This window comes from Meleagris gallopavo, chromosome 2, assembly GCF_905368555.1.
Source record: "Meleagris gallopavo chromosome 2, MGAL_WU_HG_1.1, whole genome shotgun sequence".
In the NCBI taxonomy this organism is placed as follows: domain Eukaryota; kingdom Metazoa; phylum Chordata; class Aves; order Galliformes; family Phasianidae; genus Meleagris; species Meleagris gallopavo.
In genome coordinates, this window is record NC_139405.1 from 68511124 (window position 1) to 68583212 (window position 72089).

At 36.6% G+C, this 72089-nt stretch overlaps 1 protein-coding gene across 8 annotated transcripts; it reads left to right on the forward strand.

Annotated features, from left to right (window-relative positions):
- Positions 1-18872: 18872 nt before the first annotated feature.
- On the forward strand, positions 18873-58796 carry LOC146545012 (uncharacterized). Of its 8 annotated transcripts, none has more exons than XR_014881457.1 (8): positions 18873-19203; positions 21268-21361; positions 32572-32669; positions 33295-47290; positions 47981-48028; positions 51891-51993; positions 56768-56862; positions 57402-58796. XR_014881457.1 is itself a non-coding variant. In XM_085217582.1 (4 exons), exons 1-4 carry the CDS (start codon positions 19189-19191, stop codon positions 57525-57527), a joined length of 330 nt encoding a protein of 109 aa, XP_085073708.1. In that variant the 5' UTR covers positions 18944-19188; the 3' UTR covers positions 57528-58705. The 8 variants fall into 8 exon arrangements, 2 of the variants coding, with proteins under 2 accessions (XP_085073708.1, XP_085073709.1); XR_014881454.1 differs by having other exon boundaries at positions 57462-58796; XR_014881455.1 differs by having other exon boundaries at positions 18956-19203; positions 47148-47290; positions 57462-58704.
- Positions 58797-72089: the final 13293 nt, after the last annotated feature.

The following is a 72089-nucleotide window of genomic DNA, read 5'->3' on the forward strand; positions in this document are numbered from 1 at the left end:
CAGAGAGATGTTAAGTATTGCTTAAGGTGTCTGAGGTCCAGGAGAAGGTGAATAGGTGAATATCAAGTGTTATGTAGTGTGAATGTAGCTAAGCTGAATCATTTGCACAGAGACTGGTTCCTAGCTCTCTTTATTTAACAGGAAAACATAGGTTTCCGTGGAGAGAGATGGATTTGCATTATACTATGACATATCCTAAAGATGAGTGGATGGATAGGGTGGTAGGTTACTCACCAAATATAATAACTATATTTGTTTTCATCTTTCTGGTATAATTAATTGCCTTGACAGGAAAAAAAGGATGCTTAACCTGAAAAACAGTAGGACTAATTAAAGAAGCTCATTCTGTGCAACACATTCCGCTCATATATTACTACAGATTTACTACAAAAGAGATGCTGTTGTTCCCAGTATTTCCCATGCCAAAGTGACATGAGTACTGTGCTCTGTAATTCTTTTCATCACATCAGAAAATTGATTTGAAAGTGTGAAGAACGAACTGCAGTGATACTGAGATATGTTGCTGTTGGCTCACAAGCTGTCTGGTTTGGAGTTAGCATGTATCAGTTTTGCCTTTGCTGCTCAATCATGTTTGGATACATAGCACTACTGTTGTCTGAACTACTCGGACACTGTAGAGAGGATGATGCTGTACAAGCACAATTTCTTAGCTATATAATGTAAACCATATATTTCTAAATTGTATAAAGGGAAATATTCTCCTCTCAATAGATATTACATCTGATGAAAACAATTGTTATAAAATTGGCTGTCAAGGCATTCTGTGCAAAATTACCGAGGATAGAAATGAACCTGGAGAACTAGCTGTCACAGAAGTAAGGAAATAGGTGTGTTGCTCTCCTGGGCCGTTAAATCCTACAAAAATGGGTACTGCATTGCATCATTCCTCAATTCCATACCTTAATGGCCCTGCCTTCTTCTCTTGCAGCCTTTTTATACTGAATCCATTCTACCACCTTCATTAACAGCTCATTTTACCTACAGTGTTCAAGGTATTGAGGAGAGTGCCACTTTCAGGGCTGGGAACAGTAATGTTGTTTTCACTTGTTTTTCTGTAATTAAAGCTAACCACTCAGTTGTCTTTCACAAGCATTTTTTACTGGGATAGCTATGTAAAGATTTTTTCCACTTTTCGTTAACAATTTTATCCCTGATTGCTATCCCTTTCCTCTGGATCAGTTTGCTTTTATGTCAGATCTTCTGTGGATGCCCTTGCTTCTTTGTGGATCAGGTAGGCCTGGTAAGACATCTTCACCGTGCCATCAGTGATTCTGTTTGCTGAGCTACGGGGAAAACAAGAAGGCTAAAAAGTACAACTTGGGGGCTTGCTTGTGAAAGAGTAGGCCCCAGTACAGGAAAAGCAGAGAATTTTATCTTAAATGAAAGTGTCTTATTGAAGTCTGTTGCTCAGAGAAAACCATCTCATGCTGTTAGCTTGATGTTAGTAGTTTTCGTCTGTCTAATGTACTGCTACAGCAGTATGTTATATCCACTTTGCATAGAGGTAAATGACAGCACACAGCCCAAGGCAGTAGGGACTCAGGCCCCTTACTCTTTTCCAAAGAAGCAGAGTAGTTACCCAAGCTGGGCTTCAAATCACATTGGAGCAGCGAGACTGACAGGAGGAGGCACAGCTGCAGCATGCCTCTGGGGCTGGAGGGACCTCTGACTTTAACAGAGGGCTTGCAGCTGCAGCAGCTAATTCCACACACCAATCTGAGTGGGAGAGTGACAAGCATCCTCTATTAATTAGGGACAGAGGAAGGTGAGATCAGAGAAATTGGTAAGTATGAAGTTAGTGCTTTGGCCTCTTGCTAGTTATGTCTGTGAGCATTTTACAGAAAGATTAGCAAATTTTATTCTACTTGTAGGGAAATGGGTGACTGATACAGTCCGGGACTCTCTTTTAGGTGCTAGTCTTTAGCCTGTTTTGACTAGAAATGGCAGAATTATACTAGATGATAGTTTCTCTGATGCTAATCAATAGTCCTGGAGTATTCTTCTTTTTGCAGGAGTCTGTGTAATGAAAATTCTTTGCTAGTAATGAAATTCCTTCTGTTATAACAAATTAGACCTTGGGCTTGGGTAATCTTGAATTGCAGGAATGAATTATTATGCTTTTGGCTTTACGGTTCTTCCTTTGCTTTTTTCTCTTCCTTGAGGGTTAAGAAGTGGTCTGGAGTAAGTTTTGGGCCAGGACTTGGCTAGTATTGCCTCAATGGTATTAAAAATAGACTCAAGACATGGTGGGAGAGAGGGGAAATACCTCTTCTGAATGAGAGAGTGCAGCCTTTTTAAACAGATCATAGAGCTGGTGTAAGGTTGGAGTTGGGTCAAAATGTGGCCCAGCAATGAATGTGGAAACAGACAGGTAGTTGCTTAAGCGTGAGGTTTCTTGAACAATAGCTCATGTCTAATTATGTTATGGGATAAATATATGTATTTTTTCTTTTATTTGACATTACTCCAGTGAATTCTGGGAGGTCAGTTTTGGACTCGAATCAAGAAAACTTGTATTTGTTTTTGTAACTTGTGCTAGTCTCACCATCTAGCATAAAGTGTACTGCACTGAATGTGTTCTGTCTTATCAAATTCTATTATCACTTTGTGCTTATCATGAAGTCTATCACATTGCAGCTGGTAGTGTAAAAATAAGTAAAGCAAGGAAACAAAACTATTAGAGGCTTGAAACCCCTTTAAAATCTTGTTGTAGCCATTCCTGCAAATATCTGAGTCTTGAATTGTTTTCTCAAATACGGTAACGTTAATCTTATTTTCATTGTCTCTATAGCTTTATTGCTGTATTGTGTTATTTTACAAGAAATTGGATATCGCTGGATTACCAAGCAGTTTATCCATTTTATTTTGTTTCCACTTCTTTATCTCTAGTTGTAAAGAACTGTTTACTCCATGCATTTTCCTTCTGTTCTTTCCCTAGTTTAACTTTGTATTTTACTTTTGTTGCCTTCTTTGTTGTTTTTATGGGAATGTATTTCAAAATTTTAACCTGGTTTAAGTGCTTAATTTTAAATGTGCCTTTCTTTTCATTTACCTTTTTATTTCAAAATCATATATTTCTTTCTCTCCTTCTCTGCCTCTCTGTTGAATTTTCATTTATATCCATAAATATATCCTGTTTGTAGTGCAGGACTGAAGCACTGATTGGTGCTTGGTTTTTTTTTTTTTCCCTGAAGCAAATCCTTTACACAGTATCAGATAGGAGTCTGAACATCACGAAAATAATAAACAGTAGAAGTTTCACTCACAGGCTAAAAGCGTTAAGGAGTGCTACCACTAAAAGGTGCTTTGGCAGAATGTTGTATACAGTAATTCCAAATCTGTGAAGAATCTTAAATCTACTAGCTTTAATTTGCAACTCTTACTTCTAGTTTCATGTTTTGAAGCTCCTTCAGCTTTTGCAAATATGTTAAGTAATATTTACTCAATCCTCTGCCAGGTTCAAATTTCAGTTACTCTGGTTAAAGCACAGAAATCCATGGAGGTTGAGTGACGACAGAGTGACTACAACCAAAATATAGTCATCCTTAGATGTAAATGGCAAGCTACTCTTTTATAGAGTAATCCTAGAGGAAGGTATTCTGCTCTGAAGCAAAAGTGAAAGGCACAGCAAAGAAAATGAAATTGGCTAACTCTGAATCTTTGTAATTTAATCAATGAATTGTCATTAATTCCTAAAAGGACTTTGAAAGAATTCTTAGGTTCTGCTGCTTTGTAGCTGAAATGAACACTTAATGCCTAGTCAGGAGAACCTGGAGAGACTCTAAGTTTTGTGATTCTCCAGGCAAAATCATGAACACAGACATGACTTTGTTAGTTTTGACTCACAAGAAGTTGATCTAGTCTTCTAGTGTAAGAAGGGGAGCCTCTTGCTACTTCAAAACAAACTGAAGTTCTTTTTTAATTAGTATTTTTAAATAACTTTGAAATTATCTAATCAAACTGTCTTTCCAAAAACAGGGTTCTGAGTAGTGCATTTTACTGAGATCTTGATACCCACAGAACTACAGCCAGGTTTTATTTCTGTTTCGGAAGATATGAAACATGAATAAATTGGGTAGGTGTAAGAATATGCTTGTAATCATGATAAAGCCAAAAAGAGACTGAAATAATTTTCTTGGAAGTATTAATGCTTACAGCAGACAAAATATTCTTGGAGTGAGCATTTTTATGCCAGAAGAGCGTATTAGATTTATTTTCATTGAAGGACATGAAGGGTTATTAAATAACAAGATTTGTACACATATCCCCTGAGTACTGGGTTGGACAATTGCATTATTGATTAGCCACCATGATGACACTAAACCTGAACCTTCTTAACGTCATCATCTCTAATCAACTCTTGATTATGCACTCTAGAGCACTGTAGCCATGATCAGGTAGCAGGAGAGAACTCTGATTGAGCAAATCAGTTTTAAAAGGATCCCTGGAGAAGAATTTCATTTTCCAGGCCAGAATTATCATCTCTGTGCGTTTGAATCCATACTAATAATATAATGGCTGAGGAAAAAAAAATAATTTCTCATGCTGACAGAAAACTGCTGTTTCCTTCTTTTCCTCTGGGTTGAGGTTATCAAATTACGAGCTGAGTGTCACACAGCTCTTTTGCAGTGAGGAAAATAGACTGATAGTAGATAGGCATTTTTAATTCTTGTGTTATCTGCTGTATGATTGTTGACATATGTAATTAGTTAGCATCACATCTGAACATGCTTTTAAAACTCTAGATAACAAGAGATAATTAGTGTCCCTTTCCAGACAAGTAAATCCCATGCCAAGTTCCCACAATTGAAACTAATAATATTATGGCAACTCTGATCTTAACGGATTTTTATTTGTGGTTAGCACTGCAAATCAATGATATCCAAGTCTGTGATGCTGCTCTGGAGAGAATCAGAACAAAAACTCCTTAACACTTACTTTAGCAAATTAAATTCTATATTAAGCTGTTGGTGACACCCAGGAAAGCTGATAATTTTATTTAGTTTGGGCTAAATTATATTTCTGCTCAGCTGTAACATTTGAGAGTGCACTCGGGAACTGTGATGAAACCACTGGGGGCATGCTGCTGTTGGCATCACAGGTGTAGCACCAACATCACCCTGTCAGTACACTGCCATAATTTGTGGCTCTTTTGGGAAGGTTACAGTGGTGCCAGCTGGTAAACTATCAAGACAGTCACCACAGACTCTTCCCATTTAACAGGATAAACTGAGAAGCCCAAGGCCCACTCCAGATTTCCCTGGTAAAAGCTGTGGTCAAAACTCTTAGAAAAAGCGGGCAAGCGGGCACCTTCAAAATTAATTTAAATATCTATAATCCAGTGTCTGATCTTTTGCTAAGATTCTCATGATTCCAAAATATTTCACTTGTACTTTGACATTGTGTTCTTGTATCCTTCCAGCATTGCTCCTATCTCTGTGAAATCCATAACCTGTTTTTCAGATATTTTTATTTTTAAATACTTGTTCCCTTTCCAAAATCTCCTTAGAATCCTGACTTCTAGATGTTTTTTTTTGAGCCTTTTTACTGGGCAGAAAGGGGTTTAATATTAGTATTTATGCATAGGAATTGAATAACCGAAGGGCCTATATGGCACCAAGTTTGTGGGTACCTGATGGGGTTCTCCTTAGTGGGGCTCATTGGGAGGACTTTAAACTAGGTCTGAAGGAGGACGAGGGAGGTAATGAGCCTTCCCATGATAAGATGTGGTATGACATAGCTATATTAGAGGGACAGGGTGCTAGCAGGGGCCTTGAAGGACCTGCTGCCTTGAGAAGTACTGGCAACACTGCAGCACATGCAAAACTCTATGCTGGTGAGGCAGTGACTGCTGGGGCAATAGGATAAGGCAATGGGGAGAATCGGGAAATACTTAAAAGGAATTAAGGAGTTATCCTTTAAGGAGATGACAAGACCGTTGCCCAGCTGATGTGCCTCTACACCAATACATGCAGCTTGGGAAACAGGAGGCAATGGAAGCTACTGTGCTACTAGAAAACCACAATGTAGTTGCCATCGCCGATACCTGGTGGGATGATTTCCATGACTGGAGTGTGGCTATTGATGACTACAAGCTGTTCAGCAGGGACAGGCGAAGAAGGAGGGGAGGGAGTGTTGCTATCTACATTAGGAAAGGAATAAAATGTGAAGAGCTGTCCCTAAAGACTAGTCACGAACAAGTTAAAGTCTGTGAGTGGCAGTTAGAGACCTTGTTATCAGTGTCTACTATAGGCTGCTCAATCAAAGAGAGCCTATCACCTCCAAGTACAGGAGGTGCCACAATCATAAGCACTCGTCCTGTTGGGGGATTTTGACCACCCAGACATCTGCCAGAAAAGTAGCATGGAGAGCTGTAGGCAGCCCAAGAGGCTCCTGAAATGTGTTGAGGATAAATTCCTGAGTCAAGTAATAGAAGGCTCCACAGGGGGTTGCAATACTGGGCCTTTTTCTCACCAGTGCAAATGAACTGATTGGTGACATCAGGAGTGGAGGCTGCCTGAGGTGTAGTGACCACACTATGGTTGAGTTCATGCTCTACAAAGATATGAAACAGTAAAATTTACATGCTAAATTTTAGGAAAGATAAATTTGAGCTCTTCAGTGAGTTAGTCAACAAAACACCCTGGGAAAACTGTTCTCATGGGCTTGGGAGCAGAGCAAAGTTGGCAGATCTTTAAGGAAGGCATTCCTGAAGGCTCAAGAGCTCTCCATCCCCAGGTGTGGCAAGTCACGAAAGGAAGGCAAGGGACTGGCGTGGCTGAGCTGGGATTTGCTGAAGAGCAAGAAGAAAATGCACAGGCAGTGGAAATGGGGACAGGTACCATGGGAAGAGTATAGGGAAGCTGCTAGGCTATGTAGGGATGGAATAAGGAAAGCCAAGGCCCAGGCTGAATTAAACTTGGCAAGGGGTGTCAAGAACAAGACAGACTTCTACAGGTACCTCAACCTGTAGGAATGTCCAGAAGGGCATACCTCCCCCCCCCCCCCAGTTGTGAGTGACACAGGCAAGCTGGTAACAACAGACAGGAGAGTGCTGAGATACTTAATAACTTTTTTTGCCTTGGTCTTCTCTGATAACTGCTCCTCACGCAGCCCTAAAATGTTTGGTTTAGTAGGAGGGGAGTGGGGAAGCAACATCCTTCCCACTGCAAATGAAGATGAAGTTTGTGACCACTTTAGGAAACTGAGTATCCACAAGTCCATGGGTCCTGATGCACCCCAGAGTCCTCAGGGGATTAGCTGATGTAGTTGTCAAGCCACTCTCTATAATATCTGAAAAGTTGTGGCAATCAGATGAAGTCTCCGATGGCTGGAAAAAGGGTAGCATCACACCCATTTTTAAGAAGGGTAAAAAGGATGACCCTGGGACTACCAACCTGTCAGTCTTACCTCTGTGCTGGGAAAGATCATGAAGCAGATTCTCCTGGCATATGGAAGACAGGAAGGTGATACAGGAGAATCAGCATGGCTTCAGCAAGGGCAAATCCTGCTTGACTAACCTGGTGGCTCTTTATGTGGTCAACACACCAGAGGGATGGGATGCCATTCAGAGGGACTGAGATAGGTTTGAACAGAGGGCCCAGGTGAACTTCATGAGGTGCAAAATCTTTCATCTGGATCAAGGTAACCCCCACTACCAATACAAGCAGAGGGACAAAAGGACTGAGTGCAGCCCTTCTGGAAGAAGACCTGGGGCCACTGGTGGGTGGGAAGGTGAATGTGAGCTAGCAATGTGCCCTTCCAGCCCAGAAAGCCAACTGTATCCTGGGATGCATCAAAAGAAGCATAGTCAGGTGGTTGAAGAAGGTGATCTTGCCCCCCTACTTTGTGCTGCTGAGTCCCTTACCTGGAGTACCACAGGTGTTAAGTCATCAGTACAGGAGAGCCATAGACCTGTTGGAGTGCATCTGGAGGAGGGACACGAAAATGATCCAAGGCATAAAACACAGGCTGAGAGAGCTGAGGATTTTCAGCTTGGAGAAGGCTCCATGACCTGATAGTGGCCTTTCAGTACGTAAGGTAGAGCTATAGGAAACCTCTATGAAGTGGTATGAGTCGTGGCTATGTTTGTTCATCCATTTCTACGGGTTGTTCTGGTCCCACAGTGATTTGAACTCTGGTTGTGTTTGCAAAAGTGCTGCTGAGAAACAGTTATGAGAATCTTCTATGACCAGGAGATTAATAGACACCCTGTCACTATATAAACAGCTATTGTAAGAGGATACGGTGTACTGTCCTCAACTACTGCTATATACATTGTCTTGAGTTGTCAGTTTCATGATCAGGTGTCCAGATTTTTCACTAGACTTGTCGTATTTTCTTGATGCGTATAAATTTCCTATGAATATGTAACATATGCATATATATATATGTGTGTGTGTGTGTGTGTGTGTGTGTGTGTATGTATATATCACAGATAAGAAAGTTTTATGATCTCAAAGATACTTTGGGAAGCTTCAACAGTAGAAAATTATACCTTGAATGCAAGGGTTATTTCACATTTTGGGTCCAAGTTATTTTTTTGTGTCTGCACCTCTTCATGACATAACATTGTAGCATCAGATCAAAATAGTGAGGGAGAGCTGCCTCTGGCCTGTTTAATGTCTCCATCCATTACTCGTCAGGATGAATGAATGAGCAGGCTATCTCCCAGAAATTGTGCCTTAGGAAAGTTCTACAGAAAATTATTGGTACTCCTATCTTATCTCATAAGTGAAAGAAACAGGATGGAGATATGGTACTTGTTTTGTTGTTTTTTTTTTTTCCCACCTATTGAGAGCACAACTTTTTTGTCACTATGTGAGTATAACCATCATGGAAACAGGTATTGGTCCCTGGTCCCTCCCCAGGGACTGTATCTGGGGAGATCCCCTGGTTGGCTGTAGGTTCAGTTGTAGCAGGGATTTTATGGTCTGTGGCAAAGACTACACAGTGCCTATAAAGCTCCTCCTTTCAGAGCAGGTGTCTACAACAAAAAGAAAAGGTTTGCAGGAAATGAGAACAAAAGTAGGCAATTTGCTTAGATCTGTCTATCAGGAGAGCATATCAGTTTGGTCCTACTGAGTATGGACTGAGACAGGATGAAATAAAATATTGTAAATTCTTTCTTTTTGTGAGAAGAGCAGTGGGGTGAGGTAGCTAGTGAAAGGTATACTAGCTTTTAAAAAATTCTGAGAGTGAAATGTAGGTAAGTTGTGTTAGCCGAGGAGAATAATTAACCTTTGGTCAGAATGAACTATTTGTCACATTTCCTCTCACACTTGCTTCTACAGATGCTTAATCATCAGATTATTTCTGAACTTTCAAAACTTCTTAGTCTTATGCAAATTTAATGTTATTTTTAGATAATTTTTGGCAGATTTTTGGAAGAAAAATATTAACAGAACTTTTGTTTAATATTATTGTGAAATATCATAAGAATTTGGTACAATAGGAATTTGCAAAAAAAAAAAATTCATAATAATATAGAAATAACTACTATATACTATAATATTTTGTAATATAGTTTAAGACCATTAATTTAGAAGGAAGGCTCCATATAGGAGTTTCAGGGTGATATGTGGAAAACAACTTTGATTTATCACTTTATGGTAAATTTACTCTGGCATCACAGAGCTGTAAGGAGACATCTATTGAAAATTGCTATGTACAGATGGCTAAGTCTTAAGCTACTTATAGCTAGTTGCATCCTATTTGTATTGAATCCAGAGGAATGTATTTAGTTGTTAAATTCTTTTGCATTAATTTTTGCCCTTCAGAATTGCTTTTATGTACATTAATTCTTTATTATTGAAATAGCAATAAAATCTCGTTAGGAGTGCACACAAAGAAACAAACGCCTACAGATCCTAATTTTCCTTGTGACTTGTATCACAGGGAAGCCTGAGGTATTTTCCAGGATTATCTGCAGCAGGTAAGGAATATTTATAATTCATGGTTGTTTTTTTTTTCTCATAGGTATCTAAGAGATTTTTAGAAGTCATGTGACTGGTTCCCTTAATAAGAAACTCGAAGTGTGTTGTCCCATTGTGCAAATGTGATCAATGGTACATTGAAAATCAGTAAATATAAATTGAAATGAGCTTATATTTATTTGCTGGAGAAGGGAGAAGCAAAGAAATTTCAGATTCTTGACATTGGTATGTGAAAAATTAGATGTTTTCATTTTGTGACTATATTCTTCCAAATTGAGTTTCTATTTCTCCTCTACAAAAAGACATTTGAATAGCAACAATTTGGAGAGTCTTAATGATAAATATTAAGAAAACAACAAGCAAACAAGCAAAAAGGGCTTGAGGTTTGACAGGATCTGTATTGTATCTGTATTGTTGTGTTTTGTTTGGTGGCTTTTTGTTGTTGTTGTTTTTTGTTTTGTTTTGTTTTTTTTGCATGGCCACTGGGGAATAGGGCAAGCATAACTGTGGGGAGCAGAGCCAACAAATGTGATAATTAGCTTCAGAGCAATGTTATGAAAGGGCTTCATATCACTGGAAAGAAGGAAGAAGATGCTACAGAGAAGACCTCATCACTGAAGGCCCCAATCCCAGATACTGTATACAATCCACTGGCTATCTTGTAACTCATTTAACAGTTCCACTTTCTTATTGATTTACATGGAAGCACTAAAATAAATAGAAAAATCTCATAGAATCATAGATTATCCTGAATTGGAAGAGACCCACAAGGCTCATCAAGTAGAACTTCCTGCTCCACTCAGGACCACAGCAAAATCAAACCCTATGTCTGAGTGTTGTTCAAACATTCCCTGAACTCCAGCTGCTTGGGGCCAAGCACACTTCTCTGGGCAGCCTGTTCCATGCCCATCGCTCTCTGGTACAGAACTGTTCCCTAATCCCCAGCTGCCCCTCCCATGACACAGCTCCATTCCCTCGGGTCCTGTTGCTGTCACAGAGAGCAGATCTCAGCACTGCTCCTCTGCTCCCTGTGAGGAGCTGCAGGCTGCTATGACCCTCCTCTCAGCTTCTCTGCTCTGGGCTGAACAAATCCAGGGCCCTTGGCCACTCCTCATACACCTTACTCTCCAGAACCTTCATCATCTTTGTAGCCCTTCTTTGGATGTTCTCTAAGTATTTTATACCTTTCTTAAATTGTGGCACCCAAGACTGCACACGGATCTTGAGGTGAGATTACACTGGCGCTGAGCAGAATGGGACAACCTCCTCCCCTTGCATGGTGGTAGTGCTGTGTCTTGTGCACCCCAGAGTACGGTTTGATCTTTAGGCTGCTAGGGAACACTACCAACTCATATTCAAGTTGTTGTCAACCAGAATCCCCAGATTACCTTCCACAGGGCTCTTCTTCAAGCTCTCACTACCCAGTCTTTACATATATCTAGGACTGCCACGTCCCAAGTACAGAATCCAACACTTGCTCACGTTAAACTTCATCCCTCTCATTTGTCATGATCTATTTGCAAGGTCTCTCTACTCTTGAGGGAGTGAGTCAACAGCTCCTCCCATATCCATACATTTACTTTAATACCTTTGAGGATGAATAAATATGCAAACTTGAACTAAACAGCTGGAAGGAAATGTAAAATTCAAGGACTGTGCGGTCAGGATGACTCTCTTACATCATCATAATTTCATATTCACTGTACTCTGTAAAGTGGAATGTGATATGTGAGTGGGATTGTAACACCGTGAGATAGTCACCAATTGTACTGTAGGAAGCACTGAGTCTTCGTGCTTACTTTGCAACAGAAGTACAGCAAAAGATAGCACTACAGGAGTATCTGCATTAACATAAATTGGACGGCTTCGTACTGTACTACATTTGTAATGAAGTAATTATCATTATATGAAAACTTTGCCGGTTACATATGGTTATAAATAGGCTGAGAAAATCAGTTTTACTTCTGCATTTCGAAAACTTAATGATGCAGTTACTAATCCTGGATACCTGCTGTTTTAGCTTGAGTGCTGCATGCAGGGTTTTTGCCTGCAGATTCCTTTCCCTGCTACCTTTTGTTGAAGAACAGATAGATAAAATAAACAGATAAAGCTGTTTATTTGGAATTGAAATCTGTGGTATGAGCATCTTAATACATGCAGTTAAGATAACTGTCTCTCTCTGAATGAAAGAAAGCAGTGTACATCTCAAATCCCTGCATTTTAACTCAGCTGGCAAAGAATTAACTTAGCTGTGTATATACATTTGGGATTGTCACTTAATAATTATTTATTGCAGCTCATGGGACACAGTATGTTTTAAAGGTCTCATAAATGTTATCTTTCACGAGCATTTGTTTTCAAATAATCTTGAAAGCACAATAACCTTTATAGTCAATATATGGCGGAAGTGTCGATTTTAAAATCATTCGCCTCAAACTGCAGAGAAATCAATTTACTTTGCAGTTTGGGGTGAGGAAAAAAAAAAAGTGATTTTAAAATTCCTGTCTTTTTACCCAAATGGCAGTGAAAGAAAGGAAAAATTTTTGCAAGTGAAAATTAAATAGAATATCTCATCCTTAAAGTCAAATATCAATATCCTAATATTTTAGGAATTAATAACTTCTGGTCATGATTGCCATTCATAAATATTCAGGGCAGCAGTCATCTACGCTTTTCAGTTCTTTATCTTTTCAGCACTGTTATCTTGAAGAGCTAAAGCTGCTATGATTCTGCTAATCAGGGTAATCTTCCTTACCGTAGGCTAAGGATGATGTGTGTATCTAATTTGAACTAGCTAACACTCCTACCAAAGAATCAGCCTCAGCCACATCAGCAGCTTGTTCTCAGTCATCTGCTGCCAAGGAGGAAAAGAAAGCTTACCTGGATTACTTCCTTGGTGTGTTGTTCCATGTGGATTCACAGGAATGTATGTAAGACAGGGTGGGTGGACAGAAATAATCACGAAAAGCAGCCTAAATAGGTAGGGCAGCCCCTGTTTATGCTGGCTTATGCTAGTGCAGTGCAGTGTGGGCAGCACTGATAAAAGAAAAATTATGGTTTCAGTTGCAGCCTTGTAAAGGTTTATTTCCTTATGCTAGTATTGTTGTTACTATTGTCCCAAAAGGATTCAAACGCAATCTGACGGGCTAGGAAAAAAAAAAAAAAGGTTACATACCACTTTTTGAATTTCCCCTTTCATTTTAAATAGTTGATTTCTGTGAGAGATGTGGAGAACAGAATTACTAATTTAACTACAAAAGCTTCCTACTCTAGGAGAATTACTGATTTAGCTATGAAAGCCTCCTACTCTCTTCTGTAGCTACATCATTCACTGTTTATGCCCAGTGATTTTCTGTCTCACTGCCTTTCTTAGACATTTCTGTAAAGCCCATGGAATATTTATGGCAAGATTTTCACCAGAATCTGAGCAGTCACATAATGCAACTCTTTGGTGTACTTAGACCTATTTTTTTACTTTAAAATACCCCTAGATTTTTTCAGTATTATTCTTTAATGTATGAGAATAGGAGGTGGGGGGAACTGGTTACAAAAAACGTTTGTTGCTTAGAAGTTGAATAAATCATAACAAAGTACTGTTTGATAAATATTGAATAGTAATTTGATAAACACATAATAAGAAGGAACTTATTGAATGTGATAAATAAGGGATTTTTTTTTCTAGTATTTTAATGTGTTGTAGATCTTACTATGAGCCTGTGTGATATTAAACTATTAGAAAATACACAGTTAAAAAAATCTAAGAGGAAACAGACATTTAAAAATTAAATCAAATGAAAGTATCTGTTAAGCAGTGGAGGAGCTTTTGTGGAAATGCTTTTTACCTGACAACTCTACAGCTGGTTATGTAGTACAGTACAGTCTTTCCATGTCAAATATCCAGAATTCGAAGTAATATTAAATTAGGCATGCTAGAATAATCAGTAGGGCTAAATTTTAGAAAATAAAACTGATCTCCAGATGAATTAATTTACACGGAGTTGTAGGGTAACTGTTCATACAGTTGATACTCCTAGCCTGTGATGGGGGCTGCCTAGGATGAGGGAACCTTTTAGTGAAAGATTACTGCATTCTTGGAGAAATGTACATTTTAACACTTGGTTGTTCTGGCACATTGCAGTGTATATTATATGCTGTAGATGAATAGATAACATTCTGTTCCAGAAAACCTGTTTTCTCAATCATTAATCAGCCAGTGTCTTGAGCTCCTGGAGAGTCTGAGCTCCATTGCTTGTTTTGTCTTCCATATAGTTGGAAAACAGATGGAGCTGTAGTCAGGGAGTCTGAGCAGCCAAGGGTTCCACCCTTGAGATAGGTGAAGAATCCTCAAACCTATCAGCTGAAAAGAAGAAAAAAGTAGTATAAACATGAATTTCACCTGGTAGTGCTAAAAAAAACCAAAAACAAACAAAAAAGTATGCCAACATGCTGTACAAGTCATGTTTTATGTACTTAAGGGAAGAAAGCTTTGACAATTTCAGAAGTTGCACTAATAATTATGCATGCTAATATGTTAGGCACACCATCTCAAGAATATGAGAAAATTGGGTATAAAAAATGTGCAGAAGCAATATAGACACCAGAACATAGTGGCCTGTCTGGAGTGTAGACCACCACTTTATGCGTAGACCATTGCAGCTGCCAGACAAATGACAATATTTGAGCCCACAGCCAGTATGCAAAATACTCAGTGTCTAAAACTATCTGAGTGAAAGGAAGCAGAAAGTTGTCTCTTTCTATTAACTTGCATGTTGTTTTATATAAAAACTGTTCACTGGCCTCCCTGTAGTCTGGGTATACTCAAATAGCATCAAGTGTTTTGGCAAGGAATGTACTCATTGATATCTAGCACATAGTATCCATGAACATCTATTTCTTTGTTGTCTGCTACAACTCCAGCCTAGAAATATATGCTGTTGAGATAATTTTGCTGTTTGAAAACATTCCTGGAATTATTTCCATGACTGTATATTTAGGATTATAATGTCAGCATAATTCTGAAGATCTTTCAGTCCCAAACGTGAAAAATTTGGTTTCATCTTACATGAACAGGATAACAGGCAAAAGGAGACATGAAGCATTTGATGGCTTTCCCACAGTATGATGCTTTGGTATCTGAAATTTTGTTTCAGTCAGAATTACATGATACCTGACCGCAATATTTGAAATTGCTATTTTCCTAGAGAAAACTGAAAAATTAAGTGAATTTCTTGCTTTCTTTTAGTTTAACATAAAACTGAACCATTTGAAAACAATGCTTCAGTATATTTAAAAAAAAAATTACTTTTCTGCTGGTGGAATGCTTATTTGCTAAATCTGCTTCTGAAAAACTTCGTCTTTCATTTTTGTCCAATTTACTTATTTTTGAAAGCAGGTAGAGAGAAGTAAGGAGTGAGAAGCTCATTACACTGATGTTTCACAAACTCCAAAGCTTGGAATTTCGGTAGCATGCTCTTTACTTATGACTTGAAGAACACAGATTCTCTTTCCTGCCCCATGGCATAATTCCCATTTGGATTTATGACCAGGATCCCAGAGAGATTCTCTAATGGAAGATGGAAATGTAAATTTTCAAAATGGGACTGAGCTGTGAAAAGAACTTGGTTACTGCAGGGCTAGGTGAGAACTGTTAACTTTCAGAAGTGTGTTCAACTGAAGTTCGCATTCCAGGGATGAATAGTGTAGAGACGAATATTGTCTCCTAAACACTACATACAATGTACTTGTGCACAAGCCTCAGTATCTTCTTGGGTACAAAGTGAGAATTTCTAGACATGTATATCAGAGTGCATTCCCCCTCCCCCCCCCCCCCCAAGGAGAGAGGTATCAGCTTAGCCCTGTCAGGAAGCTTTGCCTCTCAATTCAACAGTAATAATATCAGCCATCTTTCAAATAATGCCTTAACTGTCAGACTGCAAAGAGGCTTCTCCAGGATCATGTTTTTAATTGAATTTTTCCTTTTTACAAAAGCACTAAAGTTACATTGGACCAGATGGTGGCAGAGGAGAAGGGAAAGGGAAAGGATGTACCAGACACTCACTTTCAGGTCAGCTGTTGCCAATTTGCTGTAGGATAGTTTATATTCTTAAAGAAGCTTCTCCAGAAGTACTTGAACACTATGCTCTCCTTCCTAACTGGATGCTTCTATGTGTCCTGCAATCTGTTTTGCAGATACATGTCCTTTTCTTTGCAGATGACTTGGCAGAAAGGGGATATGAGAATTCCCTCTGGAAATGTAGCTGCATAGTTTCTACATGTGTTTGACAGCTGGCATCCTAAATCTGAAGGGTGCGTTGAAAGAGCTTCCTCTTCCACTTTATACACACACATATACGCACATACACACACACACACAAACACACGCATACATGCCCTCACTCTCAAAGCAGTTCTTACATCCTTAGACAATCTGGACTGGATTTAAAATGAAGCAAGTTACCCCTATCCATGGATAGATCTTTGAGAAACCTCAATTAGTTTGTGATAAACAGTCAAGCAAGTCATAGTTTGTGGATCTTGCTTGTAGCTGTGTGTGTGAAGCATGTTTCAAATTGTCCAGCAGGCAGGAGTGGATGCTTCAGCCATTCACACAAGAGTGGAGGACCAGACATCCAAACTACTTGGACTACGTTCTCAGGCCTATAACACAAATTTGTGCCTATAACAGATTTCTGCAGTGCCAGATCATCTGATTCTCCTTGCTGTTGAAAGAATCCCTGCCTGCTGGCCTGTGACATTTGCCACTGTTGTGCCACTGATTCCCAAGCTCTGCCTGGGAACTTGGCACAGACCAGGAATCTTTCCCACAGGTGACTTGCATGCGGCCATCTTGCTTTGGAGGCCAAAGGAGTTCAGAACATGGATACTGCTCATTCACAGGCAGACTCTGGACAAGGAAACAGTCTTGAATATTGTCCTGTGATATATGGAAATAAAAAAATTTCTGAGCTTAGTTCTGGAGTCTTCTTTTCTTTAAAAGTTACTTTTGATGCCTCCTAATTTGCTTTTAACTCAACTCTTGAACTAATATGTCCTGGTAATTTTCTGTGTAAATTCAGATGCTGCAGCAGAGAATTTGCCAGCTTCTTTAAACCTGATCAATATTAATGATCTATGTGTGCAAAAACCAGGAGAAAAATACCTAATCTAAATATGATATACCTATCACCAAATCTAAAAATATTTATTTAAATTATTGCCACAAACATAGACTTGAATAGAAAGTGAGCAAGAGGTAGTAAGAACAATACATACTACTTTTCTACAACACAGGTGACTCCTGGGTGGTGATAGTGAAAGGAAATAGATTGGGAAGAAAATCATATTTGAGCAGATGTAGGCAATAGATTTTTAAAGGTTGCTAGCCTCAATTTGTTATGTTTCCAAGGGTGAAAAAGAATAAATACAAGTACTAAAAACGGGCAAAATACTTGAAGTATCACTACAGACATTTTGTTTTAATTAAAATAATTTTTGAAAAAAAAAATCCTCTCTCTCTCAAAAAAGTAAGATATTACATTTCTGATGCCTATTCTTTGGGCTTACATGGAGCATTTTATTACACAGTAGTATTTTTTTCAACTCTATTTAATAGACACTTATGAGACACAGTTCTATAATATAATAGATTCAGACTCTTTAGACACTCAAAAGAAAAGCGATTTTCTGGACACAGAACCTATGCTAAAAATACATCTTTTTTATCAAAGTGAAAGAACAAATATGAAAAAATGAAAAAAAAAAAAGAAAAATGAGCTGGCATTTTGTGTTTACTTCATAATGTGTCAGAACATATTCTTTACTACAGAGTGCTGATACATCTTGAATTTTTAGCAGCTGAGACATGTATCAAGATGTATCATACAAATATGTTTTATAATTACAGTCAGCAGAAAGAGCCTTAAACCATTGAATTGTTTGAAATCTATACTTTGCATTGTCACCGCCCATCAAATTTCACTAAGGCAAAATATCCACATAGCAAAATTTTTAGGAAATTTCTTTGACAAGTAGAAGGTTTGCAAGGATTCTTGAAATATTTTCTTTCAAGTATGCAAAAGCAGAGTATCAACAATGCTATATTAAAAAAACTACAGACCCATATAATATTGAAATCAATGTTTGTGCTGAACATTACTGAGAACATCCTTTGTCTTTTTCTTCTTCCTTTGAAAAAGCATAAGCCAAAATAAATTGCTGCTACTGAAAAAAAAAAACACAAAAAAACAACAACTAAGCCCAAACTAAACAACAACTAAGCCCAAACTAAACAACAACAACAAAAAAGACAAAGTGTTTTTGTCATCTGTCCAATAGGAATTTTATTTAGAGTAACAACAAAACTTCTTCTGGAGAGTTATAGTGTCTATATTGAGACTTAGAAATTAGAAATAAAAATATTAAGAATTGTATTTTTTGTAAGATTGATTTTCTTTATTGTTATTTTCTCGTAAACTGAGATTCCTTCTTGTGTTGAGATAAATGGAGTCAACCTGGATACCTTTTCCAATATACAGGATGAAGTATCTCTCCACTGGAATTTCTTGTTTGAGTATAAAAAAAGAGACAATTCTTATTGCTAAACCTTTTTTTTTTTTTTTTTTTTTTTCCTCCTGTCTGTACAGAATTAATTTGAAGAATGAGGCCCTAGCATTCCCTCTTCCCTCATCCTACAACAATTAATTTTCAGAGTATTCCATTTGTTGAATACGCATCAGAAGAACTGGACAATTGTATGATGTAAAAAAAAAAAAGAAAGAAAAAGAAGAAGAAGAAAAAAAATGTTGAAGGAGGTAATGGGGGAAAAATTGTGCTACAGCATTAATTAAAGATGGGTCCAGTCATGTCAGTAAGCCTTTCTGTTTCAGAACCTTGGGAAATCTTTCACTGGCAGGATAAATAATTCTATTTACAGAAAGTTACACACATCAAATTCTGAAAGAATTTAATGAACATACTCAGTTCAATGCAAAACATAAAAAAGAGGGATACACTTGAATTTTGTGTTTACACGAAGATATCATTCTTTCCTCTTGGTGTTCAGTGTACTTCTGTGAACAAGGCGTGTTTAGTTTTGCCCTTCAGTTTCTAGGTGACTCTGTAGATATTAACAAAGAGTCAGTCAACACTAGATGTTTTTTCACTATTTTTCTTTGTGTGAAATGAGTTGTTCTTTAATTTGGACATAGAAATTGGATACGATCTCTAGCTACACATGTTTACCAGAAAGGTACAGTTTTCCTACTTTTTTTTTTTTTTAATTATTATTATTATTATTTACAAGGTATTTTATCTGCTATATGTAAACCTGTATGCCTTCATGTTTTCCTACCCAGAGATCTTTGGAGTAAGATTTGGAGCCTAGTTTCATTGGAATCTATAGTACAATTGCTCAAAGCCTAATGCTTGCTGTCACAGATGATAGCTCCCAGGAGGGCCCTGCAATCCCTTACAAACAGGAGCCTTGTGCTCACAGCAAAAATGTATTTCAGCTCTTAGAAGAAACACATTTTAGGAAAAGCAAAGGATGTTAATTTCAGTAACAGCAAATGAGTTTGATAGAGAAGTGTATTTCACATCCCACTCAAAAACATCCACTAGGAATAGGAAAATGTCAGTATTCAAAAAGAAAGGTAGAAAAGATAAGGAAAAGGGAGAGCTACAGCTCAAAGACACACATGAAAAAAAACAAAAACAAAAAAAGATCTTATGGAATATGGAATGAAAAAATATGTATAATTATTGAGTTGAGAGAAGGAAAGTAATGCCTACTACTCTGCTGCTCTTTGGCTATTTGTACTGATACAAAAATGTATTAAATAGGAATAAATGTTTTATACCAGGTTTATACTAAGAAGATGATGCTTACTGTTGATCTGTAACTTTAATATTTTATCAGTGGGACATATTTATGCCTGCTTATTGATGTGCTCCGTCTCCTACAATTCTTAGTTTATAGATACTGTCAAAAGATAAAAAGATGGGATGAATTATTGAATGCTTTATTGTGATATAATGTAATAGCTTTACTATGCAGTTAATACTTTTTTAATAGAGAATGTCCATTATAGTTCACTTGTAAAATAATTTAAAAAAAATCTTTGTTTTCATACTTTAGTTTTATATATTTAGTTTTTTAATACATGCTACATGGAGAGTATAAGAGTATTTTCTCTCCTCTCTGTTAACTATAGAAGGATGAGGTAAAATTGTATTTTTCATATTCAAGTCCTAAAAGAGCTTGAGGATCTTTTCAGTCCTTTCCATATTACTGAAGACTGTGAAGCTCCAGAACAAGCAGGAATTTCTAGCAGAAATTGTGATCACTTTTATTTTGCTGAAGGTATAAGATGGTAACAAAAATTTATTCTCTGTTTTGCCTTGTTTATCTTTTGAGTTCTCTGTAGACTCTGGATGCACTGATAAAGGGTTTTGCTCTCTTCCAGTCAGCAGTTTGGGAAAATGAGGAAGAGGAGGGTGGAAGTTAAGCTGATACTAAGAAGCATTTAGAGTTACTCTCCCATTAAAATCTGTGTTTTCTTCCTGGGAAAACATTTCAGTCAGGTGCATCCAAATAAAAATCAGCCACGAAGGGAATATTTATCATTTATTTTAGCTTGGTTGAATGATGATTTCTTAGTGCCACAGTTACTTTTTTTAAAATGCATCTCTTCACTGTGAGAAGCAGATATTCTCCCTCTGGTATAAAACTGATGGGCAATAAATCTATTTAAGATCTTGTAGTTCTGTGGGATTCTAGCCAAGACTTTCACCAATACAAATGATACTCCAGATCACATTCTGTGTTTGCCTGAACATCAGATTTCAGTGACAGCCATCTTTTATTATACAACATTAATGAAAGCAGAAACAGAAAGCATGCTTCACTGCAAATATACTGAATCTTTAATACAGTATTATCTCGCTACTTATCCTAAATTTTGCCTTTCTTTTGCTATGAACAGCTGATAATATCCACTAGGATATTTCTTTCAAGCATTGTTTTAATTTCGGCTTTGTAGATTCTGCGTTTGCAAGAAATACATGAGTACATGCGTGTCACTAGTTACTATTTTTCCTAGAAAACACTATTTCCCTCTGATGTAAAATTGTTTATCATTCTTTCAAATCATGGCACATCTGTAAGTTAAGGAGTTGTTTTGTAAAAGGCAGCTTGAAGGTACAGGGTTGGAGGTCTTTCCATTAAGGAAAATAAAATATATCTATTTTTTAACTCACACTAGATTAGAGAGGAGCTCAAATTCACAGCATTTATTTGTCAACAATTTTACAGTCCCTGATGCCTGATGTTGTGTATGTGCATCTCTGGAGACAGGAAGGAGAAGAGGTCATGGTGGTGAAGAGCTTGGACTACACATACAGCCTAGGTGAGAGGCATGAAATGTAGAGAGATGACATGATTTTAGGGTTGAACCTGGTCAGTGAAGATTTTTACATGTTTGTAACTGTAGAATAATTTGTGTTGGATGGAACTTGTGGACTCATACAAACTCCCCTCCCTTTAGGAATAATTTAAATGTTGGGACAGATTGCCCAGAGACCAGTCCAGCTGATATTTGAGTATCTCCAAGAATGTAGATGTTAAAGTCTCTATGAGACAGATTTGTATAGACAAGTACGTATTTCCCACATGGAAACTACTGCAGATGAGTTTTCCATATTTTTTATTTTCTGTCTCAGAATTATAACTAAATAAATGAACATTGTGATACATTGCTGAAAGCATTAGAAGTGTTTTAATTGATGTCTATTAATGTCACTTTTATCTGAGACATCTAATTTTTTTTTCTAATACCAATTTTATCAAAACAATACTCCCGTTTTTCACTCAGATTGTAGTTGAATAAGTTTGTGCTTATGATTCATTTTAAAATTCAAAAGGAGATTTCCCAGATCTTGAGCTCTGGCAATAATAGTAATAAAAATAACCTCAGGTCAAAAACAGCTCTTGAGGAAAACAAAAAATAAAAGACCAACATTTATGAACAATTTTTGTGTGTGTGGTTTTTTTTTTTTTTTTTTTTTTTTTTTTTTAATACATCTAGGGACTGCAGGGAACAATTATGATCATCCTCACTGAACTCCTGCATAACCTAAACTACACAATTTCACCTAGGGACTCTTGCACATAATGTAACAACTTGTGATTGAATTACTAGAGCATGCCAAATTGCTGAAAGTTCTTACATGGAAACAAGTTGTTTGTTCTTTAGAAGTTCACCCTCTGTTGCATTACCAGCTTTGAATCGGTAGTAACATAATGATCTTTACTAGGGATTTTCTGTGATCTTGTCTTAGGATGATTCTAATTATAGGTGAGCTATGAGAAAGGAAATAGTCATTGATTTAAGACCCAGTCAGTCTTGGCTGAAATTTTAAAATCTTCCAAAAATGTGTCTTGAATCCAATTACTTTCAGGGAGTGCTCAGATGACCCTGCAGAACCCTTTCTTCATATGAGCACCCTACACACTATTGTCTGCTGAGAGTAAAGACTATCTCTACTGAGCACACCATTTGATATTATAACAAAGTGAAGAGTAATAGTTTGCAGAAAATGTATGTGGTTACTCTCTCTTTTTTTTCTTTCTTTAAGATAGACTCATTTCTTCTAATTACTTTTTGGACTAAACTACTGCCTGAATGGAAGAAATAAATATATGCCCATTATGTTTCCTTGGTACTACCAATTATTGTTCAGATGTTCGTATTACAAAAATGTAATGGTGGCAGAGCTGTATTAAAACTGATATGCAAGAATCATCCCTGTCTAGTTATCAGAGATAATCTATGCCAACAGCTGAGAATATACAACTTCTAATAAGAACTGGGCTAATATAGTGCCACTGTAATCCACAAAAAGATTCATAATGACTTTTGCAAGCAGTGTGTCAGGATGGAAATTTAATGAATTTAAAACTCAACTGGTCAAATAGGCATATCAGCTCAGTTTGAGACAGTCCTGTGTATCCAATCCTGTGAAGTGCTGAAATCTGGTAACATACTGTATTTGAAAATGAAAAGCATAGAATTTCTGCAAAATGACATGGAAAAGAGCAGTGGTATTTCTGCACAAAACTGTTATTGACATATTCAATAGACAGCTGAGAATCCGTTAGCTTTTATTTGATTATTTAAACATGTGCTTATTTCCATGGTTAAAATTAAATAGATATCCAAGTGCTTTGCTGCATTTAAGTTGAACTATTTAGTGGAAGCAGTTAATTCTTTCTCAGTGGTTTCATTAAAACTCTGTGGTTATTCTTGTGAGTTGCTCTGTATAAGTGGTTTTGCTAGTAGGCTATTCTCTTATCTACAAAACCAAGATAGAAATAGCAATATATTCTAGAGAACTGTTTGTAACTGTAGGCGTGTGTTTGAATGCATATTGAGGCTGCAGTTTTGTATATGTAAGCCAGTGTAATGAAATGATATGACAAAAACTGCATATGTTTACAATTTGTGTAAAATAAATAAATAAAGTCAAAGAATTAAGTCTTTAGGATTAAATCTTTAGGACTTGGAGTTGTCTTCCTTTCACCTAATTGAAGTCAATAATAATTAAGTCAGTCATTCAGACATGTCAGTGAAGAGAGTGAGATACTCTGGTCTTAACAAAGACTAGGGAGCTACAGTAGAATGATAACTTTTAGATGGCCCAAATTAGGTAAGACAGACCTTATCATTTCAGGGAGTCATTAAAGTATACCCTATTGTGTCTAATGCACTGCTCTGTAGCTATAAAGTGTATTGAGGATTGCATTTCACAAGCTTTCCATTGTTCATCATTTCAAATATCACTCTCTAAAGTGGATATGATGTTACTTGGGATAAGCTGCTTGTTTTACTGGCACATGGGACATGCAATTTTGGCTTTGAATAAGACATTCTTACAGCTCTAATATCTACTTCACTGTCTAACTCATGTCACCTAGTGCTCTTAACAGTTTTTTTGACATCAACTCAGAATTGCTCAAGAGTTTAAAAATGATATTTCAATTTAAAGCATTGCAACTGGGGAATAACACTCATGTGCTGAATAAAAGTATAAAAACTGAATCTGGTTTTAATTGGAAGTGAGCTAATTACTCTATACTGGGGCCTGTTCATTTCAGAAGTGCTGTTAGTGAATTTAAAGGGTTCTGTGGAGAATAAATGCTATGTTTCTTTCTTTTTTTTTTTCTCGGTGTTTCACTTTGAGATCGGAGACTGCTCACTTTGCTGGTAAAATTTGCAGAAATCCATGAGCTGATAGTACAGTATGCAATATCCAGCATGTAGAAGTATGTCAGTAAACTCTAATTGTATTTCTTCTACTGCCTTATTTTTAGTCTTTCACCTGACATGTCATTCTATAGCAGATTTTATAGAGCACGAGGTGAATTGATACAATTAGCTTGGTTTCCTGCCATCTTCCCCATAGGTCAAGCCAATTAAAAGACAACCGAGGGAGATAGTACTCCAAACTGTAGCATATGGCACCATGGCACAAAACACATAGTAAATGAAAACAAATTGGCTTAGATTTTAGCATTAAATTTTAATTGAATATAAACCATGTTTGACTCTGAACCACCTTGAAATTTCCTTCTTTCTCTTGTTTTCTTATTTGCATCAAGAATAGAAACACTATTCTGTTCTTGGGTCATGTAGTGGTATCTTATTTGCGTATGAATGAATTCCCCACTGCAGCTATTTCAGTGCTCAACATTTTTCTTTGGCTGTAACTAGAATCAGTTCAAAGCCAGAATTTATGATTTGTGATGTGTTTGGAAATTCTAAAATCAGTTTTACTGCAGTGAGCAAGCTCTCCACTACTACAACCAACAAAGGAAATAGAACATGCAGTTTTCACATTTTCTTGCTATTCAGAAAATAGTAAGGTTAGCAACAAAGGAAAATATTTTCACTTCAAGTCTAGTTTCACAGCTCTGTTCATTATCCAATTTGAGTCTGATCTCTTCAGACAGGGAACCTCCTTTTGCTTGAAGCTCACTAGTCCTGGGGAGTCTGATAAAAATGGTTTTGTCAGGAGGTCTCTAACTATGCTTTATCATAAGAGGTGTGCATAGGATATTTCTCAGTGCTGACACACAGTCCTCCATGTTTGTAAGATGCTAAAGGATTCCTTGGCATGTCTTCAGCAAGCACCAACAAGCACTTTGCAGACAATTCCTAGGCAAGACTCAAAAGTTAGAATGACCAAAGAGAAATTCTTGCTATTCAATATGTATTGTGATCACCTTCAGATAGAGGCAGAGAACTTGCTAGCAAGACAAAGGCAGCTGAATGCTCCTGGACATCTAATTGACTAGGAAAGGGCTAAGTGTGGACATAAAATGCAGTATGAAGATGTAATCTCAATAAGTATGCAGGATAAAGAGTTGGGATTTCCCATGTGAATCATAACATCTAGAAAAATACCTTATTTGTGTTCATTCTATTTAGATTATACTATTTGAAGACTTTTTATTTCCCAGAATATAGGATATCCTTGTCTCAACTCAGACATTTCTATTGGATTACAAAGAGTAGAGAAAATTGGGCTCTAAATCCAGGTAGAGAGTATATGATTGTTTAGAAGAGGAATTGCCTAGGGATCATTACATTTATAGGATTTTTGATTTCCTAAGATGTTTTGCACAAAATAGTTCAGACTCAGTATTACTGTACTTCAAGTATAAGTATGCCTCAACTGTGGTTGCATAGCTTCTGAGTCTGCTTTTGATTGTTACTTTAAACACTAGCATAACTCAGATTTCCTTAGATAATGATTTATTTGGAACTGTGACAGTATGCAATCAAAATAATTTAAATGCTTTGTAAATATAGTAACTTCACACTTCTAGATAGCAGGTGAACAAGATCAAAATCCAGCATAAAACTGTTTTTCCCGGATTTAAGTAATGAATAGTGAGCATATCTATATGCTATTCACTGTGATCCTTGAATGTACATTGGGGTACTCTCTGATGAATTTCAGAGCACAGAGCATGACTGCTTAATTTTTAATCTCATCTACAGGTTAGTCCTTGTAAAGTAATTATTATCAAATTAGATTCTCTGAAAGAATGAACTTGTCAAATTCACGTGCTTTATCTGCTGTGGCAGTTGATGTCAGTATAATAATGCCATGCCGGCAGTGTTTAAGCTAAGAGTTTGTCAGTTACCCCATGATAAACTCTAGCATTTGAGGGATCTTTTTCATCCTAGTTCATCAAATCACACAGGTTTGACATTCAACACGGAGTCCTCAGGGTTTCAAATGTTCTTTTGCTCTTGATTTATGCTAACAATAGAATACTTGAAAGAATAAAGGCTCAGTATTGTTGCAGTGGCTAAATGACTCTGATTAAATAGGTTACAGAAATGAGTGTGGGCAGCTTCATTAAAGAAGGTATTTTTGGGTGAGCAAATTTGGAAGTGAAAGTAATGTTGAACTTTGTTCTTATGCAGGAGAACAGGGGAAAGGGAAGCAGCTTATTTCCTGAATTTCTTTTATCTGAAGGCAAGGTGGATCCTCAGTGTGTACTCGGTATTTGGAAAGCAGGTTTAGGAACGCATCTCATTTAATTTTATAGTCCTTCTCCTGTGGACCCATCACTTTAGACTCAGGCATTGGGCTTTCCAGGGCATGATTCTTCTGAGCTTCTGTTGAAAAGTAAATCACACTTTCTAGTACTTATGTACTAGATGATACATTGATGATACAGAGAATAGGTGGCAAACAAATATGTGTATGTCAATGAGACTCACATGATTACAAATGAATAGCTCAACTGCACTTAGTACTTTGGACAACTGAGCAGACAGTGAGCAAGAAGAATGTTAAAGTTGGCAGCCAAAGCAGATAGATTTCCTTCAGGTAGAGCAAATGGTAATTCACTGCAAAGGACATAGAAGTCTCCTTTTTCAGCATAACTGCATGATAGGTTATATTCAAGATCACATGGAGACTGGTTATAAACATGTACTTAAGTGGGAAAATACCTTTTTTCAGAGTATGTTTTTTTCATCTTGTGTTACAGGTACAAATTCCATCTCTCTTTCTCTCATTAAAAGCTGTTCTAAACTTAGGATTTTTTTATGCATATAAATTACATACATAACTCTTTTTCTCCATTTAGTCATATTTTTTCTATGTTAAAAATTCCATTTATTTAACTGAGGAAGGTATTGTTCCCCTGTACGTAAAGCATTATGGGAACACTTTTCCCATAATGTGAAGATTTGATCAGATTTATTATGTAGTGTTTTTATCTTGGTATCTGAAGAACTTGTGTTAAATCTTTCTAGATATTTTTAACTGGAAATAATATACATGTACATAAAAAGTGAGATGGGGAAAGAAACCTTGCTTTTGTGAAGCAATATGTCTATTCTCCCAAAAAAACAGGGGAGAGAAGGTGTCTTTGTTAACATCACCTTTCCAAACTCCCCTTTTCTCCCTCTCTCACTCCATATTTTTTCAAGATTAATTTTAAATTATACAAAAATCTCAACTTATCTGGAAATTGATGTTATATTTTCTTTTAAAATATAGATCTGAACCTCATATATTTCCCTTCTTCACGCAAAACTATTGCAAACGCTTGAACATAGTACACTAGAGGGCACTAGTGAGCTATGAATGTTGTCTAGTTTACCATTGGTGTATTACCATTATACATTAGTCTATCAGGCTTTTTAGATTTCACTTCTCCCCTAACTATAGGCTGTTCTCATAGTATAAAATCTTTTGCACAACATCAGCAAATGTAATGTTGTTCTTTTTACACTGTTCACAGGATTTGGTATATTTCTAAGATGTAGATGAAGTTGGTGAATTTCATTACTCCAGAAAATTACTCACTGATTAGTCTAAACCATTCCAACATGTTCAAGCTTTCCTACAGTGCTCCCACTTTGTTCTTTGTCTGCTCTTCAGAGTAATAGCTCTTGGCAGCACTGGTAATACCGAACAGGACTGAGCGAATATGTGGGTTTACGTATTTCCCCTTGGAATTCTTTTAAAAGCCAATTTAAACCCTCTTATTCAAAGACTATGAGCATGAAAATGTTATACCTTGTTCTGGATGTCAGAATGTAATACCTGTGGCAGAAAAGGTGAATTTATGAAAAAAAAATTCAAAATATAAGAGGACAGCATTTCTGTTTCTTGCTTAAAATTATGATATAGTTTTCTAAATAAGAGAATTTTTCCTTGGAGTCTAAGAAAACTAAGCTGTACTCCATGTGTTTCTGTTGTGGTTTTGGTTGTAGGTTTTTTTTGTTTGTTTTGTTTTGTTTTTTAACTGGTCAGTGGCTTGAACTGAATGACATTTCCAAAATTGAGAAGATAGCCTATCCCTGCTTTTTAGAAGTACTGTATTAATTCAGGAGACTGCCAGTAGAAACAATCCCTATCATTTGACCTCTGCCTCTTGTCATATGGATTTTTCTTGTTTTTTTTTTTTTTGTGTGTGTGTTTTTTTTTCTTCTGCTTAAGCTGGTTGCTGGAATTAAGCTTTTCTGACAGACTCAGGATGGAGGAACAATTTTTTCCCATCAACTGCCAGTTCTTTTTGCAAGAGTGTGGAGATTTAGGGTACAAGTCATTATGACCTTATGCATGTGTTGTACATTTTTAAGTGCCAATGTGAAGCAATGATATCCTTGAAAGGGGAACAGATAGATAATCTCTAATAAAGGCTTGAGATGCACTTTTTCTCTAAACTTAGATATTTTAGCAATAAAATTTTTTCAATAGTCAGAGGCATTGCTCTTTAAAGGAGTTTTGAAGGTGTTCTCCAAACAGCACTGAGGCGTCATCCCCAAACACCAGACCTGAATGCCTGATCTGATAGTTGCTATCTTCATCTTTTTCTGAATTCAGTCTCCTATAAATGCCTTCCTTGTTGTCCTTTATGTGGATCTGTTTGTGGCCCAACTGCTATTAGAGGCAAGTCGTTGGGTGCTGAGCCTGATATAAGACAAGGGCCTAAGCTAGCATGTATCTTTTGCTATTATTATTATTATTATTATTTGGTGATGGGGCACAGGAGCTCTGAACTTGTTGCATAATTGACTTTTATATTTAATATACTGCCTTCTATTACAGCAGCATGCCCTTCAGGCCCTGCTGAAGTCCTGATTGATTTCTAGTAGCTGTTAAAGTTAATAGTGTAACTTGCTGGTATTTTTCAGTACATTTTATTTGTGTTTTTCTCTATTGGCTTCCTAATACATACCCAGATAGTGAAATACTATGAGTGTTTCTGACTGGGAAGCACTAGGATGAGGAGAGGAACACCCAAGTTCGTTTTTCATTGCTTCTAATTGAAAATGCTACTAGAAAGCATTCACACAAAGCTGCCTGGCCCGTCAGCAGTCTTGGCGACTAGGGCTTAAGCCCTAGGATCTTGTTAGTAGGCTCAGAAGTTATGGCTGTGTCCAAAAAAAGCCTGTTTTTACTGTTGATAAATTTACTAATTTATGAAGTCTTTGAAAATCACCTGCAGTCCACATAAACTTCAAAAAAAGCTGTACTTGAGATTGAAGGGTATCCTGTCTGCCCTGAAAGTCCTGTTCACTCAGCTACTTGGAGGAGACCTGGTAACTACGAAGTTAATGCATACAGCATTTATTGAAGGCTATACCTGATTGTTCTGCTTCTCCCTCAAGACCTTCCACCCTCCAGAGAGTAGTAACAGCACATACATCATGCTTGATGCATTAAAGTTGGTGTGGCGTTGAGCAAGTGTGGAGGAAGCCTGCTGAATGCTGCGTGTCCTACTAAGAAGACAGAAGAAAACCAACCACCTGGAGTCCAGCTTGGCCTGAGCACTGCTGCTGGCAGCTCTCTTCCCCTGTGTTGTGACACAGGTCCAGAATGATCTGTGGACTTTTGTGCCTTCCTAGTTGCTTCCTTGTTGGCAGCAACAAGGAGCAAATGTCCATGAAGCAGCTGGCAAAGCTGCCTCAAGCCGCTTCTAGCTGTGTTGAGAAGAGGCTGCCCAGAAGCAGCCTTCATGATATAGGCTCTACAATGCAGTAAGGCCACCCAGCTGCAGCCTCGTGCTTGTCCCCATTGTCTGCTGGCTCTCACTCCAGGTCTTGCTGTGTCCAGGTCTGCCTGCTATCCTCAAGAGGCACTCATTGCTGCCAGTTGGAGATGGGTACTAAGTGAGCAGGGGGTTGGGCACAGCATCCTTGGCAGGTTGGGCAGCCCAAGAAATGACTGCAGTTACCAGTTGGCTCTGCCCTGGTTAGAAAGTAAAACAGCTTTCCTCAGTCTGGGTATCATCTCACAGTTCCCACACATGTCGGCCCTTAGGAACTGGTTTTCCTTCTGCTGGTGGCACAGACTCCAGTAAAGTCTGTCTCTTCTCTATACTACTGAGGAAAACACTGAAAACTTCATGTCCAGCTCAGTGGATAGACTTGATGCTTTGTGTTTTCAAAACACAGTAAAATAATATTTTTCCCTTGCTGCTCTTTTCATTGTTCTTAAAAAATGTTATCTTCATTTAAAGAAGTATGGCATCTGTTAAATCCAAACCAAACTGTGAGTCACTGAGTGTCAGAGCCAATGTTAAAGGTTGGGAATTCTTGGCTTTTGGTTTTGTGCTCAGTAAGTTTTGCCATTTAACCTCTTCAGCAATCAGAAAACTATCTCTTAATAAGTATATACAATGTAAGGTGTACCAAGCTCTTCAGAAGGAAAATAGCAAATGTCTTTCAGATACAACATAATCTCTTTCGTAGCTATGATATCAAATATCCAGTGAGTTAGCCATCTGCACAGGGTTGAATTCACTGTGGAGTTGATAAGTGATACTACTGCCAGTTATCATAGTTTCAAGCAAACTGTTCATTAAGTTTTTGGCTGCTTTCTATCTGCTCTGTTTTCACATATTCTTATAAAAGGCTGTACCATGGTTTTATGCAGCCATATGAGAAATACCACTGCATGACTTCAGGCCAGCTGACAGGTGCCATATTTTAACAACACAACATTTTTAATGGAGATCAGATAGTACAGTGAGAAAATCCTCCAAATGTTACAATTTGCCATTCTTCAAAACAAGCAATAAAATGCATGTCAATGTTTTGTACACAATAATGCATCCAGTTGGATTGTGATGCTTATAGAATAATCCTGGGATTGTGATAACTAACAAATGAACATAAAAAAACCCAAGGCTTCATTTTAGTGCAACTTTACAAATTATATTTTAAATTCACTAATGTCAGTAAACATAATTTTGAATCTTCTATCACAAAGATCAGCCTACATGTGAAAGTAAGAAGTAAAAGAAAAGTCAGACAGAAGCAGCAGATTATTTTACACAGATCATGAGCTATTTTTAAATTGACACAGCTGTTTAATTTCACTGGTAGCATTTTCTTCTGATAGAGAAGAAGAATAACTCAAAATAATGTACAATAGCAAAACAACTAAAATGTGTAATACAAGCTGCTTGTAAAGAATTCAAACATAAGCTGAACAGTATTTCTAAACTTACGAATTTACTGTCAGTGGTGTATTCTTCCTTACAATGAGAAATTAGCCTTTAAAAATAATTTGCTCAAAAGCATATCATTGGAACATGGGAAAAAGTCAAGCAGCTCTGAGTGGGAATCCTACAGTGCTCCTGAATGCATGGGATTGTTTTCTCAGTGATTTTGCTGCAATGTGGACTGTTTGAAAGGATTATCCGTTGCTGATGGGGGTGTGTAGCTGTAGGTGTGTGCATTGTATTTGACAGAAGACGTGAGTGTTGCAAACTGTGCATGGATTAAACTTCAGGAGCTCTCAATTTAATGCTTTTATTTCTTGGAGATTGTCTCCTTATTCTCTGTAACAGTGGCCAGCTACAGTTCTGTAGAGAGAAACATTTTATGGGCACAAGAGAAAAATAAAACAATGCAAGTGCCTTTTTTCCCTCTCTTCTCAGAAGACAAGTTTGTGTCCTGGGAGAGTTTGAAAGCCAACCTTTAAGAGCACAGATGTGCAATATCTTTTTGTGGAATGTGTATTTGATCTTCCTATGTATCATTGAGCATGAAAGGGATGTTTTGCTCTTTCATCCATGCATCACTTGTCACCACTTAAATAAAAATTGCAAACATTTTAGAAAACGAATGCATGCCCAGAAGGATTTCAGTTCCTTCAGAGTTCAGAATTCAGGGTGCCTATTGTAAATTGATACAAGTCCATTCTTCTTTTTCCCACTTTAGGAAATGTAAAAGATATGCATTATCATGCAGTCTGTTTGTAACTCAGTGAATAAAGCATTTTATAAAAATCTAAACAATTAAAACTCCTTATTTATGTAGCTGTCTGCTTGTAACATGACACAGTACATGTTCGGTTTAGGTTTAGGTTGCAACACAGGATATAGATGTGGTCTTGAGCATGATTTTGCCCTTTAAATTTCATCACTGGGTATCACAAAAGCATTTTTATTACTGTGATACATCATATGAAATCATATGTAGACACAAATGTAAATATATTTATGTGTGTGTATTTGTGTGTTTGTTAAACATCCAGAATTGCTACTGAGTATCAAGACCCAGATTCTTTTGTACAGATTTTCCACACTGGCTGCTGTGGAGTTCAATCCTTCCTGTTCATGACTGCTGGTCTAAGTCCTGTCACATATTATTATTGTTTGGGGCCTACAGTGAGGTAAGAATATGTTTCAGCTTAGGATTCTTTAATTATGGTGCAATCTGTGTCTCTACTGTGTTTTGATTAGGGGCTAAGTGGTGCTAGTAGGGAAGGCTAGAGGAATAGAGAATATCTGGATTGAGCAGATATGGCCATTACAAGGGGGCAAAGAGTCTCTAGTTCAATGGATGTTGCCCCAGTATATCTCTACTTTCCAAATGTACATTTACTCAAACACTAAATATATCAAGTCATTCCACAGTTAATATACCAGGGTTAGGGGTATCAACTCTTCACTATTAGTAGAATGTGTGTGTTGTTTCTCTAAAATTCTTGATTCCTCTCCTGAGGGTCTGCACTAATGAAAGTGCACAGATGGTGATGTTTGGATGCAATACTTCAAACTGCATCTATTTCTTAAGAAAAAAAACTCCTATTGTTGCTTCCCATGAAATGTCTTCTTTTGATTTAATAGTTCCAACAATTATGACTGTGGTATGTGAGTATGGGAACAAAACAGTAGATTCTTATTTCAGGCTCCACAGAGGGGAGGAGATCCTTCTTTATGTTGCTGCACTTCTATGAGCGAGGACAGACAGTAAAGACAGCAAATAACCTTGCCCTATCTTTGTTATACCTGTAGCAGTGGCTGCCCGCAGAGGACAGGGAAGAAGGTTGTGTTGTAAGAAGGCTGTGACATGTCTCATCTGCAAGCAATTGTATGACTCAATACACTCTTTTCCAGAGTATGTCAGCACAGTGCAAAGTGTGGTCTATGTGTGAATACATATACCCAGAGGTACGAACCTGGTTCCTGCTGCAGTGTCACTCTTCTTTTTGTAGAACAGCGTAGAGATTAATTCATGATGTTTTTTAAACTTGAGAATTCCAGTGATTTCAGTGGCTAGTGGCTAACTGTCTTAGTTTCAGGAAGGATGGAGTTGTTTTCTTTAGAGTGTCTGGTTTGATGTTATGTTTTTAGTTCTAGGAGAAAAACAATGTTGATAACAATCCCACTGTTTATAGTTGCAGCTAAGTAGTGTTGTATAGAGCCAAGGCCATTCTCAGTGAAGGGCCCAAGGAGATGGAGGGGAACAGAATTAGGACAGCTGACTTAAACTGGCCAAAGGGATATTCCATACCATATCACCTTGTGCAGAAAAGGTAGAAAGTCAAACTAGAGTGAGAGCAGATTTTTAGCAGCAGAGATGTATGTGTAAGCATTTATTGAGAGTTTATTAAGTTAGAAAGAGAAATGAAGGTTTCTAGGAAGAAACAGAGCTTTCAACAAAAGAAGCTAGATTGCTGCTTGGATGTAGTATCTCTAATACTCAAATGGTAGGACTTTCTGAAGGTACATGGCACACAGTCCTGGGAATATGCCTGTAACATATTGAGCACTTCTAATTTAAGCAGTACATCAGTTGAGACATAGATTTGTATTTGGTAGGCTGTCCGGATTAAAATTGAAAGGTCATGACTCTGGGTGGGAAATATGGAAAGACAGTACATTTTGTGGGAAAAAGGGTCCTATGAGTCCAAACTTCAGTTGTCTTCTTGCCTTTGACTAAAGTTGCTCTGTTAAGGAAAAAGGCTGAACATGAACAGTACTAGACAGAATATTTAAACTGTTTTCCTCCTGTCTCTTACCAATGTATTTTTATTAAATATTCACCAAATTAACTAAAAAAAAAAACCAAAACCAAAACCCCCCCAAATCCTTAATCCTTCAGTAGTAGACTGATGCATGGCCCTATAATGCTTAAATTGTACAGAAGAATTGGAAGAGTTAAATACTTTCTGAAGACGTAATCATACTTCTTCAAATAAAACGAAGAATAGGGAGTTATTCCTGACCTCTCTTATTCTAATACTGATGAGACTAGTACTGAGGACCAGTAAAGGTCAGTGTTAGCAGAATTTTCATGGCTAAGCTAGGCCATATACATGTTGTTTATATTATGCAATGCACAGAACTTGCTTTGCATAGATGAATTTCTGCACATTAACAGAACATGAGGAATGTGTACTTAGGGGTTTACAGCTTATCTGTGAAAGTATAGTTTTTTATTTGCTCTCAATTCTTGTAGTTGTGTAGTATATTGACAAAAATAACAGAATTGTATGTCAACTAAAATATATTCTAGATTTTCTCAGAAGTTGCAATTGATCTTAAGTAGTTTTATCTCATTAATGAACATTGTCAAGCATGACATAAAAATCTTTACTTTCATGTTAGGCTACTTTCATTTCTCTCAATGTATTCACCCTTTAGATACATTTATGTATTTCTAAGAGTCGAGTGCAAAAAATGTTTTAATAAACAGCTTCTGACTCAGTAACTAATGGCTTCTACTTCAGTTCCTTTGTGGCTTAAAAACAAGTGTTTATTTAGAAAATGCCTTCAGCAAGGATACATTTTGGGATTTATTATATGTCACAGATTAAATTATTTCTTGTTTATTCCTTTCACTTAAAATGCATAATTAATATTTCACAGTATGCTTAGATTAGTAGCTACATTTGGCTCTTTACTTAATTTTAAAAGTCATTTAAAGTGATCTTAGTGAGACTTAGCCTTAGTACTCTCAGAGCACAACCCATAAATCAGGTTAAATGTTTAAGACAGGGAGCTTTAAAGCTGCTTTTAAATCCGGAACACTGACAAAAATTACATTCTATCTAGGTAGTTATAGTAGTTTCTCACCCACCAATAATTAATGACACAACTTCCACAGCTTTAAGCAACCACAAATCAGGCATCTCCATATTAATTGCTAGAGATTTAAGATCTACAAGCTTTTATTTCATTTCTATGGAAAATATTCTTGATCTTCATTCTGTACCTTCTAATCAGAAATAGTTGTGCAAGACAGCTCACATGTGTTAATTACATTTCTGTACCTAAAAGAATAAGGCATGAAAAAGTCATTATAATTACAGAGACAAATTGGGGTAGAAGCTTGTAGGAACTTAGGATAATTCAAGTGAGAAGAAACCTCAGGAGATGATCTAGTCCAACCTCTTGGTTAAAGCAGGGTCACTTATATAAATTAGGTTGCTCAGGATTTTATCCATTTGGGCCAGAACATTTCCCAGAATAAAGTTATTTGCAGCTGCAGACTGTCTTCCTTTTTCTCCCATTACTGGTTGCTTTTCCCCTTTCCCTTTCTCATTTTTTCCTCATCTCAACTTCCTCTTCTATACTTCAGTCCTTTTCTTTACATCAGCTCTAAAAAATATAGTAGATTGATGGAGTGTGAACCAAGTTACTGCTAGCCTAATCATAGACTCACTTAAAAGAGAATGGAAGGGACTTTAAGAAGTTATTTAGTCCATTGTGCCCTAAAACAGAAACTGCAAGACCTAAACCCCCTGGCATCTGTCACATCTCTAAAAATGAAGGCTAGAAACCTGCGCAGGCGACAACTGGGACCTGAAAATTCAGAAAGTCTCTCTTTACGTCCCATCTCAGCCTCTTTAAGCTCAATTTGTCCTCACAGATCATGTTTTCAGATCTTTGATTGTTTTCATTGCTTGAGAGAACAAATTCTCTTGTTGGTTGATATCATTTTTGAAGTCCGATGTCCATAGCTGGACACAATGTTCATATGGGGCCCTAATAAAGCACTTATTGCAACAGAAGAACTGAGTTCATGTTTTCTAAATGATGCTTCTCTTTGCTTTCCCCTTTGGCTTTTACCTTTTTCACTACAGCACGATAATATCGATTCATGCTTAGCATGTGATTCATTTATTATAAGGTTTAGACAGTTTCCTGAAGAACTGCTTTTACTTATTTTCCAGTCATTCTCAACACAATATTTGCATAGTTGATTACTTCCTAACAGTAAAGCCTAACACCTGTCTTTATCACAGAATCACAGAATTGTTGGGATTGGAAAGAACCTCTAGAGATCAAGTCCAACTCCCCTGCTAAAGCAGTTTCACAGAATCACAGAATATCAGGGATTGGAAGGGACCTTGAAAGGTCATCTAGTCCAATCCCTTTGCAGCATCATTGCATATGTAATTATTTCATATTTCAGGGAAAAGGTAAAGCAGGATTTCTTCCACCTTTAAATTCCAGGACATTCAAGCAAGTATTTTTAAAATCTTTTGGTTATTTAGTTTTACACACATTTATAAAATGTCTTAAAATGGATTAAAGATTCAGACATTATATTTAGACCTTGCTGGTTATCTGAGCATAAATGAGACACAATCTTAATTTTTCATAATATGTTACATTGATATATAGTATAATACATTGGATAATGTACCATAAACAATCTGCCATTTACTACTTTCTAAAAATTTTACTTCAAATTTAAATTCTTACTTATATTAACAAAAACTGGGCCTTCATTATGATCAGTAATGTCTTCTCTCAACTGCTTCCAGTTTGTAAAGAACATTTGAAAGGATCCTTTCTTTGATTATCAGGTCCACTTTCCTTTAATATCAAATTGTTTCTTCATATTAAATGTTAGTGTATAGAGAAGATTTGGGAAGCTATTATAGTTTGGTAAGGAGTACTGACTCTGTTATAGTCTCTCATTAGCCAGCTAATAACTCTACTTTGTCAAGCTAATTCATTTTTTCCTGCAATCGTGATCACGGTGATAAAGATCAGCCATTTCTGTGTTCGCTCAGGAAAGCTGAAATCCATCCCACTGGAAAAAGTGTCTGCTTAAAGAATGATATAGAACTGAGATTTTACATCCAAATCTTCACAAGAGCTCTGGAGTACATTTGGAAAGTCACAGGTATGACAGCAGAAAAAAAAACAGAAAGAAATTTTGCTCATGAAGGATAATATTAATAAAGAAACGAAGCCTCCATGAAGGATTTAAGAATGTATACATGCTACAAAATAAGATTAACTAATTCCATAGACTTTTACCTTCAGCCACTGAGAAATCAGCATTTATCACAAAGTAAATTTTTTGTCTTCTAAATTACTCAGGATAATACTGTACTGAAATTTTTTTATACCAAAGCAGCATCTTTTAATATGACTTTGAAGGCTACATTAAGTACAGGACATTCGTTTTTCCAAAGTGAATTCACCAATGTAAGAAAACTCCTTAACTCTGTGCCCTTGAGAACATCCCACTCTAGACTGAGGATCTACACAGCAATTATACAAAAATAAATAAATAATGCTGTTTGTGGATTTCACCTTACGTAAAGATTTTGATAATGACTGTCTTAATAGACTTCAAGCCTACCCTTGCTTTACAAATATGGTATTCAAAAATAAAATTAACAATTTTCAAATGGAACTAGACTATACCAGAGCAATGCCAACATTCTTTGCAACTAATGCAGTCAGCACTTCCCAAAACAAAACTGTCAAAATCTGTAAGTCTTATACTTTTGGGCATGTACAACACAATCTGTGGTATACTACATTTGATGGACCAAGTGACCTTGTGAACACAATGTGGGTGCAATTAAATGAGTGCTGTGCACTAGAGCGAGCTAACTCAGACAACTTGTAAGGGATGGAAACAGGCACTTAAGAGTATGAGAACATTTTTGACTTTGTTTCTGACTGTGCAGTCCTTATTCTCAAAGGACTCTTACACAGCACCTTCAAAAGATGAATGTGCAGTCTAAAATTTGTAGTTCTTCATGCAACTAAAAATAAAGGGCTCAATAAAGACACTGGTTTAATGGCCCATACCATTTTCCAGCTAACCTATTCCTATAACACAGATGCTAAAAACCCTGTTCTTTGTTCCACATGAGCTATCAGATTCTAATATTTTCACATTTGCTCACTAGATGCTAGCCAGTCTTTTATCCTGGAGTCATCTAATTGTTAACATAATTTCATATCATTCAGAGAAGCTCTGTCTTCTAGCTACCATTTTTTGGTCACTTTTCAGATTTGATGAACATGAGGCACTTCTGAGGCTAAAAGCTTGCCTTTCCTTTTTTTCTTCTCTGTTTCTTATCCTTATAAAAATTATTTCTTCTGCCCCAAAATTCTTTCCTGGTAGAGAATAAGTATTCCTTAATGAAATAGGCAAGTATCAGCCAAAAGTAACTGTGGGGGCACTACTATCACAATGCTGAGACTGAACATTTGGATAGAGAAATTCTGTAAAAAAAGCCCTTCATTCTTGAAAGTAAGATTATTTTCCTGTGATTTATTGCTTACCTGACCTAATCAGAATGCCTAGTAGCAAATACTGTGTACTGAAGCAGTGAGTTAAACAGCTGAAACCTTCAGTGTGTGACAGCATTGTATCCTCAGTAAAAGCTTTTAGTTTTACAGGCCTGGAGGGTAAGTTCCAGCACTTGAAAAACAGTTTAATAGGATCTCTGGAGGCAATAAGTTAATGGTCAGAGATCTTAATGGTCTACAACAATTGATGAGTGTAAATTTGTGCTGTATAGAGCTTATCTGAAAGAAGCTGATGAAAAGGTACTATGTGAAGGTAGCTGTTCATGAGATAACATCCATTAGGCATGGTACTATGTTTGAACTTGAAGAGGAAAACAAGGCTGTAAAATCAGAGACAGCGCTCCTCAGAATGCTGCCAAGAATCAGCAATATTTTTAGACTGGGTAGATAGCTTTAGATCAGATGAATTTGAAGTGTGGTTTTCAAGACGTTGTGAGACTGGAAATTCCAGGTGAGCAAAGCTAATCATCTTTGTGGATTCCAGTCACAGCCTCCTTGTTGAAAGTAAGGTATTGAAAAACAATGGTGGATCTGTGATATAATGCCTATGGACACTAGCTGAAATTGATATTAAGAGTACTGACAATAAAATACAAGGGAATGTTAAAACTGTTGGCACGTCTCTTTTGCTAAAACTGTTATTAAACAGATAAGTCATGTTGTGGTACATAAGATGCTCTGACAGTAATACCTCCTATTTACTTCTATGGAAACTACAAAAGATACGATGAATACAATAACACTATTTGATTGAGCAAATTCTCAGCTACAAAATACCATTTTCCAGCATAGTCGTCACCATTAGCTGATTTGAATGGATGAGGTGATTGAGATGCTCTTAATTTTCACAGAATCACAGAATCACAGAAACACCATGATTGGAAAAGACCTACAAGATCATCCAGTCCCACCATACATTTTATAATGTGACAGTTATGCATGGCTATCCAGAATGTTCCTTGCCTTTCATGTCACTGTCACCACTGCTGAAACACATTGCCCACTGCCTCACTGTGCTTACATTCACTGTTCAGTCTCCATAAATGTTCACTAAGTGTCAACGAATGTCAGTAGCTGAAATTTTTTCCACGTGGAGGAATTCAATGCCACACCTTTGCTTCATAAACACTTCCATGTCAGATACCATTTTGTCAGACTGCCACTCTGCTGACATCTGTCACCTGGCAACAGCATGTAATGGAATATTGGTGGGACATCATCGGCCAATAAAATAGAAGGCGTTATTTTAAGAGCATCTCTTGTAGTTAGTTTAACTCACTTCAACTTTTCTGCTAATTCTGTTTGCAAATTATGTTTAGTTCCATATTTAAATCTTTTGTTTTGAACCATCAAGTGTAAATTAAGGCTTTTCTTTCAACAGCATTCCTAGCTCTTATCTGTTTAGCTGTACTGGTTCTTCACATGACAATACTGTCTTTCAAGTAAGCTTACTATGACATCCTTTGAGATGTTGTAGAACCTTTTCCTCCTCTTGTGAAAGAGAAAATGTATTGGAGTGAATGTGTTACTGCTCTTGTTGGAGTCAATATGAAGTCACACAAAAGCAAGAGACAAAAAACAAGTAAAGGCAAAATTTATGCTTATGTCTTTCTGGTGTTGAATGACATTTGTGGTCTTCCTGTTGGAGATTTACAGTCTCACTTCCTGTTCTTCATCACACTGGTAAGATCAAGCCCAGAATGAACCTGTTAAAAAATGTTTTCAGCTGCCTTGTTGACAGTCTCTCAGTGTGCTGGAAAATATGCAACTTGGACTGTCTAAACCAGGTAAGTGTTGAGAAATAACAGGGGAGAGAATATAAGATAAAGAAATGTGTTTGCATTTAACTTAATTGGCAGTTGTAGAGAGGGATAAATATCTAGATTGTTCTCTTTGGCTTTTGTTTGTTTGTTTATATTAGCTAATCTCTAGAAATTAGAAAGTTAATAAGCTAATGCTGTCCAAAGGATTCAAAGAGTTAGTAGTCATATTTGCTGAGGATAACGAAGCTTCTTCCATAGGGCCAGTTGTCCTCTGGTATAACCATAAATAAAGGTCTCTAGCAATTTGTTTTAAAAGAGTATTCCTCTTTTCTACTTGTCTCTCAGACTGTTTGTTATATTTCCTTTTAAAAACAACTAAGGGGTTTTAGTGATTCTCTGCTCTCATTTATCTCATTTTCTACATATGATTGAAATACACATTGTTAAAAATAGAGTCCTTCTTTTTGGACTACTCCATCATCTCTGTCTATAACTGCCATAATCTTTCATAAACAATTTCCATAGAAGATTAGAGTGACCAGCTTAGACAGTGTATTTGTAAATAAAATTTGCTAAGCATTAGTGATTCTAATTAACTTTCATCTGTTCTTTTTTTCCTCAGTGAAACTATTTGTAAATTCAAATTCCTGGTAACGTGCTAGCATCCATAGTGCAGAACTGAATAAAAGAAGTCTGTTGAATAGAATTGGTCAGCATGGCTTCTAGAAAAAATAAGAAAAGTAAGAAACTGACTTTGTAGAGCTTTGTGAGGGTGACTCTAGGCACATGGAGAAAGGACATCCAGTAGACATTTTGGATTTTCCTGAAAATTATGAAGAGTGGATAAAGTGAACGTAGAACATAGAACACCAAATTCCTCTACAATAAATCTATTCTTGCCTGATTGCACTTACAGCAACAGATTTCCCTCAGCCAAATGAAAGTAAGTCCATGTTAAATGAAAAGCATAAAGTAGAATCAGTCTTGCTTATTTCTGTTATTTCTTAAATTGTAAGTAGTCCTGAGTTTGATATTTTTCCCTCCCTGTAAATATAAACATTAGAAGAATTTGCAAGTTTAAGCAAGTCTACTTGGCAGCATGTGTTCAATCATGCTTGTAATGATAGCTCTAATCATAATTCATGAGTTATCATGTATTCAGGTATGATTCATTCAAGAAAGAAATATACTGAAAAGAAATAGAAATTAGTGAAGTGGTCTGATTTTCTACAGGTTGAAGAAAAGGATAGACGTGAGGTCATTTTCCCTGTTCACAATAGAAGGATTAGAGGACTCCCACGTACAATTTTGGGGTTGAGGCTGGGATCTTTTAATTTAGAGAGCAGATTTGCTTTTATATCCTTATAATCTATTTGTGTCAGCCCTACTTCTCAACAGTAAGCATGGAGCTAACTTACTGTTGTGGTAATTTCAGTGCTAGTGTATTGTAGTTCTTTCACCTTTTTGTCATATGTTTTTTAGATTATGAACTATTTGTAACCATAATTATCTACTCATCTGTTTTTAGCTTTCAGTTAGGTATGTTCTCATTCATGTCTGATCTGTGAGTAATAGGCATAGTATGTTATTTAAAAGGTGTATGAAGCTTCTGAAATAACACCTAAAATTTTTTTACTTTGAAAGAATACAGTAGTTTTGTCACTCGACATCAGATACATAATGTAAATTCATGAGTTCACTAAATGCAAAAGGACACATATTCCTGAGTAAGATATGATGGGCTTTCTTCATATATTGTTCCATTTCTATTTCCTGTCATTATAGCAAGATATGGAAGTTCGAAAGTGACATATATACAGAGTTTGACATGCATTTATTTATATGGCTGAAGAATCTTCCTTCTATTCCTCAGTCTGTACTGATGACAGAGGAAGATGTAATGTAAATTACGGTTTAGTTCAAGTCTTGCAGAGTCTCCCTTAAGCTATCTCTTGGTCCATTGCTTTTCCTGCTGGAGCTCCTTAGACCTTTTAAATACTGTTCTGACAAGCAGAGAGAAAAAATTTCAGGGGTGGCTTGAGTAGGTTATTCCAAACCTAAGAAATATCTTTGCTTTTTAGTTCTGCACAGTATTATTAAATACATTTGTGCCTTTTCATGTTTGGTATGTTTAATAATTTCCTTTAATATTTCAAATGATATATTCTGCTAACGGCCAATATGTTAGCTAAATTATTATATGAAATAACAATTCTTTTTGGACTTACTTTTCTGCTTTTGAAAAAAAAGGTAGTTATTAATTTTTCTGCAGGGTACTTAGCACTTCTCTTTTTCTTTTTTTCTTTAATAAATAGTATTTATATATAAAAATAAAGTTGAAAATGTTCAATGTTCAAGAGTGTCACACAGACATATTTTTTTCTAAATGACAACAAAATTAGATACGTCTATGTAAAGCCATGTTTTGGTTAAAAAAAAAATAAATCTTTTGTAGTGATTTTACTATATGACATAAGTGAAAGAAGTACTTCCCCAACATTTACAAAACCAGTGGAATTTCATAATATTTATCTCAACTGTAAGGAGATTATGAAAGTGAAGTGTGAAACTCTAAACAAATTTGACACAAATAGAAAGGCCAGGAAATGGACTGTTATTTTCAGAAGCAAAGAATTGTCCCAAGCTCTCTGTTTTCCTCTCCACTTTTGCAGAAGATGTCCAAGATCATCCATTCCAACTGTCCACCTACCACAAATATTTTCCCCCCAAAACATGCCCCTTAATAGAAAATCTGAATATGTCTTGTACTACTCCCAGGACAGTGATTCCACCCTCCCTGGGCAGCTCATTCCAGCTCCTGACCACTCTTTCTGAGTAGAAATTTTTCCAAATATCCAACCTGACCATCCCTCCCCTTGAGGTGCAACTAGAGGACATTCTTTCTTGTCCTAATCCTTGTTATGTAGAAGAGGCCGACCAACACTTTACCACAACCTCCTTTCAGGTTGTTGTAAAGATCTATAAGGTCTCTTCTGAGCCTCCTCTTCTCCGGACTGAACAATCCCAGTTGCCTCAGCTGATGTCTGTAAGACTTGTGCTCCAGACCCCTCACCAGCTTTGCTGCCTTTCCCTGGACATACCCCAGGGCTTCAGCATCTTTCTTGCAGTGAGAGTCCCAAAACTGAACGTGGTACTCAAGGTGCAGCCTCACCAGTGCTGAGTACAGAGGGATGATTACTTCCCTGCTCCTGCTGGCAACATATTTCTGACAGAAGCAGGATGCCATTGGCCTTCTTCTCTACCTGGACACACTGCTGGCTCATGTTTAGCTGAGCGCTGACTGATAACCCCAGGTCCATTTCCTTTACAGTCTTCTAGGCATCCTGCCCCAAGCTTGTAGCATTGCCTGAGGTCATTGTGGCACAACACAATTTTATAATAATCTTCAAACAACAACAACAAAAAATCTTGGGTATTTTTCTCAAAACATTGAGATATCTTTTTCTTGCTGTCTTTGTGTGTAACTATTTTTTTTTTTTTAAGAGTGAAAACTTTTCCAACACTTCAAAACATCACAATCACTTCCAAAATATTATTTTTAACTAATATCTTTAGGCTACTTTGTAAAGAACAGCTTAATGCCTACTTTCCTGTGCTTGTATGTGTTCTACTATCCATCACCTAGGTAGGCTTTGTTAGACCACGGACTAGCATCTAGAAATGAACTGCAGAAAATTCCATATTATCAGTTACTATAGATCTGTATCTAAATGAAATGATTGGAAGCTTATAGAAAAATACATTTTTAAGAGACAGACATCCTATGTGTCGCATAGTTTTCACTGAACTATGAAGATGGGAAGATGTCTTAAAGTCACAGAGGCATCAATCAGAATTAGTCTTTATCAAAATACGTTTTTTTTTTCTACTGGGTGTTTCCATAATCAAATTATAGCAGACATGATGAGGGAGAAATAAGAAAATATAATTGCCATTATCTTTGTCTTTTAGCCAGCCTAAGTTTGTCCTATGTAGCCCAAGGCAATAAATGAGAATTTGACTACCTAAACTTCTTAGGGTCAATGAAGAAGGATAACCATCTTCTGGAGACTCTTATCCTAAAAACATTCTGAAACTGTATGTTTTCTGGTAGTACCTATCACTTTCACGTTAATTAGAGAAGGACTGAAGATTTATCTGAAAGTCTGAGATATAGTACAACTCTTTCTTCCTACATGCCTGGCAGTAGTGATCAAGGGACCACTACTTCTCTTACAGGTTTCCTGTCAGCATACTGGTTGCCTTACAGCATGATGGAAGGAGACTTCTGTCTCCAGATAGAGATGAAAAGTGCTGTCACCCAGCTGACCTCACTGCTTCCTGATAATTAATTTGTGTTGCGAAGTGTGAAGCCAGATCATCCTGTGCAGACATCAGTTGACACAGGGGTACTGCAAAACTGTGGGTTGGCCTTTTGACTGTCTACCAGTAACCAAAAAAAGCAAGAATAGATTATGCATATTCAACAGATTTTAAGATGCACTTGAGGGTGTTCTGAGCTTGTGCTAACTCAACATTCAGTCCACTTGGCCTGCTTGAGTAGAAGCAAAGGGACACTCCTTTCTGAATGGAAGTAGATATTTGTAAACAAAGGGTGTGATTGATACTACAGCAACTTTTTTAGTTGCTATATATTTTTTAGTTGCTAGATCCAGAATGATAAATATGCTTATGCACTTATACACTGAAATACCTTATATTAGCTAAAGTCATTGGGAATGCAAAATATTTTTTCTAGTTTTTAAAAATTGGAAGTGTAAATGCCATCCAGGAAATTGTAGTTATGCAATAGTGTTGAAATATATAAGACACCTACATACGGCAGATTTTATTTAAAAGATGTAATGGATGTATTACCTATAGTTTAATAATAAAGCAACATTTGTATTTTACAAGTGCTTGTAAAGATATTGAAATGGTATTAATTATTTTATTTCTTAGTATACTTGCAGAAATGTTTAACAGACTTTTACTCCTCAGTTTCAGTCTTGAGAAAAAAACACTCAATCCTTACTGTTTCTAGTCTGATTTATTATTTTCATGAATCCAAATGATGTGTGAAATTGAATACAAACTGTGTTGAAACAGTGAAGTTGCTCCCAAAGCAATCAGCTTCCAAATATTTTTTCAGGGAAGTATTAGAAATGTCAGCCTGTTTACCTGTCAAACTTTCCAGTTTCAGGACTGGACTTTGAATAAACATAAATAAATAGATTTGTTCCTAGGAACTTTGGGAGTAAGTCAAATGCAATGGCCTGATAAATGTTTACATTTAATTATTCAACTATTTAACTATTCAAAACTTTTCTGCTGTTGGTCATTCCTCTTCATGGAAGGAGCCTTTTATAAATGAACAGGAATTCATACAGGTAATGTGTTTTACCTTCATGGAAGAGTTCACAAAACCGGGGCCACTGATGCTTATGAAAGTTTATTGGAACACTGCTATTAACTAAATCAATATTCACTCTTCATTAATACAATGTGCACCTATACAGCAATTGTTTGCCTGTGGGAATATTGGTTTGTGCCAGCTGTACTCTTCACCTTTTCTGCTTTTCCCTGCGATGGGAATAATTATGTCTCCTGCTGAGTCCATTGTTTTGTAGTTATAAAAGCACAAATGCAATGGAAAAGAAACAGATTAGTGGGTATGAGGCACAAGATATCCATTTATTTCATTCAGTAGAGAGTGCCCTGTAATATCATTGGTATCCATTTGAACCCCAGTCCCTCTCAAAATCATTGCTGAAAACATTTCACTGGAGAGTTATAGCTCAAATACATTTCATCAGATAGAAGACAAAGCATTAACTTACAGTCTGAGCATTTTATATGATTGGAATACTGTCATCCTTGGTTTGTTGCAAACATCCATTATTGAGGAGAACGTGCAAGTTACATGTGTTCTGTTTAGTTACCATGTGCTCCCTTCTCCATTTACCATTTACCTTCCTCAATGTATTGAATTAATTCAAATCAGACTCTATGTTTATGTTATTTGAGTGACAGAGAGAGAAAGAAGGAGAACGGGTGAATGGTTGTCAATAGCAATGGTGGCAAAGAAATATCAAGGGTTACATGGCAATATTATAAAAAAAATGCTTGGGGATAGAAACCTTACAACACTCCGGGAGATTCACACTTTCAAATCTTGACCAAGCTAAGCTGTAAAATAATCTTAAAAAAAAATTTAAGGTACACTAATTTCTGACAGTATATATATATATATATATGAATGCTAGCTATGCAAGAATAGTTAAGAGTGAATGAATTATGAGTTCTCTACTAGAGGGAGATAGCCTCCTGTAGATAGCAACAGAGCACGACCTGTCTTTTCCAGCAAAAATAGGTTTGACTGAGTTGGATGTAACTGCCAAAAACTGTCAAGGAGTAAGTGTAAGTAAGGAAAATATGCATATTGGGCCTCTATTGTAGATTCTTTTAGTTCTGCATGATATATCATTCTTGACAAGTCTGTGTGGAAAGGGCTGATATTGGACATGTTCTCAGGGAGAAAGAAGATTCGGAGGTACCCCTCAGAGGCAGAATCACATGAGACCAAGTGGAAAAATTGTAGAAAGATAGCTAAACCTGTTACTTGTGGAATGCATACAGGATAGACACAAGGAGCCTAAAGTGCAGCTTGTTCAGAGGTAAGCATATTCTTTGCTTTTGCAATGCAGTTTATAAGTAAAGTGATGTGAAAAATAGGACAGCCAGTGATGTGAATATTTGTCTTTGCCACACTGGTTTTACTGTTGCATTATTTAGTCTTTGGGGATTTTTGTCTGGAGAAAAGAAGGGGTTGGGAGGGAAGTAGGGAGAGACTGTTTACTTTTTCACAGTCCTAAGATGTATGTTGTCTTCTTTCTTTCTGTCCAAATAATACTGGCATGATGAGGGAGACAAGCTTAGAGTTACTTTAATAAAAGAAGATAAGAACGAAGACCTTAATGTACAGCAATGATAAGTGATGACATCCAATGCATTTTCAAGTTGCTGAAAAATGGAGACTTTATGAAATTGCTTGTTTTATATATCTGTATTTTACATATTGAAAATGTATTGGAAACATAATCCTATTTCTTTGAAGCATGAGAATTTCTGGTATGCTTTTGTTTACTCGAAAGGAATTCGACTTCTCAGTTTTTTTAATGTGGTGGATATAATATTTCCTGATGGTAAAGGACATAAAAATGTTTTAAAGAGGAACAAAACCTGTTATATCTAAGTATGTTTTATGCTGAAGAATAAATGAATTGGGGAGCTCTGCGTCTATGGGAGAAATATTCTATTTTTGTGCATTTAAAACATTTCTCATGACAGTTTTGTTATCACTGCAGACATACCTAAGATCCTTCTGGAAGTTCCAATCTTATAAACTTCTTTAAGTAAGTAATACATGGTCTGTTTGTAAAATAAAAGATAATTCACTCTTTAATGTTTTTGATAAAACTGGAAGTGCAGTACAAAAAGAGTTGTTTATTGTCCAAATAAGTTAAGGCATATTTTCCCTCTGACTGAAATTAAGAAAACAACACTTGGAGAAATAAATCACTGTTTTCTTCCATGTACATATGCTTGCCAGGGATAGGTTGTCTTTTTTATGTCAGACTCTAATCACTCAGAAAAGAATATCTAAACATCTTTAAAAGCTATCTCAGAGGTAAATACCTTTAGCACATTAGTATACAGAGATCAGTTATATAGCTCCCATCAGCCTTATTAAGAGTCTTGAAGTTAAATTCCCATAAGCTAGTTGGAAAACTTACTCTGCAAAATGGAATCATTTGGAGTTGTCTAATAGCAAGAAAAACTGCTCACCAAGGAGTTCTGCAAACAATTGGAACACTAATTTACTTCTCTCCTTGAACCGATAAATAGTTTCCTATTTGCACATACTGTCATTTGCTGTATGCTCATTCTTTTACTATTTTTTTTTCTCTCAGAATTATTAAGCACTTCCAACATTCGTATCCCCAAATATAGCACTGGATTGATTTAAAGAACTTTTATACTTCTATTTGCTTCTGGTTACAACTCCCTGATGATAAGCAAAACAATTCCTTTAATGTGTTTCTAGAAACAGGTCAATGGCAAAAAATCCTAAGGTTTGTTTCTGCAAAGTGCCAAGTCTCCAGACCTTTTGGTGACCTTCTTTCACCATTTTTTCACTTACACTTTGATAAGAAGTTGAAAAATAAAAAATAATACATGGTGTTTACTACTTGGAAGTGTTGAAGATGCTCATTACTTTGTTAATTTCAGGAAGATAAAATCAACATTTTTCTGTGGTTGCCTGGATATCTCTCTATTTCTTTAAAACTCACCAGGAACAGATATGAACAGATATCCTATGTTGGAAGACTATTAAAATATAATAAACTTTAAGTTCTGAATACAATGATGTGGATTTATTTTTTTAACTGTTTTAGAAGTCTTGCATGTGAATTAATTTATTTTGCAGCTTATAAAACCTTTAATCAGGTGAAGCTATTTTTTTATTAATCTGCTTTTTTTTTTTTTTTATTTACATGCTCAATGCAACATGGTTTTCTTCTTTATTTACTCTTTGAATAATACAAATTCTAACTCTTTACTACATATTCTTGTAAAATTTCTGTGCTAGAATGCCTGAATGAACTGTAATGGAATTACGATATAAAATTCCAATAGTGCAGTAGGCTGTTTTACAACTAATCTAATAAAGCAAATGAGATTATTGTCTGTTCCTTTTGTTTTTTCATGTACTCTGCTACAACTAGGCAAGGCTGTTGTAAGGGAGCAAAGGTAGCTTTGAACAATCTGCATTTCTCCAGTCTTTTAAATTACTGAATATTAACCCATCTCTCTTCATATCATGTGATGCAATGCAGTCAAAGATGTGTTATCTAGCTTAAGGTGACTTTTTCTGGTTCTGCATTAGAAACACCAGCTCAATCATTTCAAATTTCCTCACAGTAGGATTGCATCTCCATTTACTTGGATAATTTGCCAAATTTCAAGTTTTGTTAGATGATGGACTCAGAGCTTTTCAAATATGCCAATCATGGTTGTGCTCTGGCTTCAGCGCTGTCCTGTTATTCTGTGTACTCAAGAGCTAGCATGGCTCTTGATTGGCTAGGTGAGAGAGTTTATCTATATAAACAGTTGCTGATCACACATATCATTTTTCTGCAGATTAAGTCCTTAAATCATCTTATTTACCAGAACAGAGATAACTAGAATATTAGACAGCAATCAGATGATCTACAGTTTAGAAAATCTATTTTTGTAGAATGTTTTCCCTGAAGTAAAAATATTACCATTATGTTGTGAAAGAAGGCCAAACGTGTGGTAGTATCAAAGTCATATAAATTGTCCTGAAAAGAGCCAAGATCTTTCATTAAGATCTGCTCTATCATACGTATTTAATTTTTGTGATGTCTCCTTTTGTAAAATATGTCTAATGACTCTGCGACATTTCCAGGCAATTCATTCTAGTATTTTATGATCTTAACTTCCCCCTGACATGTAAAGAAAATCTCCGCTGCTGCAGTTTAGGTTCATTATGTATGTATGTATGTATGTATGTGTGTATGTATGTATGTATCTGTCTACCTATCTATCTGTCTTTCCCTTTGTTTCTTTCATTCTTGCTATTGCATGCTGGTATCTTTCCAACTGTTTTACTTCCTTCCTTTAAATACTATGTAAGTATGTCCAGTGTTCTAGCTCAGAAACTACATGTGTTGAAGACTACTGACAACACTTATAGATTCACCTATTCCAGGTGTGGAGCCCCTAAAACAGGAAAGATGTGGAATTGTTGGAGAGGATCCAGAGAAGGGCCACAAAGATGATCATAGGGCTGGAGCACCTCCCTTACCAAGAAAGGCTGAGGCTTAAAAGCTCAAGGAGGGAAGGTTTAAATTGGATGTAAGGGTGAAGTTCTTTACAGAGAGAGTGGTGAAATGCTGGAGTAGGCTGCCCGGAGAACCTGTGGATACATCATCCCTGCAGGTGTTCAAGACCAGCTTTTTTTGTTGTCAGTTGCAAAACTGTTGTAACTTTCTGTGCATTGATATGTTAAGAAGATTATAAAATCCAGAATCCACTATGGCATTGCATACTCAGAAGGTCAATATCTTTTTACCTGGAGCTTTTTAAAAAATTTTTGTTATCATTAAACTATTTTAAGTAGCAAAACCTCTTTTTGCCCAGCATTTCACTTCCTAATGATACAATTTCAGAGAACTCTTCGAATACTTTATTAGGGTAGAGTGCATAAGATTTTGAAGCTGCACTGATTACTCTGCTCCTGGAGATATTACAAGCAAATACTCATATTATGTGTACACATAATATCTTGAGTACTGTGCCCTTCATTGCTACTGTGGTCATGGTTTTCAGATAGAAGTGAGAAGGATATGCAAATTGCTCATTCTCAGCCCAGTGAATAAGATAAGTACTTTTAACATTTGAATATTTTAACACCATTAACTTATTCGAATATCATTATATGTGTGAATTGCTGCTGTCATATAAGGAATGCTAGGTGTTTATGAAATGAGTTGTTTTTTCTTTTTCTTTTTATTGAATATGACATAAACTATAATCATTATGGTTTCTTCAAGTATTTATAATTACTTTATAGAGAGATTACCATGCATCTTTTTACACACTTTCAGTATTCTAACTGCTGCAAATGAAAAAATAATCCCACTTGATGTTTGAGGATATATTTAAGGACATGTTTGAGGACTAAGATTCTTAATTCCCTTACTATTCAGAAGACAAAGATGGTCTAAGGATCTGTATCAACTCTATAATAGTTACTTGGAAGGTTTAATCACAATGGTGAATGGTGACTCAAACAAACAAACAAACAAACAAACAAACCCAAACCCATAAAACAACCATGGTCTAGAAAACTTGAAAACTTGAAAACAATAGAACAGTTGGAAAAATGGTATGTAGTTGTATGTGGTCATTAGTCACAGCAGTTTTTCGTGGGATAACAGAGTTGGATAGGTAGCAGAAAATATCACTCTCTTATATAAAGAATAGCCTGCTAATGCTGTGGTGCTTTTGCTTTTCTACCAGGCATATGACATAGTCCATATATATATATGTTTTGAAACTGTCTATGCATTGATGTGTTTGCCATTTATGCAAAGTACTAAAATACCATTGATAACACAGTGATATTTAGTTATTACTGAGTAGTACTTGCACAGTGACAAGGCTTTCTCTTTTTTGGACCTTGTCCAGGGATATACAAGAAGACAGGAGGGCACTTAACCTGGACAACTGTTATGTGGATGTTCCACATAACATCATGAGCAGCAGTAGAAGCTATGGAGACAGAGGGAAGGTAACTATTCCTTGGAGTTTGATTGGCATCAATCTACTTTTGGGAGGTGGTGATTGCCCTTCTATCACTTGTGTTTTGATAGAATCACGTTATTGTAGAGGTTGGAAGAGACCTCAGGAGATTACCTTGTCTGCCTCCCCAGCCCCCCACTAAAACAGGTACCCTAGAATACGTTATACAGGAAAGCATCCAGGCAGGTTTTGAATATCTCCAAAGAAGACTCAACAACCTCTATAGGCAGCTTGTTCAGAGCACTGTAACCATTAAAGTAAAAGAGTTTTTTTTCCTATGTTTGTATGGAACACAGGAAATATTGTCCCTTGTACTGTCACGGGGCATCACCAAAAAGATCCCGGCCCTCTCCACTTGACTTCCACCCTTTAGTTATTTAGAAACATTGATAAGACCCCCCTCAGTCTTCTCCAGGATGAACAGTCCTCAGCCTCTCAGCCTTTTCTCATAAGGGAGATGCTCCAAGCTCCAAATCATCTTTGTGGGCTTCTGCTAGAATTTCTCTAGAAATTTCATGTCTTTCTTGAACTGGGGACCCCAGAACTGGACGCAGTACTCCAGATGTGGCCTCACCGAGACAGACCAGAGGGGAAGGATAAGGTCCCTTGACCTGATGGCCACGGTCTTTTTAATGCATCCCAGGATCCCATTGGCCTTCTTGACCACCAGGGCACCCTGCTGGCTCGTGGTTTTTGTCTGTTTGCTTTTCTTTCCTCTTCAGTATTAAACTATCTTTATCATTTTTCACTTCTGCTCTTCCTATTCTCTCCCCTGTTCTGCCAGATCAAAATCAACTCACCACACTGAGCAAAGAATTATTCCTCTTCTATAAGAGGTGGAAATGAGTATTTGTTCTATATCACTGAAATCCTTTATGTTCCTCTCTTCTCAAAGATTCCTATCACCAGAGGCTGTTGAAAGGGGACTTCTCATGAGGTACATTGTCAGGTCATTTAGTGAAGTCACTTCCATCAACATAAATAATTTCTCGTAATAGACAGAAGGACACAGTCACCACCTGAAACTTTAGTTTCTCTCCATGACTTTTCTGTTGGGAACCTTGACTTAACTTACTCTGTCAGTAGTAGTGTGAATGAGATTGACTTTAGGCTGTAAAAATGCTAAAAGAAAAAAAACATTGCAGTTTACAATTACTCTCTGAAGTACCATGGAGGGTAGAGTTTAAGGCATTCATGAAACAAGGCAAACTTTTACTTCAGTTCCATGATTTTAAGTGTTATGTGTAAATAGATTCTACCCTCCAGAGTTGATTAGTAACACTGATAAGTATAAACCAAAAGAGGGAAATTATATGTATAAGATCCACAAATCCACCTTTGTTTTTATTTTCATCTCTTGTCCCTGACAATGGTAAAAATTGTGGAATACTCTATTAATTTCAAAGCATAGTAATTATAGTTTATTTATGCTTTAGAATTTTGTTAAATTAGCATTAATAATCATGTTAAATCACTATCCAGAGACACATCTGAAAGTTTGGTCTTGTTTATGTCAACGATATAAAAATAAATTTAAATAAATGGGCCCTGCCTCTCCAGAATTTTGGTAAAATGCTTAATTCCTGTCATTTCAAGGACCATTCATAATTACATTTACATAATTAATGTGGTTTACTTTTAATAGCACTTATACTTAACAGTGAGTGTCAGACTGAATGGCTGAACACCATATAACATGAGAAAATTAATGTATTTCTGAATCATTCATTTAGTGGGGAAAAATTGTGTAGAGCACTGCTGAATGCCCTTCTATTACATTCCAGTCAAAACATAAGTGAATTGACATACGCAGTTGCTAGCTGAAGTATACTTCATGAGGAAGTGCTTGATACTTGCATCATGAAACATTATTTGAATATGATTAGATTTTGTTTTCTTTTTAATTTCTCAGTAATGATTTAGAAAATAATCTGAAAAGTCTCTTTCTGCTTCATATTGTTTACTAAGGGGATAGTTGATGTTTTAACCAGCTGTTCATTGCATTTTTTTGAATTTAACAGTATCAAAAGTAGGCAGAATGGGAACATTACAAAATGTCTTTAATTCCCACAACATGTCTAAGACCTTCTAGATGAATGGTTAATTTACCACTCCAGCTCATTGACTGTGATCTCTGCTGCATAAACACTGTGGTAATTTTTCGTCTGAAATATTTTTGACATTCACTTTTGTAGGAAAAAAAAGAGGGACTATTAGTACTGTCCTGGTTTCAGCTGGATTAGAGTCAACTTTCTTCCAGCCATTAAACAGACCGACGCTGAGCAGAACTTGTGCAGAACCAAGGACATTTCAGCTTCTCATTTTGCCCTGCCAGTGAGGGGCCTGGGAGGGGACAAAACCAGGATGATTGTCCCAGGCTGGTTAAAGAGATATCCCATATACCATACCATATACTGTCACACTGAACAATAAAGCCAGGCGTGGTGGGGTTAGGGGCAGGAAGCTGCTGCCTGGGGACTGACTACCCACCATCAGTGGGTGGTGAGCTTCACTGGTATTGCATGTTCTTTTGTTTTCCATTTCTTTTCTGCCCTGTTAAACTATCCTTATTTTAACCCAAGAGTCTTACCTTTTTTCTGCCCCATCCTATTTCTGTGGAGTGCTGGGGCAGAGGAAATGCTTAAGCCTACAGTGGGATTTCCATTAAGCAGCTCAATGATCTTTTGAAAGCAGACTTCTGCATTTGATCTAAATTCTTTTATACATCAACAGAGAGAAATAACCACTTTTAAGATTTTCAGCTTCCAGTCCTCTTCAGAAGTGCCACAACTATGAAGAGAGGACAAGTAACTCCAATATGAACTCAAGTAATTGTCTAGCTTGCTCTCAGAACTGAAAGTAAATCCACTTTAGTGGAATAAAATAGTCTTGAGGAGCTTTTCTTAATTTAATCTATTGCCATTTAACACAAAGCTTTGCTTAACCATTTGAGTATTGAGAAACAAAAAAAAAAAAACACAAAAGGTAAAGCACAAGGAAAAATGCAAACATTCAAGGGAAAACACCTGTTCTCCCCCTACTCAGGCTCAGTGTAAAACAGATTCCTTTCCTCCTTTCTCCACTGTTTCAGCTTGTTTCTGTCCCAGGTAGCACTCACTACTCTCTCACTTTCCTCTGTTGTTGCTGGTTTGTACATTTTCATCTCTGCAATTTCCTTAAGGCATGGGTGTCCAATCCTTTGGCTTGTATGAGGCCACACTCCAGTGAAGATGAATTGTCTTGGGCCACAATAGCTGCTCCAAAAGTAATACCTTCTATTTATTTCCACGAAAACTACAATGAATACAGAGAATGCTATAACTGTTTTGTAGAGGAAATTCTCAGTTACAAAACACTGTTTTTCAACATAATCACTAACATTTGCTATTCATTTTCAGCAATGATGAAAAACAGCGCACACACTATGCTCACAAAAATCTGCTCCAGCAGAGGTGCCCTACTGTCACCACTGCTGCCACTTCTGAAACACACCGTCCACCACCTCACTGTGCTCACATCCACTGTTCAGTCTCCATAAATGTTTAGCAAGCGTCAGTGTTTGTCAGTGGGTGCCATTTATTCCACATGGAGGAATTCAATGACACACCTTTGCTTTATATGCACTACAATGACAGATGCCATTTTTTCAGACTGCCCCTCTGATGTCATCTGTTACTCAGCATCAAATGTAATGGAATATTGGTGGGAGGATTCAACCTCTACTGCCATACCACCAGCATCCACATCCGATTTTGTGGGCCAATACAATAAAATAGGAGGCATTACTTTTGGAGCAGCCTTCATAAAATATGTAGTATAGTTAATGTACATAAGCAACAAAACTTATTTTAATCTTTTACCTGCTTTATTAAAAAAAAAGAGAGAGAGAGAGAGAGAGCAACAACAACAACAAAAAAAAAAGTGGGATATTTGACCTTGTTTTTGTGAAACTAATGAATCAAACTGGTTTAGTGGAAGTAGCTACAATTCTCAGTGAGCTCTCAAAGCACTCATCAGATATTTTTGATGAAATTTTACTCTTCCTGTACTTCATCCTTGAAAACAGTTGTTCACAAATGTACATAATGACAGAAAGTGATGATGTGAATAAGGTGTTACTGTGAAGCAAAGGATATTTTTCTCTGCTGAGATAGGGCTCATGAAAGTCTCTTAAAGAGACGTGATCAGAGTTTTGAGTTGAGTATCTGATTGCAACTCTACACATTCTATTTGAAAATTTGAAGGTAGTGTCAACTGAAAATGGAACCACAAACATAAATTGATGACTTTTTTTTGCATCTTGAATCGTATTCTCAAATTCTTTTGTCAAAACAGAAAGCACAGCTGTGTATTCTTCGCTGTTCAGAGCACTGTGTTTAGCAAATGTATCAAAATACATACAATTATTTACCATCACTTGAGTGGGCACAGCACAGAACTGCACAACATTGCATTCCCTGTGCCATGGTTTCAGTCAACACAGCTTTAATAGTGTACTGACGATTTGGTTGTTGATGGGTATGTACCTTAGGCCACTCTATGGTGAAGAACTGTTGCCTTTACAGTACAGGGTGAAGGGTGGGCCACATTGCTAGCTGTGCCAGACTGTGTACTGGACATGCCTGCCTAAGGGTTTCACCCCCCACCTGTGGATTTCAGTCCCTAAAAGATATCTCTCATCTGACATGCTGTGTTTCCTTCCAAGTACGCATCTCTAGCTCTAAACCCTCAAAAAAATTCTTCTACATGCTTCCCTTTCTCAGAGAATGACAGAACTGCAGAGGTTGGAAGGAACCTCAAGAGATCATCGAGCCCAACCCTCCCTGCTAAAGCAGGTTCTTTGGAATTGGTCAGACAGGTAAGGCACACAGATGGGTTTTAAGTATTCCCTTAGACTCCACAACCTCTCTGGGCATCCTGTTCCAGTGCTCTGTCATTCTCACCATAAGGAAGTTCTTCCACAAGATTGTATGTAACATCCTATGTTCAAGTTTTAGGCAATTACTCCTTGTCCTGTCAGTACATACCACTGAGAAAAGTCTGGCCTCATCCATTTGCCTCCCACATGTCTTTACATATTTATAAAAACTAATCAGATTCCCCCTTAGTCTGCTTTTGCCCAGGCTTTCCTCATATGGGAGATGCTCCAGGCTCTTTATCAGCTTCTAAGAGATCTATGTCTTCTAAATGTGGCCTCACCAGGGCAGAGTAGAGGGGGAGAATCACCTCCCTTGACATCTTTTTAATGCACCCCAGGATCCTCATGACTTTCTTGGTCATAAAGGGCTGGCTCATGGCCAACCTGTTGTCCACCAGAACATCCAGGTCATTTTCTGCAGGGCTCCTCCCCAGTAAATCTCCTAACCAGTAATGATGCATGCAGTTATTCCTTCCCAGGTGCACTCTACACTTGCTCTTGTTTCACTTCATCAGTTTCCTCTCTGTTCAACTCTCCAGTCCATCTGGATCTTGTTGAATGGCAGCGCAGACTTCCAGTGTGTCAGCCACTCCTCCCAGCTTTGAATCATCAACAAACTTGCTGAGAATGGACTCTATCCCTTCATCCAGGTTGCTGAACAATATGTTGAACAAATCTGGACGCAGCATTGAAGTCTGGGGAAAATTGCTATTTATAGACCTCCAACCAGACTCTGCGCCTCTGATGACAGTTCTCTGAGCTCTGCCAGTCAGCCAGTTGTTAATCCACCTCATCATCTAGTCATCTACCCCACAATTTCTCCTTTTTTTTTTACTCCTCCTGCAGTGGCTGGAGGGCTCCCCCAGCTGCAGCAGTTTAGGGGTATGATGGGCTGTTTGCATCAGTGTAATCTCTGTCTGGAAACAGCTGTGTTTGCCTTAGATATCCTTGGTTGATACCTATTTCTTTTTTCCTATACATGTAGTTAACACAAAGTAGAAACTTGATATGGAATCTTGTATTAAAAGTCTTGTATCAAGTGTCAACTGATGATAAGAGAATAGAAATTATTTCAGCTTGAATGTTACTCTTGCACCAACAGGATTTGTGCAGGAGAGAGCAGATTTGAAATTAATGATCTTAAATTGAAATGAGAATGTAAGGATTCTAGCTTTTTTTTTTTTTTTTTTTTTTTTAATCTTAAATGAAATGTTGGCTAGAAACTGTGTCTTGGGGTATTGAAACTTTACCAGTAAAACATATCAGGGAGCTGGGTTATATTTTCTGCCAAAGTCCATCAGAAGTCTAACCACCTGTAACACATGAAAGGACAATCACTTAGGATATAAGTTGTAAGAGTGTTCATACTTCTCCACTGTGTTTTTGCAGTCTTTATATTGGTACATGTGAGCTGAAAGAGGCTGTGTAGGCAAAGTGAGGAAGCGAGTTTTTGATGTGTTTAACTAGGCTGCAGAGAATGAAGAGCCCAGTGCTACTAGAACTCAGGTAGCTGTCTTGGATTATAGCTGTTAAAATTTAAGTGTGATTTTTATTGGTGGAAACACAAGTGCCTGGGGAATCTTTATGTATCCTGAGTTTAACAGCTGTTAGGTTTTTGCTCTGAAGAGACAGAGTTAACATTTAGTTATCTTAATTTAGACTTAGGAAATTGTAGGTCTGTATTTCTTTGCAACTGTAGCTGACACTACTGACTAACACTGCTTCCTAGATTTAATGTCATTAAACAAAAATAAAAAAGAATACAACAATTTGTGAAATGGCTGTTGAAGTTGCTTGTCTTGCAATATCATTTCCTATGGTGTAGTCTCAGAGAAAATAATTATAATTATTTATCTAAAGTATGTGAACTGTTTGCATGCTTTCAGAGTTCACCTGCAGAGAAGGAGAAAATACTGGATATTCCTCTTTACTGCTGTAGTTCAAATTTATAAAACTTAAACATGCCAATATTTCAGATTAGGTCTTATTCATGTTACGGATTTGAAAGAATTACACTTCAAATAAAAGTGAAGACTGGGTATAGGTGATTATAAATGAGAAATCAGAATATGCAGATAATGCTTGGTATGAAACATTATAGTGACAGGCTATTTACCGGTGCTATAATCTATCATATGAATATAGATTAATGAAAAGTAATAATGGCTGAATTTATTTTTCTTCCTTTGCAACGATATTTCTCACATTGCACTCCTAATCTCTCTTGCTCTTATTAGTAAGATAATTGAATGTGGGATAGACATTAAGAAACTTGAGGTAATAAAAAAGAACAGTACTATACAAACACACTGTTTTAAAATAAAGCCCCTTTAATACACGGGAAATTTAGGAGGTTCAAGAGAAGGCTGGTAGCAACTCCTGAAAATACCAAAATGTGTAGTCACAAAGTTATTTCTCTGAAATAATTCTGGGGTTTTTTTGTTTGTTTGTTTGTTGTCATGCTTTCACTTCTAGCCAGCTTCCCTGACTCCAATTTAGTTAGAGCTAAAGCATATGGTATGATTTAACATTACAAGCTTTGTGCAACTGCAGCATTTGTTTGGGCTTGGTACTGTGGTATTGTTTAGCTCTTACCTGGTAACAGGTTGTCATGGAGTTAACTAGATCAATCTATGCCCATGACAGGGGGGCAGTAGGCCCCTGGGCCCCTCCAGCCTCACAAAATGGGAAGGGAAAAGGAAAGGGGATAGAGAGATGGGAGCTGGGCTCAAGGAAGGAAGAAAAAAAACAGCGGCAACGATCTGTGGAGGAAAATTTATTTTACTAAGATATTGGAATGCAAGATAAGACAATATAATACAATCTAATTGAAATTGAGACTTATAAATCAAATAAGATAGGAGAGAGAGGGTTCCTGAGACCGAGTCAAACCTGAAAAGCTTGGAATGGCTAGGAAAGCACCCTCCAGCACCCACTGCCAGGCAATAAGAGACCGCCCCACCCGGAAGGGCCAGATCCCATGACTTCTGTAATGTACAGGGACAGGTACTGGAATTGGAGCATTAACACTTTAACTCTCAGTGCACTACATGATGTTATGATGCGGAATACTGAAAAACAAAAAACAAAACCATGACACAGGTGCAAGAGAACCTTGTGGTCCCAAAGCAACGCTCGTGAACAGAAGTCTGTTTTCTTTTGTGTAGCATAACAAAGACTCGTAATGTCCTATCAAGCTGTGAATGGTTGTCTCTAGTTATCATTACAGATACTAATAATTGGAGAACACAAGGGAAAGGTATCTAATGATAAGAAAATCTATGCTCTTTATTAAAACTTGAGATCACAATCCCACTGTCACACTAGAGATTTAAGAAAAGATAGCCGCTGCAGTTCCCACTGCCTGCTTTGCACCACAGTCAGTCTCAGGATTCTCTTCTGAATGTACAGTGAATAAGGTCCTTTAACCAACTCAGGGTAGGGGAAGGAACAAAAAAAGATATTTCATTATTAATTTCATCATTTCTCTCTTCTTTGTTTTTGTTTGCAAAAAAGAGAAGAAACAAAGATGCTTTAAATAAAATAAATGTAATAGCTGATTATGGTAGTTACATTATATTTTTTCTATTTAAAAAATGTAAAAATAGAGTTGCAGAAATTACTTCTTTTTCATTGTATTAGAGTTACAACATCAAAATCATTTTTTATCAGGCAAAAAAAATCAAACGTTTTTTTCATGTTGCAATATGATAAGGTGGTGTGGTTTAAAGCTCTGATTAAAATCAGATACATTTTTCCTCAGTACAGTGTGATGCATTATGGCATTATTTTTGAGTGTGATAAGAAAGTACTGGAGTCTGAAGTTTTTCTCAGAAAATCCTTTGTTCCAGCTAAAATTATTTTTATAAATGTGGGCTGTCAAAAACTCAGCAGTTTCAAAACTGAACTGCTGTAAAATAGGTACGTGCTAAAGCTGGTGGAAATACTCTGATACTACTTGCTTATTTTAGTATTTAAAAATATTAGAAGTTAGAATTTTTAAACTCCAAGCCCTTCAAAACAGCATAAAAAATATTAAATGAAGCATCTTCTCTAAAACTGAAAGTTTTGTTTCTAAATATTGAACTGCTACTTTTAACTCTTTTGTTGAAAAATATTCTTCAAATATATATTATTTCCAAAATATCTATTATGATGAAACACCATCTTTGAAACAGGAAACTATTCTGCCTTCAATACTCGTGACTAACCATGCTGTTAGCAGAAAAGTGAATCCGATGGCTCTTTTTGCACTGTCTGTGGAAAAAAAAAGCAAATAGTGGTAGAGACAGAAATGGAATTAAAATGTAGAAAAAAATCTTTTCATTCTTCCTTGTGTGGAATAACCAGTCTCGCTCTTCAGATTGTAAAATTGTGAAAACCAGCAATATTTCCTAAAACCCAGAAAATACGGACAAATGCTAATGACTTAAGCAGCATTCTGTGGGCTGAATACACATGAAGTATGTACCTTTTCAGACACAAGATATTTTTATAGGAGAGATGGACCATTTATAACCATTAAATTTCTCATCCAGGCTCCTGACACAACAGAGACAATGTGATTTTTACATACTTTTACTTCCACCAGTTTAATGAAGAGGAATTGCAAGATGGCTGCATCCCTGAAGTAATTCTTCAGCTGGGGTAAGGCTGAAATAGCCAGTGATCCTAATGAGGAAAAATGAAAGAGCATCACCACTTAATTCATCTCATTATTGGCTCTTAAAATGGAGATAAATGGGACAGAAATAAAGAACAGAGAAGCAGACATGCATTTCATTTCTGAATTGTTATCCTGCTGAGGCAATATGTATGCCCAACTTGGGCTGTTTGTGGGAATTCTCTGCCTGATCTGTCAGCAAGATCTGCTGTTTCAAGTTGTGTGACAAGGGCCTTGCCTTAAACATCAGCTGTTTATGGGCAAGTTCTGTGGGAATGGAGGGAAATACCATTTACCAGAAGCCTATAGAAGAAGGTGTTTTTTGGCTGAGAATACAAAGGCATCAGGTCCTGTTTTTGGAGCATTTTCTTCTATAACCCATGAATTGCTTTGAAACACCTTCCTTTTCCCCTCAGGTGTCTCCCTGTCATCTCGTGTATCATGTACTTCCAGCATGTTATGGAAAGCATGAGACATATTTTCTGATTCATAGAACACACTAGTGCTTTGACAAGTATCTGCCTTTGTTTATTCAATTATTTCAGACAGCATATCTCAACAAGTTCTGTGCTTAAAAGAAAAGGAAGAAAGCATTTAAATACAACCTTATGAACAATTTTGCATTTTACATCCTTCTGTTTTTTAAAATATTTAAAATTGATCTACTGTTGTCTGATTTATTTATTCACTTTCTTTTATTCAAGTGGTGTTGATGTTAATAGCATCCTAATCAGGTCAACAAATCTTCCAACCCAAAGAATACAACTTCCTATTGGCAAAATTATTGAAGTCAGAGGGAAGTCCGTGATGGCCCAGCACCTGAGATAGAAAAAGCAGAACCCTTGATCCCCAGTCAGTATTTCATTTTATCATCACTCATGAAAAGGAATTGTGTAATTACATGTACTAGGAAGCATTTCTATATGTACAACTCTAAATTTGGTAAATAAGCATTGATAGAAATTTCTTTACAACCTTCTGTTCTGAGAGACTTTTTATTGTCTGAATTTCTTCTAGCGTCAGAAATGGAACTTAAAACCTTTGGGTACCATAATGAAAATAGTCCAGCCCTGGAGGTGTCAGGGACTGATCAAGAAAACATGTCCCTCTCCTCATTCTTCTTCAGAGAGAAAAGAACTACTCCAACATCTACTCATGAACATGAACAATTCCAATTTGTATTCATATAGCATTTAACCTCAAACCTCTTATGTTTTTATTTGTCAGTTGGAAGTAGAAAGTGACCATGTACCAGCATAAAATGTCCTTAACTGAAAACATATCTTTCTCATTCCTTATTGAACAGTCATGTTTTTTGGGCACTCCTATTAAACTTAATGGTAGTTTGAGATTTTCCTATGTGAACTTTTGAGTTTTGATTTTGCTGAATAAGCTCTTAGGAATGCTTGTACTCCATACATAAGTACTTCACTGCATCTTTACAACACCCCACGTGTTTCTGGATAGAGGTTTTAAACAGATCATTTGTTATCACATGGATCAACAGCAATTGAAAAATGAAAAAAAATTCAAAAGCAGCAGAGTCTTCCTGGAAAGGATTTTGACTTCTTGACTTTGTTCCAAGGTATAACAACATAGATGTAAGTGAGCAGGAAGAAAAACAAAAAAAAAAAAAAAATAACATTTTAGCTGTATCTAGATTATTTTTCCTGTCCCAACATTTTTCTTCTTTCTTTGCATCGCTTCTTAAATGGCAAGAATTTATTCTCCTGCATTGTTTTTGTTTCTATTCTTAGCTTTGCCCCAGTCTTATTTCATACAGTCTCAGTTTCTTTTTACACTTCCTGAACAAAGAAAGTGTAGTAATTTCTTGAACAGCTTGGATTCTATTTTCTATTCTTGTATGTCCTCTGTATGCATTTAGGATATCTCTTTAATAGGCGATTTATTCACAGAATCACAGAATGGCCAGGGTTGGAAGGGACCTCAAGGATCATGAATCCCCAACCCCCCTGCCACATGCAGGGCCAACAACCTCCCCATTTAATACTAGACCAGGATGCCCAGGGCTACATCCAATCTGGCCTTGAACACCTCCAGGGACAGGACCTTCACAACCTCTCTGGGCAGCCTGTGCCAGCACCTCACCACACTCTCTCTAAAGAATTTCCCCCTGACATCCAACCTAAATCTCCCCTCCCTCAACTTAAAACCATTTCCCCTTGTCCTGCAGTTATCAACCCTTTCAAAGAGTTGATTCCCCTCCTGTTTGTAGGCTCCCTTTAGGTATTGAAAGGCTGCAGTGAGGTCACCCCGCAGCCTTCTTTCTCCAGGCTGAACAAGCCCAGCTCCCTCAGCCTGTCTTCATAGGGGAGGTGCTCCAGTCCCCTGATCATTTTTGTGGCTCTCCTCTGGACCCTTCCCAACAGTTCCCTGTCTTTTTTGTACTGGGGGTTCCACACTTGGATGCAGCACTCTAGATGGGGCCTCACAAGAGCAGAGTAGAGGGGGACAATCACCTCCCTGTCCCTGCTGGCCATCCCTTTTTTGATGGAGCCCAGTATATCATTTGCTTTCCGAGCTTCAAGGGAACACTGCTGGCTCATGTTAAGTTTTTCATCCATCAAGCCCCCAGATCCTTCTCTGCAGGGCTGCTTTCAAAGACCGCTCCTTTCAGTCTGTATGGATGCCTGGGATTCCTCCAGCCCAAGTGCAAAACCTTGCACTTTGCTGTGTTGAACCTCATGTTCGCCCGGACCCACCTTTCAAGCCTGTTGAGGTCCCTCTGAATGGCATCCCTGCATGATCTTGGAGGCCTTTTCCAACCTTAATGATTCTATGATTCTATGAAGATGGATCCATTGGAAATAATGATTTATGGAATCATATCTTGTGACTGCAACTTTTAGAATATCAGTGAATATTCATGACGTGAAAAATTAATATGTTATGTCCTTAAGGATAATCTTTGGTAATATAAAGCCATGAGATAAAATTTGCACTTAGAAATATAAATACATTTCTTGTATGCCAACAGAGACATGTCCATTTACCTTAAGACTGATTTTTGGTATGTTATATATAGTTGCTGCCCAGAATATTTCTGTAGATTTATGGATTCTGCTACCAGCACTTTTTAAGATTAAAAAAGTGAATGAGCTTGAGATATTCATTTATTGAACATTTTTCACACCCTTTCATCAAGAGATATAACAAGAAGCTTATTATCCTTGAGAAGCTGCCATTTAGTGAGAATAGTGTCAGGATTTTAGTATTTTGATGCTTTAAGTGATTGAAATTTATTTTGTGTAGTAAACAGTAGGCATACTTCCAATTTTTTTAAAAAACAAAAATGTTATTGATACTAAGCATCAGAATTACTATAGGCTAATTCTTGTGTAAGTGACCCATAATTTCGCCATTACAAATTTAAGAAGTTATGCTTAATTCTATTGAAGATATCTTTTTTCTATTACTATGAGGTAGCTAAAAGTCATTTGCATTCTTATGATAATCACATTCAATTTCCAAAATAATGAGCTCAGCGAATTCAGTTACAAATACTCTCCACAGTTTTCTAATTGATTGCAAAATCAGCACTCGTTAACTCCTTTCAATATTTCAGGTATTTAAAATTTTTACAGCAAGAAATCAACTTTGCAAACAATTCAACCAAATTCCAATAGTAGTTTTGCAGGGACTGTTATATACAGTTCTGTTTAAGAGAAAGACGGGAAGAATAGAATCATCTAATGTTAGAGTGTTTGCTGTGGAAGTAGTCAGGAGACCAGCAGAAGGAGTTTAACCTCAGAGAAATATAGCTTTTTTTGTTAAGGATGTACTGATCGAGGACACACAAGGATTTCCAAGGTCAAAGCAAAGAAGACCCCTGTGAAGTGTTAAATTTTGTTATTTCCAGGTATGATTTTACACAGATTTATGGCAAATTTGAAAGAGATTAACAATGTACAGAGTAAAAATGTTTTAAGCTCTGTATGTTTGGAAATTGCTTGCATTTTTCAGTTGTTGAGATACCTCATGGGAATTTTAATTTTGGGTCCTTGATGTCTCATATCACAGACTAAATTCTAGGATGATTCCATGATTCATTGTTGATTTACAATACTCAAAATTCTGGTTTGCTGTCTAATCAATGGGAAGACTGGTATTAGCAAATCTGTAAAATATATTGCTCAAAATTCTGCAACAATAAAGGTAAGTGACATAAATAGTAACAACTGCTTTCACTTTGAAATTAAATAATTTCATCTGATTAAAGTGAAAATTTTCATCTTAATTTTGTCACATAAAATTTAATTAAAGTATTAAAGCTAACAGCAGTGCATGTGTACTGCTAAAATGGGAGATGATTCCTTGGACCTGTCGGAGCTCACTGAAGATGAAAGGAAATTCCCAAATTATATATGAGAATTATAAAATTGGCATAGAGCGGACACTATAATTTTAAAACAATTTTCCACATAGCTCTCTCTTTCAAAAAATCTTTATTGGACTGCAAAATTGGAGATTTTTTAAATTCTCTTTTGCTCATTGTGTTTGTTTGCCTTGCATCTTAAACTCTTAATAGTGCTAAGTAATTCACTGATACTTCTGCTCATTAGCACTTGTCTTCTCAGATCCTAATCCTACTGATGTTTAGTCCTTTTAGAATGTCTCGCAATAACAAAAATCTCAAAGTACATTTCTTGAATTTTATTATTGGAAGTGCCGGTTAGGTGAAAATGCAAGCTAAATACAATGTATTCCAGTATGTTTCAGAAATAATTCTAGCCATACAAAAAAAGGAACTTTAAATAATGTTCTCCCACAATTTGTATAACTTTATTGTAGAAGTAGTTTTAAGCATCTGATTAGTGGCTACGTCTAATGTTTCAAAATAAAAATGTGAAGAGAACTGCCATGTATGTCCAGCATGTTATATTTGTAAAGCTAAAGCTTTACAGCAAAGCAGCAAATGGTCAGCTTAAATAGAACTGTATAAAATTTATTAACGCTTTAAAAATACATTGATAATTAAAAAGAAATAGCAATGATTGACAAAGGGCAATTATTTTTATCATAGTGTTTGTAAGCACTTTTCCTCATGCACACTGAAATGAGATTCTTAAGAAAAACTAGAAAAAGAACTCGAGATAATTACTTTTTTGTAGAAATGGGTGCATTTGTGTTCTGACAAACTTTTTATTAAGGAGAATGTTTAGTTATCCAAAAAGCTATTTTTTGTGTGTTACTGTTTGCTTGTTAGATTAAATGTTAAAAATGTTTAACTTGTAAATTGATGAAAAAAATGTAAATTGAGACAATATGATTCATTTCATAGCCAAGTGTAATAAACGTGCTTGCAAAATATTTCACAAGTAATTTTTTAACTGTCATGTAGCTAATACTGTGTACAAATACCTAATTTTCAGTAATATGTATTTGTTTTTTGTAGAAGACTAATTTCTTTAACTAAAATTTGGATAGAAGATATTTAGTGTTTCACATCAGCCACTGTGTATTTTCAGCTGCGTGAAATACATCTGCAGAAGGACTGAGAAACTTGTGCTTCTGTTTTCTATTTGTATTGGGGTTTGTGTATAATTAGCATCTTCAAAAGTCAAACCATTGATAGATATACCTAAAACTATTGCAGAGGATTTGTTTCAGCACTCACTCTTATAGCATCTAGATTGTGGACTCCCTGCTGTGTAACAGAAAATGCTTACCAGAGTTGGGTGCACATGTTCTTGTGCGTTAACCAAGACTGGAGGTTAGCAGAAAGTGATAACATCAAGAGGGTTAATAGGGTTAATTAAAGATTAATATTAGTTGATGTACAGGGCTGGGTGCAAACAGATAGGAATTTTCTATGAGACAGGGTCATACCTGGTCAGCCTGGAGTACAGAGAGGGAGCTTTTGCTTTTACTACATTTGATAATAAGTGTAATCAAAATATTACAATATGAAGTACCCAGGACAGAAATAACTAACACTCTAATGATAGCATGCCCAGTTTACGCTCCCAAAAATTTATTTATGAAACACTAACCTGTTTGACTATGCAAGGAAGATATATTTCTATTTTTTTTTCCAGATACTCAAGCCATCAAGTTAGCAGATTCTGACAATGCATTTTTCTTCTGTTGAATTTATATAGTAGCTACATAATTAAATATTAAACAGGTTAAAAGAAAGCCAAAAGACTACTTCAAATGCAACTGGCTTGGAATTTCTAGCATCCAAATGCTTCAGAATTTCTCCTGGAATTGAGCAGATAAAGGTGCAAGTTCTTTATTCACTTGGCTATATTCATACTAAGAAATTAAATGTAATGAAGATTGATCCCTGTCTGAGTGTAATTTTTCATTTGTTAGAATAACAGCCTGAACTGTGCTAACTTTGGGAGAACATTGCTGAAAGCCCTTCTAAAAACAATGCTGTTGAGGTGTTCCCTAGAACTTATTTACAAGTGTAGATGCAACCATGTTGACTGGTGTGAGGCAGGTACCAACAGTCCATTCTGCGGAAGTTTGTAGTACAGACTGGGAATGACTCTGAAAAAAGATGAGCAAAGAAAGGAAATAATTTGAGAACCAAAGACATGGAATATTTTGTATATACATGCTAGCAGAAATGTAAACATTTACATGGATATGGAATGAACACCCTGGTGTCAGCAACAATAAGATATTGAGAGGAAGTTCCTAAAGATATGGCTAGATCATGTACTGGTTTCAAAAAATACATGCTCAAATTAGGATTTTAGATATCACATTTAAATTATGTATATTTTACTTATCTGCTTCCTGATTTACTCAAGCTAAGAGGCTTTCTAGAGACCTTTTAGTCTGTTGCTTGATAAAGAGATAAAGCTGTGCTGGCTTCTCTGCCAATATATGTAAGAAGCATTGTGCTGAGGTAGTGCTTATCAGTTGCAAACTGGTCACTGTTGCATATGTTGCCAGTTATTAGAATATGAAAACAAATATATAATCATGTTGATGATTGCTGTTTTAATATATTGCTGATATAAAATGTTATTAAGGAAATGACATTTCAAAAATATTTAACTCTATTGTTATCTCAAAATACTTTTTGCCTTTTATTATTTAAAGGTAGAAATTGGGTGACAGTTGTCCATTACTACAGATTTCCCTCTGATTTTTTATCTGTTTTAGAATGTCATTGAACAGTAGTCCCAGTTATTCATTAATATTCAGAAGGTGAAAATCCACTTGTTATCTCTTTGATTAATCCAGCCTATTGTGCCATATTGCATCTATCAAAAAATATTCCAAAATGTAATGAATTACCACGTGACTGCGGGAAACCATAAGGGATATTAAACTAAACTTAATCTTTTTAGCTAACAATATTCTAAAATGAATGCAGAACATAGAATTACTCAATAAATGTCAGAGTAGAAAGCTTTCTCCGTAGTTTTTGATAGATATTCTTGCTGCACACATTCCCTCTGAAGGGCATAACCACTAAAAAAATAATAAAACAATATATCTTTTCTTTCCCTTCAAGCAAATAATAGGCGCTGGAGAAACAGTTTTGAAAAAGAGCTGGTATACAGAAGTTTCACTCAAAAATTTGACAGTTTAGTTATTGACTTCTTGTGCATGTTTAATTTTTTTATAAATAATTCATTTTGAGAGTAACAAAAGCCATAATTAATTCTAGGACAAGTTCACCTAAAGCCCTGCTCATCTCTCTGTGTGAAAGCTTTCCCTAGGTGGCATTCCTGAAGAAAGTTTCTTGCTCTTTGGTAGTAGCAGGCGTACAAAAGTGACCTTCCTGAGACCAACTGCACGTTTCACCTCATAAAGTGTCTGGAGGTTGTCAAGCCTACTAATATTTGCAGAAGGTTATAGAAATTCTGTGCACAGAAAAAGACCAAAGAAAATCCCTTAAAATGAATTGTCGTTTCCAGTCAATGTTTGAATAGATATGATTTATATGGATAGTCAGGTTCTTTACCATCCGTTGCCTGAATTATGCCTCCTACTTCCATAAACAAACATACATACGTAGTGGAAAGTAGAGCATGGAAAATTTGTTCTGTGATCACATCTGTTCTTTTTCAATGCATCTGCTTGAGAGTTCTCTGCAGAAAAAAGGACATGACTTTCAGTATGCATGGAGTGGTGTAACAAAGGAGTACAATAGGCTGGTGTGTAATAGCTTTTCACAGTTGTACCAGAAGTAAGGTAATTATTAGATTCCCAGAGTTCATTTTTGGTTTAAAATTGTACCATTTCCTCAATAAGAATTGAATAATGAGCCTCAAACCTCCCAGTCTAAATCTAATTCTACCTTGATTTTTTAAAAGCTTATTTGTGTGTAGGTACAGAGTTTAACAGAAATCCTGGACTACTGTGACTTTTGCTTGAATGAAGGCTACCCTGCTGTGTTTGCTGAAGGAGAATTAGAAAAAAGCAGCATTAATAAATTATGAAGCAGTTAAAATAAAACTGCAGGCTAGCGGAACAACAGAGCAGAGTACAAAATCAGCAAGACAAAACCTACACATTTTACATCTGTACAGCTCAGAATATGAAATAAATGTGTACAGTGTCTGGGATGCACACCTGTGAAAGTGAATGTTGCTGATTAGCTGTGATAATTGTTGATGCATTTGACAGTGCATTGCATCTCAGGCAGAGAGAGAAAGCTGAGTGCTTTTAGCTCTTAATGAATTCAAAGGATACAAGAGCGGAATTTTTCAAAGGTTCATCTCATGGGATTGGTGCTATCAAAGACAAGACTGTTGATATGTCCTCTACTTTTTTAAAGTAATAGATGAATAAAGAATATTGAGTAACACAAAGGGGATGTTTGTGAAGTTCAGTGAGTGTGAGGGCACTTTCTGGAAAGATCTGTTTCCAAAACAATGTTTCAAAACAAGTTCTAACTCTAAGATAACCATATCTCAGCCTGTAAGTCCATATTTGTTCTAACTGAGAAGTGAGACAATTCAAACTATTTGTTATGGTCCATCTAGGCTATAACTACATTTTGTCATAGCACTGAACATTATAGTAGCAACTCAGACATCTGTGTGTGGTAGTATTGCAGGGAAACAAACACAAGCAGTTCCAGGGAGGCTAGATCTGATTTCTGGCTTCTGCCAGAGAAAATATAACAGAATTAACAGAGCTTTTTAGTGTAAACCACAAAAACAGGTTTTGCAGTGCTCATGTTCTTGTAGGCACTGATCTGGTTATCCCATTAACTTCCTTGGGCTTTTAAAAGCTGTGTAAAGCAAAGCAGTGTACCTGAAGGAGCACTTCAACCACGACATTATTTCACACCAGCTGAATTACAAAACTGACCTTGATAAATAGAATTACTTTTCAACTTTCAGTTCTGTGCACATTACTTTTGAAAAAAATTTAATATGTTTTTAGAGATCAAGATTAATGAGTGGAACACAGGAGAACACTTGGGGGCCTTTGTTTAATACCAATGGCAGCAATTGGTTATTATGAAAACTATAAAATCCTTTTAACTGGGTGTACTGAATATACATGCTTTTTATACTGGATGGTAATATAAGGCCCAGCTTTGTGAAATCTCATGTTAGGAGGAAGACTAATTCTTTATGCAGACAGATAGTGATGGAACAAAGGGGAAAGTCTTTAAACTAAAAGAAGAGAGATTTAGTTTAGATGTTAGGAGAAAATTTTTTACTCAGAGGGCTTAGAGGCACTGCTACAGGCTGCCCAGAAGAGTTGTGGCTGCCCCATCCCTGGAGTCACTTAAAGCTGGCTGGGGCCCTGGACAGCCTGAGCTTGGAGGGTGGAAGCCTTGCCCATGGCAGGGGATGGAACTGGTTGGGCTTTAAGGTCCCTTCCAACTCAAGCCATTCTATGATTCTGATTCTATGATTCAACTGTAAAAATACAGAAAGTAATAAGTAAAATAAGTATTGCATGTAAACAAGTAATGCAGAGTATAATAATAAATCAAACATTAAAAAATACTTATTTTTAATATTCATGCATAGTTCCTGTGTAAATCTCCTTGGCCTGGGTTATGAACAGAGTACTACCATGTTGAGAAATAAATCAGAGGCGGGGCAAAGGCTGTGTTACAGAACCAACTAGACATATAGCAAAGAGATGCTGGATGCTGGTCTGGTTTAAAAAAGTAAAATAACTAAAACTTTTCTGGTGAGGCTTTGAAACCTATGCAGAAAAGCTTGTATATAAGTCCATGGCATTTGATATCGTTCATTTTGCTACTGAAATTGAAATTTTGATGACCTTGCCATACATTATTTTTTATATACTCTGTTTTTAATTTTTTTCTTTTGTCAGGGAGAGTTATCAACCCTTATAATTTCTTCATTCTTCCACCTCAAATTTTTATCAGATTATCAATTCTCTGAACAATAACTTAAATAAATTAGGAATAATAACCATAATACTTTGTTGCCTTAGTGACTGCAATAAAATTCCATTACTTTTTAACCAGACCTACCTACATGTATATAGTAGCATCCACTTTTGCATTTCATTGACTTTTTGT

What these genes read in the sequence shown, in the direction of transcription:
- LOC146545012 (XM_085217582.1), top strand. An exon ending in GGACTACACATACAGCCTAG is followed by an intron (nt 21,362 to 56,767) that starts GTGAGAGGCATG and finishes TCCCTTTCTCAG; the next exon opens with AGAATGACAGAACTGCAGAG. An exon ending in CTTTGGAATTGGTCAGACAG is followed by an intron (nt 56,863 to 57,401) that starts GTAAGGCACACA and finishes ATTCCTTCCCAG; the next exon opens with GTGCACTCTACACTTGCTCT.